The 72,089-nt window shown below is 37.2% G+C and overlaps 1 long non-coding RNA gene across 1 annotated transcript; it reads right to left on the bottom strand.

Annotated features, from left to right (window-relative positions):
• Positions 1-62,989: 62,989 nt before the first annotated feature.
• Positions 62,990-65,642, bottom strand: LOC143690277 (uncharacterized). Its single transcript, XR_013179098.1, has 3 exons — positions 65,479-65,642; positions 65,049-65,300; positions 62,990-63,458 (listed from the first exon to the last, which is right to left on the bottom strand). It is a non-coding gene; the product is annotated as an uncharacterized LOC143690277 (long non-coding RNA).
• Positions 65,643-72,089: the final 6,447 nt, after the last annotated feature.

The raw sequence follows: 72,089 nt of genomic DNA, 5'->3' as shown, positions 1-72,089 counted from the left end.
AATAAAAGAAAAAGAAATAGAAAATTCTAAACATTTTCAAGAGAATATCAAAAGATAAGAAACTTTGAACCAGATGTAGAATTCAAAAGGGGAAACATACAGTAAGATTAAAATTAGGGTTGGAATAAGATAGAAATAAAATGACACTAGGAATGACAAAGCAGACTTAAAAGAGAAGGCACAATAAAATGTAATCATTAGTAAAACTGCCTCCAATAGAAACTAGATTAGTGACTTGAATTTAGAAGGCTTTCCTAAAAATGCATAGAAAAATTCTTAAGTTGAAAATACAAACAAAGTTAATACATATAAAGTTTAGAGAATAGAAATTCAATAAATGGATAATTGGCGTTATTAAAGAGAATCCTGAACCAATAAAGCAAAAACAAATTGGAAAACATAATAGAAGAAAATTTTAGTGACTGAAATGAACACCTAAGTCTTCTAATTTTAAGGACTCCTATGTGTTATAAAACAATGAAAGAGATCCATAAAAGGCACACTGTAGAATTTTTTTTACTACAAAGATAAATAAGTTCTTGTAAATATTTGTGTAGAAAGAAACAGGTTTATAACAATGGAATAAAATCACTCTGGCCTCGGCATTCTCTGCAATATTAAAACCTGAAGGCAAAAATATGATATTTTTAAGGTTTTGAGAGGAAAAGCTTGTATAAGCCAAGGAGTTATACTATTGCATAACTTTATTTCTGTAACCAAATAGTTGATGAAAGAAAGTCCTTCATAGAGAATTCTAGCTAAGAAATGTAAAAGGAATGATAACATTAGAAAATCACCACTTTGCAATGACTAAAATAAAAATCATAGTGGATGATGAAACAGTCGGGAAACTTTACAATGGATAGGTCAGGCTCACAGCATGAGAACTCACTAATCAAACTCAGCATCGCTAAAGGTGGGACAATCATATATGTCCCTCATGATATGACACAGTAGGAATTACACAGTCCCACATGTAGTATTCTTGCAAAAAAAACCATAATAATCAATAAAATTGTACCTGAATCTAATAAGTCCCTAGACCCATCCACCGATATTCAGAAAACATAGGAAATAAAAGAATAGGTTAAATGACATTTTGGTGAAACAGTCAGTCATATCCACATTGTGGAATGGTTTACAAAACAAATGACAGTTTTTTCCATAAAGAAATGACACTTTTTTAAAGAAGGAGAAGAAAAGTTTATAGATTAAAAGAGATTTAAAAGACATATCAACTAAATTCAATGTGTGGATTTGGTTTAGATCCTAATTAACAAACCCACTGCATTAAAAAAAAAAAACCTATGAGATAATAAGGAAAATTTAAACATGAATCAATAATAGAATAAAATATGAAAATACATAAAATTGCTGTTTTAATTTTGATAATAACACTGTGGTTGTGTTGAAAACAAAAGCCTGTTTTATACTAAAAGTGTATACTGAAGTATTCCTGGATGAAATTACATGATGTTTGAAATTAGTTTTAAAATTCTATAGTGAAAAAAAAAGAAAATAGGGCGGGTCATGGTGGCTCAGCAGGCAGAATTCTTGCTTGCCATGCCAGAGACCCAGGTTTGATTCCCAGTGCCTGCCCAAGTGAAAAAAAGAAGTGGAAGATGTGTAAATGGTGGGGAAGGATTAAAGAAATACGAATGGCAAAATGCTGGTAATTGTGGAAAGTAAACAATGGGCACATAGAAGTTCACAATATTTTTCTATCTCCTTTTATATGTTTATATGTTCTATCTCCTTTTATATGTATAGGAAATTCTATATTAAAAAAGCTTTTTTAATGAACATATATACATCACATATATAATGAACATATGATACATAAATTTTCTATACATAGAAGCTTTTTTACGGATGTATATACATGGAACAAGGCTGGATGAAATAACTTAAATATAGGAATAGAGGTTAACAGTAGATGATATCTCCAAGTTGCAAAAGTAGTGGTGCATTTTTTTTCCTTTTTGCTTTTCTTCAATTTAATTTTCTACAAATATCACACATTACTTCTGTACACACAAAAAGAAGGTAATTAAAAAATAAATGCTGGGCTTTTGATAAGTGATGACAGCCAAATCCCTCCTCCTCACCCGGATATCCCATTAGGTCTGTCATTTAATGATATTACATTATGAGGAGTTATATTTTTCTTCTTAGATTCTGTTGGCTATCCCTGAAGTAGTAGCCTAGAGCAAAACTTCTTTCCCAGTTCAGATGTTTCTTAGATGAAGTTAACAAAAACATTGCTAATTCTAGCATAGAAAGGTCCTGCCAGGCCTATTTGACAGGTTACCTAAAATATAAATATCAAGAGGCTGAAAAAATAAGATCCATCCTCCAAAGACTATGCATGCACCATATCAAAGGAACAGGGAGTAAATAAGCACACTATGACATAGGCTACTCTTATTAGTTAGCTGAATTAAAGTTAAAAGGAACTATTTCTTAGAAGATATTCCAGGTAACTTGTCAAACATCCTCATGAAGTTATCTGAATGTTGTGAAACTGATCTGTTTTGAGTCAACAAAATTATTTTGTTAAGTTTTTGGACTTGTTTAAAGGGTATAAAATCTTGAATCTCAAAGAATCAATTCTTCACAATTCAGGACTACTGTAAATAGAAGAAATTAAATCCAATGATCAAAGAATTTTCTATTAAATGTGGTAAATTGTATACATATATTTACCTCTACTCCCCACTCCCCAAACCTAACATTGTAGAAGTTAAAAAAGGCAGAAACCTTTATGGACAAGGAAAGCAGGATGACAGCAACAAAATTTTAAAAGTTGAAAAACAGGTGGACAACTGATTATTTACTTAGCAGACCAGAAGTGTCTAGCAGTACTTACTGCAGGACCCAAAAGGACTAAGGAACGAAAGACACCTTTGTCTCTAAAAGAGAAGGCAGAGGTGAGGTTGAAAAGAGAATTGGTTGAAAATTTTTATAAGTATGTAAGAAGCACATCTCCTCAACTCCAAGTATTCATAGAACTGCCCCACCCTGATCCTAGGAGAAAACTAGAGTTTCAGCCTCTAGAGTATTAACTAGAAGATCTCTACTTTGAGGGGTACCAGGAACATCTGAGTACAAGGATAGCATCCCTAGTACAAGGGATTAAGTAATAATCTATTTACCAAATGTGAGATTACACTCCCACACCCAGCCAAACTATCGTTCAGATGAAAGCGTAGAACAAAGAAATGTAAGGTTTCCCAAAGGGTGTATACCTCAGAAAGCTACTGGAGTATATTTCTACCAAAATGGAGAAATAAACCAAAAAAATGAAAACATACAATCCAAGAAACTGGAGATGCATCATAGGAGAAAGCTACCAATGGCTGTTGTGCAACAGGCATAGCCTCGACTAGAATAAAAGGAGGGTAGGCTCCAGATGGAATGTCTCCAAGGAAAGCATAAAAGAAGAAAATAAATTTTTAAGTATTTGATGTGTTTGAATACCCTATCCTGAGGGAGATTTATACTTCTGGCAGAGAATTTGAGGGTAAATTGGCAAAAAGGTACACAAAAAAACTAAGCCTAGACTAGAATAAAAGGAGGGTAGGCTCCAGATGGAATGTCTCCAAGGGAAAAATAAAAGCAGAAAATAAATTTTAAAGTATTTGTTGTGTTTGAATACCCTATCCTAGAGAGATTTATACTTTTGGCAGAGAATTTGAGGATAAATTGGCAAAAAGTTACATTAAAAAACTGAGCAAAAGAAAGAGTAAGATAATTATTCATCTCAGGAAAATAAATGTAATGTCTGAGAAAGAAAATGTGATCCTTATATAGTTCATGGTCCAACCATAAAAAATAATCACATAGCCATAATAATGTAAATACCAAAGACTATTTCTAATGAAAAGTGGTATCTATCTTACCTAAATTTTGATAAGAAAATGATGAGTAAGGAAATCCGTGAAGGCATCCTGGGTCTGCAGTAAGGGAAGAATGGAGAAGAGATGTGTTTATATTCCACAGAAGTCAAAAGATAAATAAAAGTGAAGAACTCAAGAAATAGCAAAATATGCTTACTACTTAGAAATTTAAAGTAAGTACCAGAACAAATTGTTAAAGCATCCACAAAGAGTAGGCATTTGGGGTGTAGAAATTTAGACACAGGTAACTGCTGTTTTTGTGTTATGTCTAGTAAAAAAAAATGACTTTTTAAACCACATGTGTGTGTGTATAGCATTGGCAAAAATAAATGAAGAATTAAAACTAAACTTTAAAATAATGTAAACAAACCCAAGAGCAAATTTATCAGGCTAATATCTTTGAATCTAGCTCATTTTCCAGCCACCTTGTATGATAGAGTCTTTAGTAAGTGTGAAACATGTTTCTGGAAATCATGAAAAATATTTAACTTTTTTATTGTGAAAAATAACATATATGCAGAAAAAGCAATAAATTTCCAAGTACATTTTAACTAGTAGTTATACAACAGATGCTAAAGTTTGGTATAGGTTACAGTTCCTTGGTTTTTCTTTTTTTTTTTTTTCCTTCTAGCTGCTCCAAGACACTGCAGACCAAAAGGGATATCAATATAATGAGGCAGCAGTCATATTCATTTGTTAAACCCTATTTTCTCTATTATACTCTTCCCCTTTTTTCTTTTTTTTTTTTTGTGAAAAATACATATATACAAAAAAGTAATAAATTTCAAAGTACATTGCAACACTTAGCTGTAGAATAGGTTTTGGAGTTTGGGATGGATTACAATTCCACAATTTTAGGTTTTTATTTATAGCTATACTAAAGTACTGGAGGCTAAAAGAAATATCAATATAATGATGATTCAGCACTCATACACATTTATTGAATCTTAACATCTCTTTATAACTTCACCATCATCTTTGATTTTTCTCTCACTCTTTAGGGGTAGTCAAGCCATGGCTATTTTAACTTTTTCATGTTGAAAGGGGCTGTCAATAATATAAGATAGAGGGATGGAACTAGTTGATGTTCTGGAAAGGCTGGTCCCTCTGCCTTTTGGGACTTACCTGGTCCAGGGACCTACCTAGAGGTTGTAGGTTTCTGGAAAGTTACCTTAGTGCATAGAACCTTTGTAGAATCTTATATATTGCCCTAGGTATTCTTTAGGATTAGCAGGAATGGTTTTAGTTGAGGTTTGGCAAGTTATGATAGTAGCAGTGTCTAACTGAAGCTTGAGTAAGTATGACCTCCAGAGTGGACTCTTGACTCTATTTGAACTCTCTCAGCCACTGATACCTTATTTGTTATGCTTTTTACCCCTCTTTTGGTCAGGATGACATTGTTGATCCCATGGTGCCAGGACCAGACTCATCCCTGGAGGTCATCTTCCACACCGCAAGGGAGACCCTCATCCCTGGATGTCATGTCCCATGTAGGGGGAAGGGAAATGATCTCACTTGCAGAGTCAGGATTAGAGAGAGAAATACCACAACTAAGCAACAAAAGAGGTCCTCCAGAGGTGACTTAGGCATACCTATAAGCTTCTTTGCTACAAATACATGCATAACTTCACAAGAGCAAGCCTCAAGATCAAGGGCTTGGCCTATTGATTTGGGTGTCCCTAATGTTTGACACAGTATCAAGGGTGCCATTTGTCTTTTATAGATTTTTTTTATTAGGATTTAGTTGAAGATCCGGAACCATTCCAGCTTGTTTAATTATAAAAATATTTAATACAGACAAGCAGGCACTTACAGATCAGCAGATGGCCTGAAGGGGCAAGATCTAGTCCTCGTTTCCTAAAGCATTCCCAAATGGAACAATGGGACTTACTGGGAAGCTACTATTTGTGTCACCATCATAAAGCTAGAGATCAGGGAAATTGCAATTGTTCATTCTAGGAGGACACCACCCCAGCCACAATCCACATCAGGGAAATGTATACTCCACAATCTGCCTCTCAACACCCAAGGAGTTCCAAGCAGCCACTCTCAATAAGGCTTGAGACAAAGGTTGGAATGGAGTTGAACGAACCAGAGCACACTATTCTTAAAAAGAATACATAATGCTGTAGCTGTTAATTTACTAGCACCCAGAAAGGGTCTGGACTAGAGCCAGTGCAGGTTACTAATTTCTTAAGGCACTGGGAGCCCTCCTAAAACCAACCCTGCCAAAAGAGCTAGAATTTGATGAGGAGTCAGTTGGTAATGGTTAGTAATGGTTAATAATATCATTATATATATATAATTATATATCATATTATAACATGGTTGTGATTCTGGAGTTTGAGGGACCTGACAACTAGGGATTCATAGACAAGAGTATAAGACAGTGAAGCTGGACAGGAAAGAGCCAATGGTGAGACTATGGGGATGGGCAGAAAGGCAAATCAATGGAAAATCTCACCCTTTGTACCATTCAAATTATAGGTTCATGTCAACTCAGAGTGGCTTTTTGCTTCTCATTAAGGAAGTGTGCAAGGGAATCTAGTACATCTCCTTTACCTTGATCCCAACACACTCAAATCTATCTTATGGAAAATGTTTATCAACATGTGAAGCAAGATGCCTACTTGTGGGGAGTTTGAGGGTTTAAATTCTGGCAGTCAGGAAGACATATGAGTTCATTGCATCTAACAGTGATTATTTTTTAAAAGATCAATAAAGAAAATTACTACTTGTGTCCTAAAACCCTTGAACATGGATTATCCCTGTCTGAGATATTTCCTTACTCTCCATGATAAATGGAGGGGACTTAAGTGGGGGAAAGCTGGTATACCAGCCATTAGGAGAAGAGTTTTGAAATTTTACTTTAAAAGAAGGTGGCTATAGGGCAGGCCACAGTACTCAGTAGACAGAGTTCTTTCCTGTCATGCCAGAGACCTGGGTTCGATTCCCGGTGCCTGAGACTGTATGTTTTGAGTAGGTTGCAGGTCAACCAAAGGACATGTGCATATGACAAATGCACCTATCACATATCCATACACACATTTTAAAGATTAGATTAAAATTCCAACACAATTAGCTAAAGATTTTAAATGTTTTAGTAGTGAAGTGATGTGTGTGGATGAGTGTTCTAATGATTTCATCAATAAGAGAATAAATTGTCCCAGAAATAAGGGGGAAATAACATTGGGCCGGTCCTATGTTAACATATATCCTGTTTGCCCTCAGAGTCATGCCTCATCTTTACCCTGTTCTGCTCTGCTCTGTAACCCTGAGGGCTTGGCCCATAGACTGCTTTCCCAGACTCCTTTGTCAGCTGCCGTTCTGCTGGGGTTAGCCACTGAAAGCTGCTCATGGGAGACTAGTGAGCACAAAGAAGAGAGAAGGCGGATTATTTTTCTCTCTCTGGCAGCAGCTTAGTATCCTCTTTGGGTCTAGCTTCCTTGAGGTAACCTAGGTCTCTGCTCTTACAACGTCACCACCTCCCTCCTTCCCTCCTTCAGGTTGCTGCTAAACGCTCTTTATTTTGAAATCTTTAACTATCGATTGATTGATTGGCCTAACTCATGGAACAAGAAACTCTTCTGTAGACAATGACTGTACATCTCCCCTTTGTGTCTCAGTCCCCAGCACAGACATAGCACATATTAGGCACGATTAACTGCTGCACTGAACAGAGAGAGCTGAGGACTTTACTTACCTCATAGGAGCTGTGCAATTTTCACATTTTTAAATTATTATTTATTTTATTTACACAGCCTTCAACAACAAATTTAGTTTTGAAATTGTTTGCAGACGGGAGATATTCCTTCTTCAGTCAGCCTACTAGATGATATGGCTCTCCACTGATACTTTAAATCAATTGGTAAATTACATTTCTTGCAGCACCTATGTAACCAATTCCCTGCATTAAATTATTTCTGTTTTCCTGATTGGATCCTGACCGATAAAATCATTACTGAAATTCATTTTGAGTTGTTCTTCAGGCAGGACATAGTTGATGCTTGGCCTGCAATTCCCCTGAGTAATCAACTACAGCAATTTTTTTTTTAATTTAAAGTTTATTGACCTTTCCTAGTGAGATATTGTGTGTGGTTGAAGGAGTTCATTTGAGCTGTGAAAAGGAATTTTTTATTGGGATAATAAAAGGGTCTCTGAAGTGTTTAATCAGGAGATTGAAGCCAAACTTTGCCTCTGTTTCAGACAATGGTTCTCAACCTGGCTTTCCATTAGAATCATCTGGACACCCTTATCAATTAAAAATTGTCTAGATGTGTCCCTTCAAATTAGAATAATTTTAGAGCCCCAAGCATATTTATCAGTATCAAATGAGCATCCATGGCAGCCAATGGAGATTAGTAGATGCTGTCATGACTTGATCATTTGGTCAGTTTATTACCCAGATGAATACCACTATTTGAAATGTTTGCTTTTCTTCAGGTTTATATCATTTTTATTCCTAATCATGTATAATGTATGCTCATAATGTACCACTGATTTAAAGGTAGGAAGTTAGACATATTAATACACATCGTTCATTTTCACCCAGCATCTTCTGATGATAGAACCATATTTTCCTGATGGGACAGTACCAGCACCTTTCCTCTCCTGTGTACAATGTAAGTCAGATTGTCAATTAAGGTACACCCTCTCCCATGGCCACACGGTGAGCATATGACCAAGAAAAGGGCAATCCAATTCCTTCTCCTGGGAATTTGAATCTTGACCTTGGTGGCCAAAGCAGGAAAAAATGACTGGAACTGATTCATCTCAGTAGAAACACTTTGATAAGAATTGTTAATCAGTTACTGCTCACAAGATCTAATAGCTTCCCAGGTTGTTGCTATTTCTCAAACCTGGCCCTTGAGCGTCCTATGATGTGACTCACCTATAGCTTTCTAGCCAATTCTCTTTTGGCTTGGGTTTTCCAGAATAGGTTTCTATCATTTGTAACCAGTAATCCTGACAAGAAGTATAAAAGGATAATTATGAAATTTTTCTTCAGGATCATCAACACTGAATCCATAAATTGCATGCATCTGCCAAAATTCTTAGGTGGCACATCCATATACCACTAGTACTTTAAAAACTGATATTGAAAGGGGAAAAAATGAAAATATTTTATCCAATTTGAGTTTAATTTATTAGGAATAGCACTATACAAACTTACAATGTGTTATTTGTGGATAAGTGCTTGGAAAGAGCAGCTTGAAACCTTCTTTTTGATCTTATGTTTATAAATAAAAGACAAAAATTACAAAAATCAGCTAGCTCTTTTTTAAGGCAAAATGTAAGTTGAAATACTAGTCGTCAATGAGAGGGAGGGGTAAGGAGTATGGGATGCACAGGTTTTTCTTTTTTCTTTTTCTGGAGTGATGCAAATGTTCTAAAATGATCATGATGATGAGTACACAGCTATGTGCTGATATTGTGAACTATTGACTGTATGCAGTGGATGGACTGTATGTGTGTGAAGATTTCTCAATAAAAATATTTTTTTTAAAGTAAGGATACTAAATATAGGTACAAAAGCAACTTTTTGTCAATGTTTAACGCATAACCTGCATCACATTTTAGTATATGTTTTAATATTCATTCAGTCCCAAATGAAACATGATATAACATTATTTGTAATTGATTTGTCAACAAATCATGCTTTTCTTCAGGCAAGGAAATTCAGGAAAAATTAAAGAGTATACATCATTTTCTAAAACCAGAAAATGTATTTAAATATATAGTAACTGTTGCACGGTGTATATGAAATAATTTTGAGAAAAGGAGTAGAAATGTATAAGTAATCTTTAATTACATACTGATCTGAAATTTTTGTTTCCGTAAAATCACTTCTTCATTATTTACCACCCAGAAAAATTTTAAAATAATGCTTGTTTTATTTTTAAGGAATTTTAGAAGATTATATATTTCTTTGAAAGGTGTTTTAGTCAAAAAACCTGGGAAACATTTATGATCCAACTCTTTACTTAATAGGAACAAGGGATTTTACACAGATAACTTTGGCCTCCAAACTGCCCTGTAAAGGAGATAAAAGAGGGGTCAGGAAAGGTGCCTGGAGCAAATGCAGCCTTTCCGCTGCAGTCCACAGCTCTGAGTAAGCTTACTGCCTTTGTCTGGGGTGTGTTAAAACAATGGTCACCCTTAGAGCCAGACCCCCAGTAATCCAAAATGGCTAATCAAAAGCCATGATCAGCAATCAGCCTACACTCACCCTGGATCTTGAGGGAATGTACTTTCATGTTCTTTTCTGGCACCAGCGTTAGGGGGCCAGAGCCCACTGCAGCCTGTTGTGAGAGTGGGGGCTAGGAAATGGAAACCACTGGGAGAGTACAATTTACTGGTTTTTACCTTAATTTACCAGCCTCTTTATACCACTCTTCTTTGGATGCTGTACAGTGTTCTGCTGAACTCCTGAACTTCAAAATAGTTGATTCAGACAGTTCCTGCCTGTTTAATAGTTATTCTGGCACTGTTTCTTGGAGCTTCCTACTCTTCCATCTTCCCATATTCCTCCAAAGCATGCATTTCTATGCATACATTCATTATGGTTTATCATGCATCAATTGAGTCCTGTATTGGATGCACATATTTTGAGGCTATAATGCAAACCAGTTGCCTAAGAACCTTTACCCATAGATTGATTTGGGGCATTCCCAATGTTGTGTGATACTGTTAAATTAAGGCTGCATAGGTCTGAGCTCATAAAGGAGGAATTTCTAATATTCAAATAAAGTGGAGAACCAACTTCCCTTCCCAACTTCTCTGCTAGGAGTTTGCTATCATCCCAAAGCAAAGGACTTAGAATGGCCAGATTTTGTCTTCCTTGGTATTCATTGTGTTGTTCCTGTTGTGCTACTAGTCACTTTTGAACACCTCTGTTACTTTCAACTGTCTCTGCTGGGATCATTATGTAAACCTCTGATGACTGAGGATCCTCAAAACACAGCATTGAACTTATCCATTACATTGAAAGTCTAATAATTAACAAAGAACAATTCAAAATCTCTGGACAACATTGCTCCTTTTGCTATATGGACTGCCCTGTTAATCAGGAGAGGGATAGAATTATAAGAAAGATGGAGACAACTATAACATTAAAACTTTAAAAGTATTTGTAAAAGTTGACCCAAAACCTGGGCCACGCCCTTCCTTCATTTTAAGAGCAAGTTATACAGCAGCCTACATGACTAGGACAGACATTAAATGTCAAAGAATGTAAAATTCCCCTCCCCTAATCAAGTCTCACAGGACTCTGAACCTTATAAGCTGCCCCCCCCCCCCACCTTCCCCAGGACTCCTCCCTCTCTCTGTTGCTTCTGGGCAGAATGCAGAGTTCCATTTCACAACTGGCTTCCATCAGGAATAATTATTCTTCTATCCATTAGTCCCTAATTAAACTTACGGCTAATTTCTGTCTGGTGTATTCTTTGGTCTCAGGGTTGTGCTGGGCTGGAACATTTGGCAAGCCAGCCAGGAGACTAGAGAGCTTCCAGCCACAGAGAATAAGAGTCTGGGGAAAGGAGACTCTGAGAGGGCATCCCAGGGTGGCCTGCTCCCTTCATTTGGGGAGGGGTCACCCACTTGCTTGACTGTGCTGCAGTCAGTTGGCTGTTGTGGCATGCAATGCAGCTACAGCAATCAGTCTTGGAAAGATAGAGAGATCAGCAGATTTAAATGATGCATTGAATGAGAAGCTATACCATGTAGTTAGGAGTTTAAAAATATTGGCATGCCAGTATGTTTGAATAAGAGGGCACAGGCTGCCCAAAGGACATGGGAAGTGTATCTTTGACTTCTGCTGGCATGGATCTTTGACTGAGAACCAAAGCCCTGGGTTCCCACAGATTCTTTATATGATGATGACAGGGAAAAAAAAGAACTGTGGGGGGAAAAGGGTGGAGTGACACCACCTTTGTACGCCATGGTTCTAAAGGTTGTCTGTTTACTACAAGTAATTAACACTCAGTTCTTTAGTATTGCCTTAAATAGGACCAGTCAACCTGTTTTCACCCTCACCTGGGAAGAACAAAGGATTTTCATCATGATATCATGAGGCTATTTACATAACCTGATGATCATCTGCCACAGGCTTGTAGTAAAGGATTTGGCTACATGTAAAAGCATAACTCTATTTCATTTTATAGATGATGTCATATTAACCAGTAATTCTTTTCCAAAACTAAAAGAAGCCTCAAACTGATTGCTATTTCATCTTAACAGCCAGGGATGGGCAATTGATTGTGGTGGACTACAATTCCTTGGCTGCCCTGTCAAATCCTTGAGCATTGTATAGTTGGGAAAGGCAAAATTTATTCCTTTTATGATAATTGATAAGGTATGATGTTTTCCTATGCTGTAAACACCAGAACAACTAATGATTTTCTTGGGATTATTGGGATATTAGAAACCTTTCATTCCTCACTCAGCCCAAATGTTAAAATCAGTTTATGTTCTGATTAAGAAAAGTTTTCCCTGGGAATGGGATACCTCCCAGCAAGCTGCTTTTGAAAGGCACAGATATGTCTTATGAATTAGATATGCCAGAATGATACTGGCTTTGGGTGGGGCTTGTGGCAAAGGCAACAGGCAAAGTAATTCAATCCCTTAAAAAAAAAAAACAATTGTGTGCTGCCTATAATGCCTTACTGAAAGTTGAAGGACTAGCTCAGAAATGTCCTGTGAAATTAAGAATAGCTATCCCTACACAGGGGTTGATATGGGACACTTCCAGTAAGCCTCACTCTGGCAGTGCACAATTGAGCACATTAATGAAATGGAAAGCTTATCTGCTACAGTGCAGCATTTTCAACAACTGCCCTTTAAGTGCAGAAATGCATGCTATCCTGAGACCAGTTTCCTATGTAGAAGAACTGCCACCTGGGTGGAAGTAGCTGTGCAACATATTTTGGACGCCATGTGGTGGGAAACTGGGACTATGCAAAGCATCCAATGGGCTGAATTAAGGGCTGGTCATTGTTCATGAATCAGGAGGTGGATTAACTAGTTGTGCTGACAATTGGATAGTGTACTGGCAAAGTGAATGGAAGCAAAAGCAATGGACTATTGTCTGCCACTCCGTGTTGGGAAAAGAAACATGGGAAGATATCTGTACTACCTGTCATAAGCAAAAGGCAACTGTGTTTTATGTCTCTGCCTTAACACTGACTCTTTATCTGGCAATATTGAATCAGATGCTTTAGCAAAAATTCATAGTCTAAAGTCAACATTGCATGAGGCTGTTGAAGGTTGCGTAGAAAGACAGGACACCAGACTCTATAGAGACTGGCATAGCAATTCCAGCTGCCCATTACCAGACAACTGAAAGATGTTCTGGTTGCCTGTCCCTCCTGTTTGCTGTGACACCCAAGGATGCTTCCTCATCAAATCTGCAACATAGGCTAAAAGCAGATTCCAGTCACCAGGTGGCAGGTAAACTATACTGGACCCCTTCTATTATCTGAAAATGCAAAATATGCCTCCACAGCTATAAATACGGCCACTGGACTACTGCTGGACTTCCCAGTACAGAAAGTTAAACAAAGAGCTATGATATGTAGCTTAGAAAAGTTCAGTGCATTCTTTGGGGTCCCCACACATGTGGACAGTGATAAGGATCCCCCTTTACTGGACCACTAACCTAGCCTGGGCTACTGAGCATGATATCTTATGGACATTTCATTTGTCTCACAACCCCACAGCAGCAGGGTTAACTGAAAGGATGAATGGGCTTATAAAAAATGGCAGGCAATCTCTGCAGTGGACACGCCCGTTGTTTCCTGCCCTCACCACCCTCAATTCATATCCCCTGAGCAGCTGTTCCCACCTCTACTGAACTGGTAACAGTGGGGCCCATGCAAGCGCTGCAAATTCAGGTAAAAGGACCAGCAATACTACAATGACAGCAAGGTAATGAAAATAACTTGCTTTTGCCGGTAACATAAGCATTAGAAATTGGGGAAAATAAAGTCAATTGGCTGTGGTCCTGGCCAACGCACCATCACTGGTTGGGAATCCTAAGCCCATGGAATATCAGGGTTGCCTAAAATTTAAATATTAGACCACAGTTTATACACAAAATGCCATAAATTGTATATGTAACCAACTCAGGACCCCCCCAAACCCCAGGGCACAGTATGTATGACTCTGTGGACACTATGCCCAGGCTAACTGTGGATTTGCCTCCAGAAAGCTCCCTGCAATTGCAGAGGGAAAAAGTGTGGTATCTGTCTACTGACATTAATTTAGCTGGTATTCGTTTTGCCCCAGTGTCATATCAAATACCTTCCTGCAATAGACTTCTGTGGTAACACACATGCTCAATAATTTCAATGTTAAGGGTGCACTGAACAGCCACTGTCAGGTGCTACCGGCCTGCCTTGGACTGTGACCCCAGCGAACTGGACCACACAGAATACCCCACTAGCCTAGCAGAATTCAGCACGTTGGAAAAATCTGGAAGAGAATCTTTTCATTTAAGACTGAAATCAGTGTTATCAATTATCCTCGGAATGGTTTAACTCCCTTTCTCAACCATAATGGCATCACCTTGTAGAGCTGTTATCTCTGTGTGGGGAACTACAGTTAAGGACTGCAATGTCTGTCCTATGGTCAACATGGTCTGCTGTGAGGGGGTTCACTGTAAGGGCCATTCTGAGACCAAGTCACACAGCCCCCCTCCCCCAACCAAGTCTCCTGGGACTCTGAGTCTTATAAGCCATCCCTGCCTCCCTTCCCCCGGACTCCTCCCTCTCTCTTGGTTCTGGCCTGCAGGGTGCAGAGTTCTATTTCCCAGTGGCCACCATTGGAATAATTAATCTTCTGTCCATAAGCCCCTAATTAAACTCATGGCCAATCTTCTGTCTGGTATGTTCCTTGGTCTCAAAGAACAAGTTTTATGTCACCTTGAACTAGGATCTTATCTGACTCCCATGACATGATGAATGCCATGCGGTTAACAAAATCTCCTAGACAAATAGCCTCCATGTTACTTTAAGTAGTCCCAGGATCCTAAAATCTATAGCTATAAAAATTAAATAAACAAGCAAACAAATGAACAGGGAAGAGTTTTGACCACCATAGTATCTGTCAATGTGTCCCACCCAATTGACTGGAATTCCTGATTCCCATTATTTCTGAAATTATGGCCAAAGGACATTTTTCTCAGTCACTCTGCAGCTGAGCTGAGAATAGAAGATGTTTCCCCAATCCATGTGCTACACTGAAATTTAAGATTCAGGCCTAAGCTACATCTTTATCTCCTCCCACTCTGATCAGAGCTGCCTTTCATTTAAATTCCAGACATTTTTTTCACTCCTTCATTGGCTGTATCTCTGTGCTTCTAACAGCATGCAGTCCATAAAAAACTGCCAACATGGGTGGTGCAACCGTGGCTCAGTGGCTCAGTGGCAAGAATTCTTACCTACCGAGCTGGAGACCCAGGTTCAATGCCCAGAGTCAGCCCATACAAAAAAAAAAAAACTGCCAACATTCCTCTTGTGATTTATCAATACTTTACCAGAGATTTAGATCCTTGCAGCATCCCACAAAATTGTAATTAACTGATAATATCCCTGAACTGCATGTTATCAGATATATGTGAAATTATAAAATAAATACTTGAGATAATTCCTGATTTCAGACCTTTACTATTTGTTCAGTCTTCATTTCAGTTTCTTTCTTTCTTTCCTGGTTCATCTTTCTTTCTCCTTCCTTCCTTCCTAACAAAGGATTAGATAATACCTTGCTGACATTACTTATTCTAAATCCGTTCATATTTCCCCTTCCTTAACTTTAGAGGTATCAAATGCTTTCTGGAGTCTAAATCGAAATGCTTTTTATATATGAATGCAGAAACATAGCTCATATGACATTGAGTATGTATAAATATATATACACACAGACTTTCAGGGAATTCAAAGTAAATGAGTTGCTTAATTTCCTAAAAACAAAGTAATAAGCCCAATGATCATCTTAACAATTGATGTTTCAAAATATTACTAAACTTCTGCTCAATATGGAATGTAATTTTTTATCCAAATTTTTCTGGACAACGAATTTATGCATGTGCCATGAGTACTCTTTAAATCAATGGGATTACCAAATAAATAAAATTATTTATGCAATCATTTTAGATTTAGATTTGGATCTGATCACTAGGACATTTCTCTGGACACCCTGTGTGTACTGTCCATTTAGCTGATTGGCTGGCTGGGTGGATGATTGAGGATCTATCTCTCTGTAAGTGTAGTACTGCAGAAAGGGCACTGGACTTGGAGCCAGAAGATCAGATATCAACTCTACAGTGTATCCCTGGAAAAATCTCTTAATCTGTAAAACTCAATGTTTTTTATCTGTAAAATAGAATAAAAATATCTTCTGGCCTGCCCTGCTGGAATACTGGGAAAAACAGAGGAGACAATGCATGTGAAAGCATTTTGCAAATGCAAATCATTATTATTGTAATTTTACTTAACTGGTAACTGATATTCTCCCTTTGAAAGCCACATTTTTAGAAATTAAGGCAATCAGTTATGGCAATTCACATGTACCCCAGAGCTAAATTTGATACAAAGTCATCAAGTTCAAAAACCCGAACTATGTGTCCTGTCCTTAGGCCTGAAAATTATTCAGTTTTTTTCTAAAGATGCAGTCAGTTAGTTGGTACTTTGGTATGGTAGCAACAGCATGCTAATGATATTCAGTTTTATTCAGTTAAAACTGGACCAGTTTTCTTTCCTTTGACCTCAGTATCAGTGTTTCAACTGTCACATGTCAAAAGCCTGGGAAACTGGTGGATAAGATAAATGAGGCAGGATGCAAACACCTGAGGCTTATCTAATTTAGTCAGGACACTGATAGAAGTCTTGAGAGATTTTCAGCCATGGTTCGTCCTGTCTTTATTTAAATAGACTTTATCTTTAGGGTAAAGCATTAACATATTTTAGGAGGACCCAAGACAGAGTTGCAATACAGTATCTCAATTCAGTTATCAAAACACCCACTAGGCACCTAGCCCATGAATAAATATATTCTCAGTTTGTCATCAATGTATTCAATTTGGACAGGAGTCACTTTTCAGGATGCCCATAGCATCATCTTTTGCTTGTCCTATCTGTGGTGGATACAGGGGTACAACTCTACAAAAACATACTTGATATAAAGGGACTTGCTTTAATATTAGCATCATGAAAGCATTTTCATTGCCAGTGGTTAAAATTTTAGCTTTCAAATTTCAGCTGTCCAAGCAGCAAGAAAGCTTTCTACAAATGAGCAGATACTTTTCCCTGCTGCTGCCACTTCACAGCCACATTATCTCTGGAAGCCAAGATATGGGTACAGAACTTTCGGTGTTTCCATTAGCAGGTTGGTTTGCACTGCTAGATAAAGATGTCTGGGGGAGTCCAAATCTCATTTACTATGAGGCTCCTTTTCATTTTTCCACTTGCCTTCTATATTGTATAACACAACAAAGTTAAATAGCATAGATTCTCAGGTCAAGGGATAGCAATAATCTAGACCAAATCTACAAAAAGTTAAGCCTTGGAGAAGCAGAAATGTTAATAAAAATGAGAGAGCAGGAGTAGGAAATTTTATAATTTAATTAGCTCTAATTCTCTCTTCTGACATTTGTATAGTTATTCCAAACCACAAGTTTAGTTAAGTAAAATAGCAAGTAATGAAACATTAGACTGCCCCTTCAAGTAATTTTTAAAAATCTATTTGCAAGCAGAGCTATTATATCATCTTATCAAAGCCATTAAAAAAAATACAGGATAATATTAGTAGCAAACTGAAGCCCAGTAATCTGTGACTTGTCCAAGCACTTTCCTAATCTATAGATAAAATAGTTGAACGAAACATTCTTAGGGTCCCTCCAAGCTCTAATATTCTATGCTTCTACCGCAAATGGCAAAGGAATGCAGACAGCTCTTACATTAACTGGGGCAAAAGTAGTATAAAAAATACAAAATAACTGACAGTGCTAAAACTTCATTTTATGGATTTATTTTGTGCTCTTCTCCTAAATGTTTTCTCTTGTTCTTATTTATTATTTAGGAACTGCAGTAATAAACAAAGAAGAATCAAAAGGATGGCATAGATAAATAGCAAACATCAATACAGCTAACCTCTCACATGAAAGCCCTACCTATATTCAGGAATCCACACAATTGCTTATGAAATATATTCAAAATTCCTCTTTTGCCTCTAATTTATTTAAGTGGATTGGGCTTTAAAACATTCCAACAGATAACCTAGATATTGCTTGCCTTTCAAGTAATGCATTTATTTGATATCTTTGACTAACTAGTTTTGATGATCTCTGTAATTGACAAAATAGGGAAAATGTGACCAGTGACAACACTTCTCCAATACAGTGTGCGACCTGTTGGTCTCAGTCCTGGCCTAGAAGGAACATCTTCAGCACTGACAATTGATTTAGCTTCTACTCTGGGTCAGTCTTGGGCATCTATGCTGAGAAGGCCTATTAATGCCAACCCCAACAGAAACACACACAAGCTCATGAGGAGTTGGATGGAGATCATCAGTCATTTCACATAGGAAAAAGTGTAAACCCTGTCAAATTATGGTCCTACCAATTTAAAAATGAATACAAATAGCAATTTCAAAATCTCAGAGTAGATAACACCCCATTAAAAGTATAGAATTAAAACATTACCAACAAGCAAAGTTGATACACTACTAAAATACCATACTAGAAAACTCCAAAGGAGTTTGTATCATCATGCAAGTAGAACCAAAAATGCTTCAAGGTAACATGTTGTAATTTAGGACATTTCGCTATGAATTATACTTTGTACCTCGCACAATTTAAGATACCAAAAAAAAAAGTATGTTTCTGAGTTGTGTGAAAATTTTATTAACCTAAAAACAATAAGCTGAAATTATTAAAAGCGTGACATGACTCTCGTGACTCAATTTTATAAACACCTTTCAAATATCTGCATAGATGGAGAGATTTATAGGGTCATCAAGGATGTCCAGGATTTTCTTAAAGGTAAGACCTATCATATGAAGTTCATTTCTGCTCATTATTCAATACCTAACACAACCACAGATTTAAATTAGCAAATTATATTATAAAATCCCTGAGTTTATAATGTCTCTAGTTGTTTATGTATGAATATTTTGGATGCATCTTTGCATCATGGTAGCATGGATAAGAAGACTACATTTCTGGTCTTTGTCCTAACATGATAAGGGATAGGGCCAGGCTAAAAAGTCTCTCTTGTGTTGCTCAAAGACAGCGAGATTCACGTTTGCGCTTGGGCAAGTATTACTTCTGCTACAAGGCGTGCTGATACTTCAACAGATGTGTAAGTGATGAGGGGAATGAGGCCAGGACTGGGCAAGAACAAACTGGGAGAAACTGACCCAGCTATAGGACCGCTGCCCAAGGAGGTAGTCTACAGTCCAATAACCAGTCCAAATGGGCACAGTGATCCTCGAGCTGAGTTGTAGCTGTCATCAGTATCTGAGGTCCACTTAGCAGGTAAAGCAGGGCAAAACGAGGTTTCAAGCAATATATCAACACAGACAGGGCTGTCACCATAGACCTGGGTATATCAGCTAGGGTCGCAGAAGGAAGGTTCCACCACACTTGGGTTAGGATAATTCTAGGAGGTTTTATAAGTGGATTATTTCTAAAGATGTAGGGCTAGACCATAAGAGAGAATACAATATCCCTGAGATAGTAGGAGCTGGGCTTTAACTATCCCTGGGCCAGAAGTAAACAGTGGGTGTGGTTCCTGGAATCTGAAAGCAGAGGACTGATTGGCAGAACCTCTGACCTTCTGTGGAAGGGAGGAGAAAGCTTGAGGTAACCCCAAGGGAAGGATCTGGTGATATAAATATCCTCCCAGTCACTCCCTAGAATCTCCTGCCTGCACTCACCATTGGCCAAACCCAGGTAGAATCCAGAAGGCAAGAGTTAATTAGTCTGTATAGGCCAGGATGAAGGTGGGAGGGAGAAGCACATGGAAAAGTGTGGAGAAGGGATCTGGAAATACAAATGAGAAAGATGGCACACCCAGGAGAGCATTCTATTCTGGAAATACAAATGAGAAAGATGGCACATCCAGGAGAGCATTCTATTCTAAGCATGATCCCAGAAAATAAGTGAAATCTGGGGATGAAAGTCCTGTACCCTGAGGGAAAGGACCCACAGAGATAATAAAGATATTGGAATCCCAGTCAAACAAAACTGGGTCTGGAAGAGGACTCCACCCACATAGGAATCCAGAATTCTAAGCAGAAAACCAAGGCAGAAGTGTGCCAGTGCAAGTTATGCTAGGGATGTAGGAATAAAAGTAAGTCCCCAGACATGCTAGAGGACTGGCTGCAGAGAAAAACTCATCCTAGACCCAATTCAATGATGCCTTTGGCATTGAACATACTTTCTGCCTGGATCAGGATTCTCATAAGAACGGGATAGGACTGAGATTGTATTGAAGACCAGCAATGTCTGCAACTGAGAGAAAATGGGAAAGACAGGCGCTAACAATGTAATAGGAGAAATATTTAATAAAAGGACTACTTACAAAAGTGTGGGGGAATGTAGGGAAACCTAAAGGGATGTGTGCTCCATGCTTAGGCTTGAAGCAACAAGGGGAAGGGTCAGTCACAAAACCAGGACAGATGCCCTAACCATAAATTGAGGGACATGGCTAATTCTAGGAAACCCCTCAGGGAGGAAATCAAGGAATATGTCACTATTCTTTCCTCCCTCTAGCCAAACACAACCAGAAACCTGGGGACAAGGTTTACATGGTCCACCCAAGTTAATCTTGTAGTTCACAAAGCAGGGTGGATAAAGATAGAAAGGGGATCTGGTGGGGCCAACAGGAGATATCCAGCACAGAAACTATCATGTAATCCTGGAGGAAAATGACAAGGACCTCCTCCTGACATACTTATTAGTTACAAAGGGAAAAAATGTTTTACAATTTTACAATCAAGAAACTAGCAGATACCATCTTAACTAAGTGAGCAAAACCAGCGTCACCAGTAATGGGGCAAATCAGCATCAAGTACCTCCTTATATGATTCCCTGAGAACAAATCATATCCCTGCCCAAAACACACACCAGAATCTAATCATGATGTGTCATCAGACAAATCCAAATTGAGAGACAGTCTACAAAATAATTGAACTGTACATTTCAAAAACGTCAGTGTCATGAAAGACAAAGACTGAAGAGACATCAACAACAGAGTACAATGCATGATGAGAATTTTTTTTTTTTTTGGCTGCAAGGATATTATGGGACTAATTGATGAAATACGAGTAGACTGTAAATTAAATAATAGTATTATATCAGTGTTAATTTCCTGTTTTGATGATTGTACTGTTTATGCAGTAAAAATCGTTTGTTTTTAGAAAATATACAATGAAGTATTTGGTGGCAGAGGGTCTTCATATCTACTCTCAAACAGTTCAGAGTAAAAATACATAGAAAGAAAGAAAAGGGGGGAATGTCATAAACATTAACATTTGGGAAATTTGGGCAAAGAGAACATGGCAATTATTTTACCATTTTCACAACTTTTCTCTAAGTCTGAAATTATGCCCAAACCAAGGAGAGCTTGACTGGAGTAATAACAATAGGTTTAGAGAGAAAAAGACATATACTAAAAAATAGGTGGTCAGTAGAATGGGCTGACCCTCTCATATAGTGATGGGCTCTATGAGAGGGTCTGCAATGACCATGAATCATAAATTTGGGACCACCAAGTAGCAGAGATGTCATCACTTCAATCACTCATTACATGAATTGCTAAGTTTATAAGCAACTTTTTAAAAACATCCTTGCAAAATAAAATTTTTGTTGCATTGACATTGGAGTGACACAAATATTACAGATCCAAAACAAGATCTTAAATTTCTATGACATCAATAGCAATAAGTGCTTAATTCTTTCACCTGGAAAAGCAGGCAAGTGTGGATGTGCCCAAGCATGAAGGGAAAGAATGCCTCTAGCCAATTCAGTACTTCTTCTTCAGTCTTCCCTGGGATGCAGTTAGATTTTTCAAAGTAATATAAGAACATATAAGACCCAAAAGTAACTTCGATCTATGAGAGAGTGATTATCTGGAAATGATGGGTAAAGTAAGTTGTGAGAGAGCATTCCAAACTCTTCTACCCCTGTGTAGCACATTATGTCCAGCACAAAAGAAATAATTTATCTCATAGGCTTCTATCGTTCACTAATTGTCACTATCATTAATATAATATCTTATATCAATGATAAAAGATATTAGTATCATTGCCCTTATATCCCCATGTATCCTATTCCATGATGCAAAAACAGTCATTTAAGCCGTGACTATTCAACAAACACGTACTTAATATTTACCATTAGATTTAACCTTATACTCAGTCAGATTTATGGGCAGGTATGGCCCACACTATGGCAGAAACAGTGACTTAAGGGCACTGAGGTAACATTTTTGTTATATTTTTTATAATAGCGTAAGATTCTTGGGACTGATTTAAATGTTTAATGAAAATGAGTTATAATTTTTAAATTTTTTTTGTCTTACATTTGAGCATTATAACTAAAATACTTAAATGTGGGTGATCCTATTTTACTAGTGCCCAGGGAGCCTAACTGTGCCTGCAATATTCAACTTCCCCATCTGGGGAATTCCTGAGAAAGGAAAGGTATTGAAGTAAAATAGGCAATAGCTTACCAATTCATATCATTTTGAGAGGCTCCAAGAAGATGCCTTTCCATAAATTCTAATGCACGGTTATCATTAGAAACCCTTCCCTTTGAAATAACCACCCCCATTAAAGCCTTCATTAAAATGCAAATACCCTAAGGTATTAGAAAACAATAGAGAAGAGTAAGTTAGTTTATCAAATGTTGAGAAAGCCAAGGGTAGCAAGAGAATATTTTGGTGCCTGGGAGTGGCAGATTTTGAAATGGAGGAAAGGGCACAGAAAAGGGAAGTGAAAAGTCCTGGAGTGAAAAAAAATCTGCCTACTTCCTAAGGCCAGCCCTGAGAAGGTCATGGGTTGTAGGGATTTGTTTTCTTCAACCTGGTCCATTCAAGGCCTTTTCTTCCAAGGCCACATCCTTCATCTCCAAACTCAGACACAGTGCATTGGGAGGAGAGTGGAGGAACAAGAAAGCAGATGTTCAAAATAATTACTGAAAATGCCAGAGCAGGGTGTAGTAATCCAGAATATTTGCTTATCTTGCCTACTTGCTTACTTCCCTATGGCCTTCCATTTTCTTAGCCTTCTCTGCCTGCCAAAAACCAAGTTTGTTCTGACTCCATGAAAGAACATGGCCAAAGTCACGCAGATGTTTAGAAGAGTGTCTCCAAGCGTGAACCTGAACATCTTAAATTAATTTTCAAAGAACATTTTTTACCAAGGAGATGTATAGAATTTGGGAACTTGAAGCATTATACTTTAAGCCTCATTTTCAAACTGAGACTTCTTCTTTACATTTGCTCACCAATGAATGAACTGTGGTAATTGACTTTCTGAGGCTAGTGTCTGATAAAGAGCCCACAGTTCAGCAGCAGAGATCTTCCAAGCCAAGATGTAAAGGTAAACTATGCTTATTTTCATGAACACCATTCTGGATAATAGCTTGTATATATAGTCACTTCAAGCACTGCATCTGTTTTCACTGATAGCTTCTATTTTATTTAAAAGAGCAAGGAAAACAAATTTAAAATGATTTAGCACTTACCAATTCATATCATTTTGAGAGGCTCCAAGAAGATGCCTTTCCATAAATTCTACTGCAGGGTTATCATTAGAAACCCTTCCCTTTGAAATAACCACCACAGCATTTCTAAACTTTTCCCACATGGACTGTCTTCCTGAAGGCAGATAGACCTTTTGATATATAGATCTTTTATTATCTGACAGAGTCAACTTTCTTGTCAGTTTCCACAATGTAAATGGCACAATAATTTCTATGTCATAGAGCTGTGGCGCAGATTAAAATACATAGGATATGTAGAGTATCTAGATCATAGTAGATGCTCAGTAAACAGTAGTTATTATTTCCTAAGACTGGCATTTCAAAGGTTGGCAATTTGAAGGCAGGACAGAGCCTGAATATGCTGAGAACATCAATGACAATGCACATTTTACAGTGCATTTTCAAATAAGGTATCACACAACAACTCGTAAGGCAGATGGGACAATGTTATTGTATTCATTTTCATTGCTGCAGCAACAAATTACCACAAATTTAGCAGATTATACAACATGACTTTTTTTTTAATTTTACAGTTCTATAGGTCAGAAATCCAACAGGGACTCACTAGGCTAAATTCAAGTTGTCACACACTGTGTTCCTGGCTGGAGGTTGTCACTATCATTTGGGTTTTTCTTGTAATTGTAGGACTAAAGTCCCTAGCCCTCTCAGCCAAGGGTGATTCATTTCCAAAGGCCGCCACAGCCTTTGACTCATGCCCCACTTTCTCCAGCTTCAAACCCAGCAAACTTAGGACCTCTCACACTTCAAATCTCTTCTGCTTCATCCATCAAAGGATTACTCTGATGTCAGCTAGGAAGTATTCCTCCTTTTTAAAGGATCACATAATTATTTTGGACCCACTTGGATGATACAGGATAATCTTCCCTACTCAAGATCCACACTCTTTAATTTGAGCAGTGGATTAGGCAGTATTTGCAAAGTCTCCTTGGGGGACTGGGGAGAAAGGAGGAAATATTCAACTTCCCATTTGGGGAATTCCTGATATTCTCACAAGCAATGGGGACAACCAAATCAACAGACCGAGCCTTCAATCTTGGGGGTTGCTCATATAAAACTTATTCCTTCAAAGAAGAAACAATCGCATAGTTGATTATGTGATTACAATTATGCCTAAGAGTCATCCCTAGAGAACTTCTTTTGTTGCTCAGATGTGGCCTCTCTCTCTAAGCAAACTCAGCAGGTGAACTCACCACCCTCCCTCCTACATGACTCTCAGGGGTGTAAATTTCCCTGGCAACATGGGACAGGACTCCTGGGATGATCTGGGACCTGGCATCATGGGATTGAGAAAGCCTTCTTGACCTAAAGGGAAAAAAGAAATGAGACAAAATAAAGTTTCAGTGGCTGAGAGATTTCAAACAGAGTCAAGAGGTTATCTTGGAGGTTATTCTTATGCATTATGTAGATATCCCTTTTTTAGTTTGCCGCGTTTTGGAGTGGTTGGAGGGAGGTACATGAAACTGTAAGGACATATGAGTAAGAATAAACAAGGATAAAAAATAAATAAGTAATGGAGGGGGGCGGGCCGCGGTGGCTCAGCGGGCAAGAGTGCTTGCCTGCCGTGCCGGAGGACCTCGGTTCGATTCCCGGCCCCAGCCCATGTAAAAAACAAACAAACAAACAAAATATAATAAAACAAGAAAATGTTTAAAGATGTTTCCCTTTCTTCCTTCCATCCTTCCTTCCTTCTCTGTCTTTCCTTCCCTTCCTCCCTCTCTCTTAAAAAATAAAAAAATAAAAAAAATTAAAAAAATTAAAAAAAAAAAAAAATAAGTAATGGAGGGGGGAATAGATTGAAATACTGGTGGTCAATGAGAGGGAGGGGTAAGGGTTATGGGATGTATGAGTTTTTTCTTTTTTCTTTTTATTTCTTTTTTGAGAGTGACGCAAATGTTCTAAAAATGATCATGGTGATGAATACACAACTATGTGATGCTATTGCAAGCCACTGATTAACTGTATACCATGTATAGACTGTGTGCGTGTGAAGATTTTTCAATAAAAATATTTTTTTGAATCCACACTCTTATTAATCATATCTGCAAAATCCTGTTTATTATGTAATATAATTTATTCACAGGATCCAGGGATTATGACGTGGACGTCTTTGGAGGGGGCATTATTCCATTACACTGCCTCCCACAATTACCATCATCCACACTTTACAAGTGAGAAGGATGAAGTTCAAAGAGGATGAATGTCTTGAAAGGAACACACAGTAAGTAACAAAGGATGAACTCAAATCCCCAAAATTATCTTCCCAACTCAGTGCTCTTCTCATGGACTGTCTTTTAACTGAAAAGGAACCCAGGATTCATCCTCCTGCTTTAGCCCCTCCACCTTTACCCACCCACATTTTAACCCACACATACATTAAAGCTGGCATTCTTCAGAAATTAACACATTTTCCAAAATTTCCATGGCAAAGCCAAAGTTTGGTTGCATCGCTGATTTAGTTGTAATTTCTTCCAAGGTTTACTCTGCTGGGAATATTATTTGGCAGCAATTGGACATTTTCAGCTAGAGCTGTAGAACAAGAAAATATATTTCATGATGAGTTGAGTCTAAAGGAAGTTTTTATCATTGCATATACAGAAGTTATCTCACTAAGCAATATTTCCCTAGAGATGTGCTTAGCAACATTATACTAAGATGTTTAATATTAATTTGAGCTAAAACTGGTCACTTTCTATTTCTTAGAAAATGTATTTTTCTAATCTCTTTTCTTTCCATGGAATTTAGAAGGATAATTTAATTTATTTTAATATGATTTCAGTTAACCAGTAGATGTTTATTAAGCCCATTAATAAATATAAAATGTCAATCAGCAACTCAAGGGAATGTGTGATTAAATGACAAATTATAGGATCCAGAATTTTCTGTGAAAGTAATTACACTCCTGAGATATAAGGAGACTGTTCTTATTAGAAGCAGAAGGTGTTTATTCAAGAAAAGTGGGAAATAAATTTAAGTTGGTTGTATGCAGAGAGCGTAGAGACCTCTCAAAATCTGGACACAATTCATTTATGAGAATAATAAAAAGAATGATTTTATCAAAAGAAACCCTGAAAGAATAAATACATCCGCTTGAAAATTTTTAAATAAGTTACACACTTTTATGAATTACAAAATAAAATTCAGAAAACTCATTAAAAATAAATATATCCAGACCATAGAGTTTTGAGTAGATGCAGAAAATGAAGGCATTAAGATTTCTGAAGAACAAAGTGAAATATAAGAAAAATTAGTCTGACAACAGTAAATCTCATGTGTGAGAGAAGGTAAGGACAGATAAACAGCCAGGTACTTGTCAGCCATTAAGTCTCTGATGATGAGGCAGTATAATGTAGATGTTGGTTGACTCTGGACCACACAAGCATTAGCTTAAATCCTGGCACTGCCATTTTGTCCTTGATTCATTTCATTGTTCTAAGCCTCAATTGTCTTATCTGTGAAATGGGGATGATCATATTATTCACCTCATGGAACTGTTGGGAGAATTAAATGAGATGCTACATAAGAAGCACGTATTATTTGGTACATAGAAAACACTCAAATTTTAGCTGTTGTTATAATTTTCAGAATGGTGGCAGTAGAATGGAACCAGAAGGGGAAAAAAAAGTCATTTTAAAGGCAAAATGATTAAGATACAGTAAGTGGCTTCAGAATTTCTCAAGGAAGGTGACTTGCTGAGGAAGTTAGGCAGCCTTAACACTGGCTGAATCTAGTGACACCTTGATTCCACAGGTGTCACTTTAAGTCAGTTCTATCTGAAAAGAGCTTAATTTGTTTGGGACTGTATTAGTTAGCGTTCTCTAGAGAAACAGAATCAACAGGGAAACTTGCAAATATAAAATTTATAAAATTGTCTCACATGACCACAGGGCAGGCCATGAAGCCAACGATTCCGATGGAGGGTCTGTATGAACTGTATGAACGCCCCAGGAGAGGCTCGCCAGCAGAAGCAGAAAGAGAGCCTGTCTCTTCTGAATCCTCCTTAAAAGGTTTCCAGGGATTAGATTGAGCCACACTCATTGCAGAAGACACTCCCCTTGGCCAATTACAAATGGAATCAGCTGTGGATGCAGCTGACTGATCATGATTTAATTCTATGAAATGTCTTCATTGCAACAGACAGGCCAGCACTTGCCCAACCAAACAAGCAGGTACCACCACATGGCCAAGTTGACACATGAACCTGACCATAACAGGGACCATAATTCCAAAAACTCCAGATTTAACAATAATTGTCCAACAGAACTTTCTATAGGGAAGGAAATGTTCTCTTCTTGCAGTATCCAATATGGCAGTCAATAGCCAGATGTGGCTCCTGAACCACTGAAATATGGCTGGTGTAACTGAGGCACTGAACTTTTCATTTTATTAAACTATAATTCAATTTAAACAGCCTCATGAGGCTAGTCCTTACCTTCCTGGACAACACAGCTGCAGAACTATCCAAGAGAGGTAGGGTTCAGATACAAGGGATATGCAGAGGTACTGGGTATTGCTGCCTGGTGATGGTGTACAGAGGATGTACTCATAGAAACTTTCTGAAAATAGGAGTAGATTAGAACCAGAGCTGAGGTCATGATGTTCTTAGTGCAAGAAAGTCTAACTCTTCAATTTACATTTCAAAGCTAGCTATTGAACATGCACACAATGTGTAATAAAGATATTTGAAAGATGGGTGGAGAAAGGACAACCAATCAGGTGGTAAGAAACTATATGGCAGACACCTGATTGAAGACAAAAGATTATCTTTCAATCAGTAAGCGGTTTGGGCCGCTCTGCTTCTCTCAGTCTCTGTACAAATGGAGCTTAAGATAAAGGAAAAAAAATTGTTTCACTTCCTCCTTTTTCCCTTCTCTATTCTTCTACTTCGCTTCTACCTTTAACCCTTTGAATAACTACTTCCCTCCCCTATTTCCTTCCATAGAAGTGACAGCAGAGAAAGAGCCATGAGCATTCTGGAAAACTGCTTTCTTCCTTTCACAATTTGGTCTGATGTTATTTTCTAGTCTCATTTCTTGCCAGATTTCTAGAACCACCAAAGACTCTAACTATGTCAAACACTCACAGTTTTCCAAGAACTCACAATTTCTAAAATGTTGTTGTTATGGGAATGCCCTATATTCGGTCTTATCTGCCTCTGTGGATAAAAAGAAAATGTTTAATAACCTCTAGAATTTTCCTTACATAAAATATTTTGTGTGTAATTATTTATCAGGCAAACTAAAGAAAAGTGTATTTTTAAATAGCATTAATGATTTTAGGTTACTGAAAATAAGAGTAATCTTTTGATGATTTGTGGCCTGCAAAAGACAATCCTCTAAAATAAAACAAAATTTACTGATCTAAAAATAAACTAAGCATATACTTCTGGAACTAAGAAGAGGTCTTAGAGATTGTTCCTCCCAGTGAACTGTTTTACAGACATGGTAATGAAGCACAGAAAAAGCTGTGCTACTCAGAGTCATACAAGAAGTCAATAACAAAAACTCCACTCAATGCCATTTCCACCCAATGTCTAAAGAGCTCAGGATCATAGTAATCCAGGGTAGCAATTATGTCAACAATGCTTCCCATATCGAGTCTGCTCCTACCTACATCAGACTAGTATTTTCAAAGTAAACTGTCATCCAGATATCTAACTGCTAGGATCTTTCTCTGAGTCAAGACAGGGCAAGAGGTTCTATCTTTCAGAATAAAAGTATCTAATAGAATATTTGTTTTCTTCCTTTCTATTTGTTGCTAATTCACCTAACATGTTTGCTGTTGCCAAGATAAGCAAATAAAACACTATACTGATGTTTGTATGTTTATCCTACAAAATCTTAGAAAGAGATTGACTGCACTGATGACCAGTACAACTGTTGAAGACCCAGTAGCCCACCCCAGAGATGAGCAGTATGAAAACAAAACCTGATCAGGGCTTTCTGGTTGGAAGTAAGAGGAATTAGAATGGCAATATAGGCATTTCTATCCTTTCATTAACTAGAGTTGCCCAGCTTAGAAATTAATTAATTAATTCCAAATTGTGTTAATTAGGGTTCTGCAGGAAAAAAGAACCTATATGTCTGTAAATATCATGAGATTTTTAAAAGAATTGTTTCACGTGACTGTGGGGATGGGCAAGTCCAATTTCATAGGGCAGGCCACAAGCTGTGAACTCTAATGAAGCTTTTCAATGAATTCTCCAGGAGAAGCTGGCTGGTCAAAGTAGAGATGGAAATTCTTCTGACTGCTGAAATAATCACTTCTCCTTTTCAAGCCTTCAACTGATTGGATGAGACTTCTTTCATTGTTGAAGGCAACCCTCTCATGTTGACTGTAGATGTAATCAGCCATAGATGCAATTAACTTCCTACTTATTTAAGTTCACAAAATATCCTCACAGTAACTATCAGGCTAGTTTTTGCTTGACCAAACAAATGGACACCAAAACCTGGCCAAGTTAACACATGAATGTAACCATCACACAGTATTACACTGTATGATATTTGACGTGCAAATATGTACGTAGCTTAATATGCTAGAATTGACCCCTAGACTGGAGGTCAGTTGACTTCATTTCTGTTAACTCAAATTCTCTGGAAAAGAGATGCTGAAGTGGAAATTTACCTGCAGGAACTCCAGGAGGGGCATTTCTTGCTAGTGGGTGTACTTGGCAACAACCACTTGTGAGAGAGACAGTTAAGCAGAATTAGGCAGAAGGAGAATTTGAATTTTGATGAAGTCACAGAAAGGCCTTTAGTAGATCCCATGAAGAGCTCTGAAGCTGGGCTGACCCTTTAGAACTGTCTGCAATGAAGCAAGGGGGGACAGGCCTTTTCACCCTACATCTACTGTCACTAGATGTGGGCTACAACAGGGGAAGGGACATAATATTGGGTGAGGCAGATCTCTTTGGCCAAGAGAAATTACCAGGAACCCACAGCAACCAATGTTCCCAACGGCTGGGAGGATAAATGCCTTGGTCCCAAAAGAGGGTTTAGGGTGGTATGCCACAACATTCATTCCACTGTTTGGATCTACTTGCTTTCTATATTGAGTTCAACCCATTTGGGAATAGTTCTTCCAGACTTCTGTCACTTTTTGGGGGGAAACTTAAGATAAATGTTACTGTTAAGAACTAGTCCTGCCACTCTGGCTACTCTTGAGGCCATAAATAATGTTCAACAGCTAGCATCACTACTGGTCTACATGACATATCTGTTTGGGTAACCCAAACCCTAGTTTTTGAGGGATCTAAGCCCCTGGAACTAAGCCCTTCTCAGAGTAGAGCTGCACTTTATTCATTTACCAATGAGCAGTATCAATATTCCCAACTATGTAGTATGCTGCCTCCAGAACCCAAAGTGGTCACCAAGCATCAGGTTCCTTCTTGATGGTGGGAGATGAAATGAAACAATAATTTGCCTTTTATTTTGGAGGGGATGTCCCTGTATGCTCCAGATCATTGGACACCCCAAAACTTCACTAATATGGAAGACCCTTAAATCTTCATGTTATATTTCTTACCCTCTAGAGCAGAGCTGTCCAATAGAACTTTCTCTGATGTTAGAAATATTCTGTTTCTTTTTTTTCCGAGATGATTGCTACAAGTCACATATGGCTATTCAGCACTTGGAATGTGGCTAGTGTGACTAAGAAACTGAATTTTTTACATTAAATTAAATTTATTTAAATTTGAAAAGCCATATGTGACTAATGGCTACCATATTGAAAAGCATAGCTCTAGAGCATATGTATTCTATAAAAACCTCTAACACACTTCCCCCTTTTTGTTCATCAGTATGATTAGCATATCATAATACATCGAACTAAGTGACATTCAGTAGAGTATTCAGAGTGCCTAGATCCCTTTAGACTATATTATAAATTAGGATAAGGGAATTAACCTAGCAGTTTCCAAAAGTTGTAAATGTGTACCGATTCCCACCCCATAGGAAGGCAAACAGTCTTTGAACCTCCTCATGATAGGATGGAAAGAATGCATTCACCAAATCAATCGCCACATATTATGTACCTGAGGTTTTGTTAATTTATTCTAGCCAAGATATCATATTGACACAGCAACTACATTTCGGGCTGCTATTTGCTTGAGTTTTCAAGGATATATTTTTGCTTTCTTATAGGAACCAGACTGAATAATTAAATGAAAATAGGATAAGAACCCTTATTCTTCATTCTTTAAATCTCTAATGATGACACTAGTTTCCACCATTCCCCCAAGATGTGAAATCTTTTTTTTTGTTTGTTTTATTGCATGGGTAGGCACCAGGAACCAAACTCGGGTCTGTGGCACAACAGGCAAGAATTCTGCCACTGAGCCCACTGTTACACCACCCTGGTATCATTTTGATCTACTACTTTGATCAGGAGAACATTTGCCTTTTCACTTGGCCTTCCTCTCTGCTACAGGCCTTACGACATAAGTCAAGGAAACAGCGTGGGAGTTCTGCCAACTATCAAGCATATCCATTCTTATTATACATCCAGGGTATATGACCAACAAATAGGTTTCTATAAGTCAGGCTAGGGCCAGGTCTCCATTGTTTACCTGACACTTTCATGGAATAGGTGAGGAGGCATGTTATATTTCTAATATCAATGTCATCTAAGATCCTGTGCTCAACAGTACTTGGTATACCCTCATGTTTCCCTTTCCCCAATATATGGTTAACAAAGAAAATAACCATAGGTTCCTCTGGTGAATAATCATATGTACTTTCTATGGTTTTGCAGGTTTTATCCACATGGGGACCTAAGCTGTCTTGCAGTCAATGTGTTCAGGTTCTGGCTCCAATTCAGAACCGGGGGATGACTTATTTTTTGTTTTTGTTTTTGTTTTTGTTTTTTATAATTTTTTTTTGGGGGGGGGAATGACTTATTTTTCAGGTGGCTACCCTCAGCCTCTTGACCATTCATCCTTGAAAGTGAGATGGAAGTAGATACCAAGGGGGATGAGTGTTATAAGGAAAAGTTCTCTTCGTCATTTAAGGAAGTCTTCTGGTCTTTCATAAGGAGGAGTGGCCCACTTCTGCAGGTCTAGAAGAATCACAATGACCTGAGATTTAATGTGTATCAATCCAGGTGCCCATCCTAAGTCTCAGGGTCCTACTCCTTCCCAATCAGGGCCGTGACCTTGGCATAGCAAATTTGCCAGAGTTGAGAATTCAACCTTCTCCTAAATTTTACTACCTTTATCATTAAAGCCTGAGTCTGAACCTCAACATGTTCTCCCCTCTGCCTGTAACTCATGAGTCAAAGAGACACTCTAACTTACACAGTTTACCATAAATTGGCAATTTAGCAATCCTCAGTTTTTCATTGTCTTTCTCCAGTGCACTGATAGCACTCAGCAAGAACCATCTGAATGTATCGACCATATGATGATTACTTCTCCCAAACTCCCAGTAAATTGCCTTTCAACAATATCCTTTCCAGTCACCACCACTGAAAGTTTTACTAATTGAGCTAATAAAGCATGCCAGAAGTTTTCAGTATTCTACTTACTACCAGTGATGAGGTCCTCATTACCATCTGGCCAATGAGTATTTGTTCTAGTTTGCTAGCTGCTGGAATGCAATATGTCAGAACCAGAATGGCTTTTAAAAGGGGGAATTTAATCAGTTGCCAAGTTTACAGTTCCAAGGCTGAGAAAATGTCCAATTAAAACAAGTCTATAGAAATATCCAATCTAAGGCATCCAGGGAGATACCTTGGTTCAAGAAGGCTGATGAAGTTCAGTGTCTCTCTCATCTGGAAAGGCACATGATGAACACGGTCAGGGTTCCTCTCTCATCTGGAAGGGCACATGGCAAATACGGTGTCATCTGCTAGCTTCTTCTCCTGGCTTTCTGTTTCATGAAGCTCCCTGGGAGACAATTTCCTTCTTCATCTCCAAAACTCGCTGGCTGGTGGACTCTGCTTCTTGTGGCTATGTTGTTCTGCTCTGCTCTCTCTGAATCTCTTTCATTCTCCAAAATGTTTCCCTTTTATAGGACTCCAGAAACTTATCAAGAACCACCCAAATGGGTGGAAACATGACATGACCTAATTCAGCTTAACACTCTTGATTAAATCACATCTCCAGGGAGATGATCTGATTATAGTTTCAAACATACAGTATTGAATATGGATTATTCTGCCTTTATGAGATGGGATTTAGATTAAAACGTGGCTTTTCTAGGGGACATACATCCTTTCAAACCAGCACAGTGTTCCAGTTCCCAAATTCCCCTGTAGAGTCTTCTTCCTCAGACTACTCCTGGCACTGACCACCTTAGGCCTGGCTCCTTGGGAAACAGACACAGCTGTTCATCTGCATGCAGGAAAATGTTTCCAGAGTGCTCTCAGGATTAATACCAGCAAGGAGGTAAGGGAACCAGGGTTGAGCAGATGGAGAAATTGAACTGTGATGCAATGGAAACAAAGGATTCAGCAGATGCCTGGGGTAACTCTAAAGCTGGAATGGCCCTTCAGCGTTATCCTGAATTGAGGCAAAGGGGACGGTGCTTTGGATTTTCTCCAGACCCAACATCGATTTGTCATTGAATGCAGGCTATGCCTATGCAGGAGAAATAGACTTAGGCAAGGCAGCTCTCTTTGGCGGAGGGCAATGCCCAGAGAAGGAGGGTAATTCAGAAGAGTAAATTAGCTGTTTGTCTCAGCACCCAACACTCTCAGCTGCTGACAGAATGAGTGTCTCAGACATAAAAGGGGGAGAGGAGAGATCTGGACAGTGCACCACAGCAGCTTCTACAGATTCTAGCTCTGGTTTTGCCACTAGGAAGTCTTCCTAAGCTTTAGTTTCTTACCTGGTAAAAGGGAAGTGAAACTGCTGAGTTCTAACTGACATAACTTGCACTCTGGCTTTTTATTCTGAGAATTATTTTAATGATCTGTTTTATTTCAAATTTACAATTATTAAAATTATGCTTTCAAGGTAGGGCAAATGGTAGAGGATTCATATGGATTGTTTTCTCTGAGTTTCATAAAAACAGAAGGTTCTACCAAATTTACAATTATTAAAATTATGCTTTCAAGGTAGGGCAAATGGTAGAGGATTCATATGGATTGTTTTCTCTGAGTTTCATAAAAACAGAAGGTTCTACCAGATCACTGCTCCCCTTAAAATGACCTCAAAGTCAGTACTAAGTTTCCATAAACTGGGGATTTCTGATTTCTTTTTATCGATCTACATCTTCCCAAGATATCTAAGTGTTATCATGCCATCTAGCTTTGTCACTATGCTGTGATCATGAGTTATAGCCATTCATTTTCTTTTTTTTACACATGGGCAGACACCAGGAATCGAACCCGGGTCTCTGGCGTGGGAAGCAAGAACTCTGCCTGCTCTGCCACCATGGCTTGCCCTATGCCCATTCACTTTTGAAAACGTACACACAGACCAAACTTCACTGATGTGTCTAAATAAAACTTCAGAATACAATATTATAATGCCATGATGACTGGGTAGGACTGATTTTAAACACTCCCTGGGAAAAAAAGTTTATATCCATTTCTTAATTGTTTCCAAGGAGCTCCTTAAGAATGTGATATATCGTTTATTCAGTGATCAGCAACTTTCACAGTTAGAAAGTTCTTTCTGATATCTAACCTAAATCTCTCCTACTGCAATTTCAAACCACTTCCTTTTCCATCCTTAATGAATTAGGAAAGGACCTTGATAATCACTGCCACCTGCTTCTTACAATCTTTCATATGGTTAACTTTATTAGAATTACCTATTACCTGTTATTAACAGGTAATAGGTAATTATTAACACTTACCTATTACCTGTTATTAACTCATGCATGATTTTCTTTAGTCTTATTAGAACATGTTCTACCTTCTCTGTATCTTCTAGGAACTATGAAGATCAAATGTACTGAGTGTTTAAAACATCAGGCACAATAAGCTGTTATTTGGAGGATTTAGCATGTTACAACCTAATAATGGGCTAGTTTTCAAATTTCCTTAAACTATCTCTATATTAAAAATGCATGTGAGATTGTTTAAACTCAAGGAAGAAGCAGTTTTCCCTGGAGACCTAGTTATAAGATATGATAGTATCTTCCTTTTTGTGGGAAGCTAATATAAACTATTAATGGCCTGGATCATGTACAAAATGTTCTTAATGCTTTCTGAATAATCTTTACAATAACAAAATTCACTTTGTTTATTTTGAAAGGTAAACGTTTAAGTATTGTTACTTTAGTAATTAATACTTGAGAAGTGGCTTTTCTCCGGAATGTGGTCTTCATGACAACATTGGCAGATGTGAATTTCTTGACGCTGCTCCTTGAACGTGATAACCTGTGACATGTGAGATATTTCCTGATGTTTGCAAAATTAGAAGGAAAAATGAAGAGATGTCTCTTTAAGCTTGTAAAATTAAAAAGAATTATCCATACAAGATAAAAGAAAGGTTAAATTTTGTTTTTTATACATAGAGGAAGTCTAAAAAATTATAATTTACTTGGTACATGCTATGTCAAAGATAAAGACAGTTGAAAATATTCGCAGTGGTTTCTGTATTCTGTATAAGTATCACTTTTATACTTCTACCTACATAGAAGATAAGTATATAATACATACTTGTGCTTTAAGACACATCAGCTTAATAACTTTATCATCTCGTTCCAAAATTCGACTATGAGCAAATGCATGTCCATATGCGGGCCTCAGACGCACTGTAATCCAAGTGTCCTGTGCTTTGTGGATATGGTGACTGTCACCTCTGTCTCTTGGATTCCTATCCCTCCTGACCTTCTTCTATGTCTGGCGCCTGAGCACTGGGCTGACCTGTCTGAGACTGCCCCAGCCACCCCACACACCGGATCTGCTCCACATACATTCTGAGAAAGCAGCTCAGTCAGTGGTTGTGCAAAGCCTCTTTGCACAAAATGATCTTCTTCATTTCCACCCAGTCATACCTTCGACATACTTTATGGTTTGGTGGTTGTTTTATATGCATTAACTTAATTCTCCAAATACCTTTTGATATAAGTACTATTGTTACTATTTTGTATATTACCAATTCACTTCAGAGAAATTAAATATCTTGCCCAAGCCACACAGTCCATAAGGAGCAGAAACAGGTTTTGGATAGGTATTTATAATTCCAAAGCACAGGGTTTTCCCATTGTACGCTGGCTCGATCCCTTGTTTAGGTAGGATATCTTAGAGGTTAGAGCAGGAACTCTGGCACTAAACTGTCTGCTTTCCAACCGTTGGCTCTGCAGCTTCCTTTTTATGACCTTTTGCACTTCAGGTCCATCATGTGTAAAATGGACATAATACTGGTATATAACTCAGAGCGCTAGTGTAAGAACTAAATGTAAGGTGCTTAGAATAATGCCTACCATGTAGTAAATGTCATTAAATTAGCTATTATGATTATGTTTTATCATACAATGAAAGGATCCTACTGAAAAGCAAATTATATAAAAGGTGGGAGAGGGGTGGTAATGCACTAATTCAATAGCCCATTTTAGAACCCAAAAATTGGCAACTAATTATGTAGTAGACCAGAGATGTGGAAACACTGAGCAAGTGTGTTTGACTGTTGGATAAAGGAAATGGAGAAGCACTGCTGTGGACAAACATTGGTTAGCAAGGGACACCGAAGCTTAGGATGGGGTGTAATCAACAGGAAGAAATCACACAGTCTCTGCTGTAAAGTTTTGCTAAAAATAAGCCTCCCTTGTATTATGCTGTTTTGTTGTTGTTGTTTTTACCTTACGGCATCAGTTTGGTCTCAGCTATTTTAGTAATAATGACTGTTTTTGTGTTGACTCTCACTCTCCTAGGATGCATATCAGTAAAATACATGTATCTTTAACTCAGGCATATAATGAGATTTTGAAACATCATTATTCATTTTTATTTAACATTAAATATGGCATGTAGAAGAACAATTTTAAAGCCCTTGGAGTTACATATGGGACCTCTATAAACTCTAGACCTTAAATATTTCACTATTTCCTAATTTAGGTCAAGATGTGGTGCCTAATAAATTCCACAGTACACTTGACAGCATTCCAAAAATGCCTTCGTCTTCTTGATTTGACTTTCAACTTCCTTATTTAACATTCTACTTCTTTGTCAATTAGGACTCAGAGGATGGTATCCAGCCTAAGTAAAATATATGGCAGATTTCAACTCTGTCGTGCCTGGTACCAGGATCTTAAAACACTCTATTCATCTTGTCACACTTCTAAAATTAAAGCATTGTTGGCATGATCAAAGGCGAGGATTCCAGTGAGAACTTCACCTCTGGTATAATCTGACTCCCAGCAGATGCTCGTTGGAAACATATAATAAAGTTTATTAGTTTGCAGTGATTCCTCATGTGAAGAATTCTTTTGTGCAGAGGAAGGGAGTGAGAGTGAGGAAAATTACTGAATCATCAGAGCGAAGATGACTCCATTTATACCTTCACTCCTGCAATTATTTCACAGTTAGTAAGAGGAGTTCCAAACACTCATCCAAATAAGCAACTACTATATTACAGTAAAAAGAGTATGAATGCCTACTTCACAACACAAAACCAATGGGCGTACACCACATCATTATGAATGCTTCAGTGAATTTTTAATAGTTCCTAATATTCACTGCTTTTGGCTTTCCCCAATAAAACAAGCCCTGAATATTAAGAATGAATATGCTATAATTATATGTGTGTCTATTAGTATATCAAAGACACTAACTAACGTTACTTTTAATTCTATGAGTTTATAGTAAACTCTACCTAGTGGTTTCCATTGTGCAAGCACTTTGGAAGATACAAAGAAATAAAACTAATAGATTGTAAATGTGTATATGTTATCACCATTTGCAAAGCCTCTTTAATTGGAACTTTTATTTGGCATGCATAACAGTCCCGTATGGTAGTTTGAATAAAGTCAATATTGTTGTCCCAGTTTGAGGTGTTAAAATCAAAACAAAGTAAACACTTTTTTTTTTTTGTCATGGGCAGGCTCCAGGAATCGAACCTGGGTCTCCAGCATGGCAGGCGAGAATTCTGCCACTGAGCCACCATTGCACCACCCAAATAAATACATTTTTAAAGTCAAAATAGAGTTTAAGTAATGTACCAAGGGTCCAAGGATCACAGCAAGTAAGTTACAGAGCTGAGACACAAACATTGGTTTTCTGTCTTAAAAAACAACATGGTTTCTGTTCTTAAATGGCTAACAGATTCATTTCCCTGACAAAAGGTTTACAGAAATGTTGCCTTAACATGTCTTGAAACAAGGCATATAATAAATAAAATGTAGGTACCCAAATGAAGAGAAAGGATCATAGACATTCATTGAATTAGAAAGCAAGGAAGATCTTCATAGCATTTCTTTGTGGGTCTGGTGGATTGAATCATATCCCCCACAAGACATGTTCAAATATTGACTCCTGATCCTGTGGTGTGAACTCATTTGTAAATAAGACCATTGAGGATCCTATTTGGATGAGGCCACATTGAATCAGGTGGGCCTTAATCCAATCTGGCTGAAGTCCTTATAAGCAGCAGAACTTCAGATGTAGTCAGGAGATATCAGCAGGAATCAGAGGAGGAGACACAGATCACCATGTAATGGAGGTTGCTAGAAAGCCATAACTATACGACAGTCTTTAGAGAAAGCATGGTCTTGCCAACTTTGATTTTGGACTTTAGGCCTCCAAAACTATTAGACAATACATTCCTGTTCAACCAACCAGTCCGTGACATTTGTTATTGCAGCCCTGGCAAACTACAATTGGAAAGGAAAACCTTCTGAGATAAGCTGGAACTTAAACTAGACCTTCAAGTGCTCCTAAAATATACAGGAGCTGATGGGAAAAGGCCTGGATTCCATGCTTGACCAGCCCAGTTAAATAGGAGAGCCAGGCATCTGCCTGGGGTTAGTTAGATACTGATTTTGCTGTGAGTATGGGAGGGCCCACATTGAAGGTGATAGTGATAGACAAAGCAGAATAAATTATTTGGCAGAGGGTTCTAATTTTAATTTTTACTGGATTCAGCAAGCATTCAGAAACCACACAGAATTGGTGTAAAAGAAAAAATAGTCCAGCACCATGCTGAGATAAATTAGAAGGGAAGAAGAGGCCATCAAAATAACCTAGGCATGGTGAAGGTCTATATTAGGGATATAGTCTAAGGCGATAAGAAACACACCAAGGACTGGATCATACATGGTGATCAATATGTGTTAAATGCAAAGATGAAGGCCAAAATGATCTCAGGGATTAAATTTACCTGGTACAATGATGGAAGCTAGTTGATGTGAGTGTATCTGGTGTGTTTTGGGGTGTAGAAGGGAGTACAGTTGATAATGTTTGTAAGATGGTGTCCCCTTTACTGAAAACGACTTAGGCCCTAATTCAAGGCAATTTCTTTAAATCGGAATGATTGATCTGTGGTCAGTTTGAATTTTTATAAAATATCATATTTTCTAGTATATCATTAAGATGCAACCCTGAGGCATATTTGCATCTTTGAAAAATTGCAAATGGAAGTTCTTTGGAAACTATAGGCATAAGACCAAGCATCCAGCTGCCCTGGAAGAAACTGTGTTTCTAAAGATTCTTTACAAAGGAAAGAATGAACGAAGCTCACACACACCAAGAATCTAGTGTGTGTCAGGCATTGTGTATGCTGGACACCTTTGCATAGCTTCTCCATTCATCTTCCCACAACCTGGACACTCCTTATTATTACCATCGATAGGGATACTGTTGATGGTGCAGACAGGGTACCACAAAGAGGCTGACAACGGCCCAGTGTGGATGGGGCAATGTGAATTCAAACCTATGTCTTGCTTTAAATTTGCACTCTCCAAAAGGGTATGGTTCATCTCTAAATTTGTAAGAAAAAGGAAAAGGGCTTGCCATAACTTATCTTTATGAAAGAAGAGAAAAGGGTGAAAAGGAACAAGATAGGAAAAGAGACAGAAAAGACATCATGACTATATTTAACAAGGAAAACTTGGAAACAAGTGCTAAAATTTTTAAAACCTGAACATTTAACACGTTTCATATTATTTTGAAATTAGGAACTTTAATCTAAGAGTGCCAGGTGCATGTGTTTTACCTCTCCACCTCAGTAAACATGTTGTTTCTCACCATTCCCCCAGAGCAAGACCCATCACAATCTCACAGCTTCAAGATGAAGTTCAAGAACTGAAACTCATTAATTATTCATATAAATGAGCATGCTTGACCTGTACAGCACTAGAGAAAACAAAACGCTTCTTTCCAATGGATGAATCATAACAAAATAGTGACCTTCCCACAAAAGAGCTCCATTCCTTTTTAATGTGGATTTAAAAATAATTTAATCAGCACAAAAGATTTCAGTCAATATTGAACTTTAGAATTTACAATAAAGTCCTTCTTTGGAATGTGACTGTATATGTCAGTGCCCCTCCACCTTGCCCATGCATCAGAATCCCCAACAAAGCTTTATAAAAGTGCCCACTGAATCACAGCCTCTGAAGGTGGCATCTAGGTTTCTTTGTATATAAAAAACTCAAATAATTCTAATGTGCAAGTGGGATTGAGACTTCTGATAGAAACAATACAGTGAGTCTTCCCTGTATTTAATTTAATTAATTTAATGTTCATTTCCCTAAGTGAACAACTTAGCACATTGCCATACAAACTTAAAAAAAAAACAGAAGTGCTCCCTTATAAGAAGAATTTGACCACTTAGAAGAGCTTCTCCCAACATTGTCTCTCCACAGAAAAGCTGTGGTCGCACAGTCTGCGCTCCTCCAGGCCACCCCACTTTCAGCAGCTGTGATGAATTCCAAGCATATTTCCAATGTAAACCAACCCGACCTTTGAATCTAAATCTCTCCAACTCTCTCCTAAAGTTTAATTGTAAATGTACACTTTAGTTCAACTTTCCATTTGTCTTGTATTCGTCAGCTGGTATGGTTTAAACATTTATAGATAGAAAAGTCCAGCCATGATCCAAATTTTATTGTAATAAAACGTTAACTGGATTGTTCATCCTACTAAGTGTTTGGCTGCTGTGCTGGTTTGAATCTGTTATTTCTCTCAGAAGAGACTATGTTCTTTTAATCCATTCTTGTGGGTACAGACCTATTGTGGGTAGAACCTTTGGATTAAGTTGTTTCCGTGGAGATGTGACACCCCCACCAATTCAAGGTGGGTCTTAATCCTTTTACTAGACTCCTCTATGAAGAGAATAAAGATAGAACACAGAGACAGAGACAGAGAGCAGAGAAATGAAACCAAGTGAAGGACACGGAGAGAGAGAGAAAGTCCCTGAAGATGCTAAGAGAAGACCTTCAGGACACCGAGAGCTCAGAAAGGTGACCCCAGAGAAGCAAGCAAGGACACACAGAACCTGAAAGCAGCCTGGAAGAGAAGGACGAGCAGACTTGGCCATGTGACTTCTCATGTGCCAGAGGAACCCCAGATGCCAACAGCTTTTCCTTAGAGAAGGTATCCTTTTGTTGATGCCTTAATTTGGACATTTTCATGACCTAGCATTGTAATTTATAACTTAATAAATCCTCATGGTTAAAAGTCAACTCATTTCTGGTATATTGCCATCTGGCAGCTTTAACAGCCCAGAACAACTATTACAGACATTTGAGCATAATTACTGTTAATGAATGTTGGCTTTTTTTTCTTTAGAAAATGATAATGGAACTTAGTCAATAAATATTTATTAGGACACTATTATTTGCTGTACCCTGTGAGATTTCTGAGGGTACAGATATGCCCCTAAATTTCACATTCTGAAAGGAAAACATTCCTTTGACAAATGATGTCTAATGCATGCAAAGATGTATAAGTTGTAGTCTACACTCTGGGACCTCACAGTCTATGGGCAGTGTGATGGTTAGGTCCAGGTGTCAACTTGGCCAAGTGATGATGCCCAGTTGTCTACTCGGGCACTGGCCTGACCGTTGCTGCAAGGATATTTCGTGGTTGGTTGATAAACCAGAAGGCTGGTGTATTAAGTTATCAGTCACTTAATTGCATCTGTCACTGATTACATCTGTGATCAACTAAGGCATGTCTCCCACAGATAAGATAATCCAATCAGCTGAAGACATTTAAGGAACAAGAGAGACTCTTTCACTGCTTCTTCAGCCAGCAAGCCGCTCCTGTGGAGTTCGTCCAGACCCTTCATCGTAGCTGCCAGCTTCACAGCCTGCCCTTTTGATTTTGTACTCTTGCATTCTCACAGTTGCATGAGACGCCTTTATAAATCTCATATTTACAGATCTCTCCTGTTGGTTCTGTTTCTTTAGAGAACCTAGGCTAATATAGGGAGAGACAGATTTATAAGCAAAAACTACCTTTACAGTTAGTTATGTGTCATAATAAAGGTAGTAACAGTGCATGGGGTTGCCAAGGAAAGGACAGACTATGTAAAAGGAGTCAGTGTGGGTCTTCAGAGAAAGTGACGTCTAAACTAGAAGGATGAGTGGAATTTTCCAGGTAGAGAAGACAAAAAGAGCATTCCAAACAGAAATAATATATGCAAGTTTCAGAGACAAGAAAACCATAGTACATTCAGGGAAGAGTGAGAACTTCATGGAATATTTAGCACAAGACTCACCAACCCTCAACAGTTTTGATAACTTAAAGAAACATGTCCAGGACATCCATCCAATTCCCTGGTCTCTAGTTTCCTCACTTCCAATAACTATTTCCTCAGTCCTCCCAACCATCCGTTCTAGCCCTATCCTTATCATTATAATAACTGTCAGCACCTTACAATCTCAATTTTAAGATTTCAAGCAATTCAATCCTCTAAACACTATCTCCTGCCTTTCCAGCACACTAGTCTTGGATACCTTCCCTATAAATCTTCTTCAACCCTTCTGGGAGCCCCACCAACTGCAGGTCCTGTCACTTCTTCACTATCTGCCTCCTCACCTCATTTCCTTCCTTTCACCAATGACTTAAATGCACATATCCCCAACCCCCTGCCTCTCTCCTCCTCAACTCGTAAAGCCCTAATTAAACCCAACTCTCTACCTATTCCATGCTGAAACACTAGCAGTTGAACATGGCCGAAGAAAAACACAAAACATGCTGACTAGTTCCCCTTTCCATTCCTGATTTCTAATATCAAATGAATTCATTGCCACCCTGGATCTGTGCCCTTGCTGCTGCTTCAGCCTAGAATTGTTTTTCCCTCTTATCTTCAACTGGCGTGCTACCTTGCTTTATTCAAATCTTGCATAAGTGTCAACTTCTTAAAGAGGTCTTCCCTGACACCCTAACAGAGCCCCATTCTTGCCTGCCTCCATCTCCTAACTCTGCTTTACTTTTCTTCACAGGACTTATTATGGGACTTCTTTGTTTATTATCTCTTTCTGCCACTAGAATATAAGCTCCATGAGGGCAAGAATTCTGTTTGTCATATTCACTACTAAATCCCCATGTGTCTGGCACATAGTAAACATTCAGTAGATATTTACCAAATAAATGAATAAATTAATGACATTTTGGGTAGTAAAATGTGGCAGGGGAATTAGAATATGAAGCTAAAGAGATATCAATAATAATGAGAGTTAAATGCATTATTATAATAATATGCAAGTTACACTTTCAATGGGCCATCTCAGTTAACCCTCACAGTGCTATGACGTAGGTGTGTTTTAATCTGTTTTATTGTATTTTCTGAGGTAGGTGCTTTTTTATCTCCATTTTACGGAGAAGTTCACTAAAGCTCAGAAAGATTAGGTAACTTTTTAAAGTCACATATTATAATTTTTTTAATTCGTTCTCCAATTAAAAGTACCTTCCTTTCTTCATTATTTATCATCTTTAAAATCAATCAACGAATTGATTAAGCACCAAGTATGCAAGGGACCTGCTGTTATGTTCCCCACCTGATTTCCTCTAAGGAAGGGAAACCATGGATTATATGCACAGAGATCTTCTTGCATTCAAGAAATATTAGGTCAAAAACACTGTTTTACGTAGTGTCTTTGGACAACCCTTCCTCTCGAATGAGACATTTTCAGTTCTATAACCAGTCACTTGCAATAAAAAAGTAATTATAACAGCGAAAATAACTATTGATTATAACCAACTGTAACAAAGAAAAACCGAGTTCAGTGAAGCATTTTAAACGTTGTGATCCATTTCACAAAAGTGGAGTCCATGTTAGTAGTAATGTGGGAATGGCATTTTAATCTAAAAAGTCTGTCCCTGTTAGACTTAATTAAAAAAAACCAAAACTTTTTTCCCCTCCCACAGCCATCTCAGGGATTGCAAAATTTTTCTATAAAAGGTCAAATAGTAAATATTTTAGGCTTTGCAGGCCATGTAGTGTCTGTCACAGTTGTTCAGCTCTGTTATTATAGCATGAAAGCAGCTACAGACAAGAAGTTAATGAATAGACATGGCTGTGTTCCAATAAAACTTTATTTACAAAACCAGGTAGTAAGCTGGATTTGGCCTGAGAATGGTAGTTCACCAATGCCTCATCTATAGTCTCAGATCCATATTTCTAGATTAGAGAGCCTAAGCAGAGAAAGACACAGTCTTTACTCATTCTATCCATACTACTTATTCATAAGGTCTAACTTAGTAAAATATTAGCACTTACAGTGAAGAATAGGTTAAGAAGGGGTGAAAGGTAGCACTAAATACAGGATGTATCTCTACCAGAGCCTATCATAAAAAAGCAACTCCAATTCTCTACTGATATATTCTTGCTATAGAGCAAAGGAGATTTTTATTTTCCCCACAAATATGATGACTTGTGTAGTGCTGAGGCATAAATGCCAATAAAAACCTCTAAAAGGTCTATTATTCCACCTGACCTTTCTACCTACATCACTAAAGAAGAAATTACCCTCACACTAGGATTTCTCCAACAGCTTATAGAGAGTTCTCATGGGAAAGCCCTCTCTTTGAGAGTAATTTCAATACTAAGAATATAAAGTATAAATTAGATCTACTATCTGCAAACTAATTTTTAAGCTATTTCTAATTATCACCCAATTCCTTACTCAACTAATTCATTCCACAGAATTCACTCATAACTAAAATTTCGAGTTTGCTGATCTAAGTTGAGTTTCAAATCATGATAAGTTATACTCAGGGATCTGTAGTGAAAATCTGAGATTGTCTTCCCAGCACCAATTTCTGAGAATCAGCCTGCACCCAAGAACACGGTTCCCATAATACTAAGTGGTCTCACCCTCAAACCACCATTGCCTCCCAAGTCAGACCAATAAGAGTTATTTCTGGGGAATTTTAGAATAAGAACTGAGAGTCAAGGTGGCTGAAAGAGTTATCTACAAAACTTAAGAGTTATTGACAAGCATTTTCTACCACACAGAGAAAGTTCAGCAGTCACAAGAGAGAAGAAAGTTAACATGCTGCAGAGATGCACAATAGATGACAGAGAGCTGTCATGGCATAAGAGTCTGGTTCCAGCTCTGTGCCCTAGCTGCACACCCATCTGTCCATGCCAAGCCTTCCTTTCATTTCCATAGACTTCTGTAACTTTCAAACAAGGGCACTGATGTGTTAACCTCTCCTGCAATTATTCTTAAAATATCTATTCTTTACCCTATTCACTTATGAGATCCTATGGCAAGACAAGATAATAGGGATTGCTTCATAATGCTGGAAATTATTGCAGAAATACATTCCACCAAAAATAGAGTTATAACACACTGAACATGTTATTAAATTAAAAAATATTCTAGTCAATTGGATGAAAGTCATTGAGATATCAACTATTAAAAATATAGAAAACAATTTAGATAAGGACATTGATGCTTAAATAAAGGCCACAGTAGTATACTGTAGTATACTGCATACAGTAGTATGCAGTAGTAGTATGCACAGTAGTACATACACAGTAGTATACTGCACAGTATACTACTACACTAGTATACTGCACAGTAGTATGCACAATAGTACACTGCATATAACACAAATTTATTTATTGGCCTTGTAGAGTCAGTTAATTTCGTCCCTTTAACTGTTCTTTGCTGGATGTGTCTTTTCTTTCCATAAATTTGATACTTATTTATTAACATACTTGGCAAATATTCATTGAGAATCTACAGGATACCCAGAACTATTCCAATCTATCCCAAAACCAAATAACTACAAAAATGAGTAAGACACAGTTTTATGGAGCACAATCTAGCACATGCACACACATGCTACATTTATACACGTTTGTGTCTGTGTGTAGAAAGAAGGGAAGGGAGGGAATGGGAAGGGAAAGGAGAGGAGAAAGGAGGTTAGAGGTGGAGAGGAGAAGGGAGGGGAAGGAAAGAGAGAGGAAGAGAGGGGAGGGGAAGGGAGGAGAAGGGAGGAGAGAAGAGAGGAAAGGAGAGAAGAGGGGAGGAGAAGAGAGGAGAGCAAAGGGGAGGAGAAGAGAGAAGAGAATAGGGGAGGAGAGAGGAGGAGAGGAAAGGGGAGGTTTGGTTTGTGCAAACTCTTCCTCTCAACTTGGAAACATTTATACTGTATTTGACAACATATTTTAACAGAAGTCCAGGCTGAATCTAAAATGGCTTCACCCTAGAATACAAGCATATCTAAGCATATCAGGAGACCCTCTGGAACAGGAATTACAGGGCTTATTTATTTGAGAGGTGAGAACTTTTAAAGAAAAAAATTCATCCCAAGGGCAGTGAGATTCAAAGGCAAATCAGAAATAAGGATAAATCACAATTTCTTCCCCAGGTCATCTGCATGGACTCCTAAATATGTGTCGAGTAAACTAAAATGAAAGGGCATTTCATCCACCAGCTCCCCATGGGTCACTGAGAGGGCTGGTCACTGCATACCCCATGGGTGGTTTTAGCAGCAGCAGGATGACGCAGACAGTCACCCGTATTGAGGAACAACATTGAGCAACACCACAGGGTGATAACCTTTCAGCAGGGTGTCATCATGAGTAGGGGTGACATAATGGCCACTTTTAGTGTTGTCACCACAATGAACCCCAAGAACAGTAGGGAGTACTCCATGGTAGTCAAGAGGACTAATTCCCAGTTCTACTTCAGACTGCCTCCTAGGGAGTCCCAGAACTATTTGGGGACTGGATTTCTTACATAACAGAAAGTACTAGAGCGTTCCTGTTTTGTGACTGTCATAGTCGTTTTATTTTTGCCTTAGAGTTGGTTTAGTCCAGGGAATAAGGGCTGATTTGAAAATGAATATTTTTCTAAGAAGAATTAGTGAAATAAATTTTTAATTGTTCTTTAGCATTTATGGTCTTACAGTTTCTTGTATATTTTGACCGTACAATGAAACCATTTTAGCATTTCATCCTTTAAAAAAAACCTTACAATTATATTTATTAAAGTTGCATCTGGAATTTTTTTGCGTTGTAGTCATGACAGCTCATAAGGGAGAGACAGAACTAGTGAAATATTTGGCAAGTCAATAGAGTGGGGTGACCCCGAGGAAGACTGCATTTGTCTGTAGTGGTGCTGGGCCATTTGGGATCCCCAGATCTCATTCTTTAAATCTGATTTCTTGAAACCTGTTAAAAAGTATAATCAATGTATCATCTCTTATTGGGTCCATACATTGTTTTATATCTACCGATTCAGATACTGGGGACCAACAGGCTGAAAAACAAAACAAACAAGCAAAACACACTAAAATATTTTATGCTGCAAGAACCCAGACACATATTCCCCAATCCACACATGAAATAACCTTAAATTCTGCTTCTCAGCCCTTCGCCCATCTTTTTTTTTTTTCCAGAAATCATTTCTCACCTTCTTCCCAAAGAAGAAACAAAACAAGTTGCACCTTAAACCATGGATATTTTTCCTCAGGGGCTTCAAATAGTTTCCTATGCAACATGTCTTGTAGCACAAATTAAATCCTAACAAAAGTTGCAGTAAATTTTATTTGGATATTTAAAAAAAAAAAAAGTTGCATCTGAACATTACCACAAGTTTCAAAGATGCAGACCCAGGCATCAGAAATCTGAATTGGCAGATTTTGACCTTTCCTTACTTTTTGATTTCCAAAGACTTTGAAAACTTATCATCAAAACATCTGAGTCATAAACTCCCCCCCAAAAAATATTTACATTATAAGATAATAGGATATTGTTCTTTAATTTAAAACAATTTTTAACCATCCAACAAAATTTCATGTAGCTAAAAGTCACCACTTTAATTCCTTTTAAAAATTGTATTTACATTAGTAAACAAATAACATTTTTTTACACCTTCCAGAAGTTTAGCTATGTTACTTTGTTAACAATGTTATAAATGAGATTGTCTTGGAATTTTATTTTTATAAAAATCAAAAGAGCCTTTGAAAGTTACCTGGTTTAGGCCTTAACTTCCAATACAGACTCACAAAATGTTTATTTCCAAAGTGAATTCCACATAACACAAGTGTTTGGGTTTTCTTAACATGTATTTTGTGAGTGCTGTTTTATTTGTTAAGAAGGATTATTCCCAGAGTCATCTAAGTTTGGGAAACTTTGAGTTGACCTTAAACAAATCATTATTTGACCCCCTACAAATAATCTATTCTTCTGAAATGCTGTTTATCCTGCACAATTTGCCCTAATTTTCTAGCTCCAGAGGTTTATGTAGGGTTTGGATTAATGTTCAAAAGATAATAGCATTTCTTGTCTGTAAAAATTGAGCATGGCAGATGCAGGGTCAAGGATGCAGGGGAGAGCAAAAGTCTCCTTCACCGCTTTCTCCAAATAACTGAATCTTCACCCGCAGTCAGTTTCATCAACTGCCAGTATAGACACCCTCCCATCATTGTGCATGAACTTTGTTTCAAAGAATTGAATTTAAAATCATACTAGTCAATCAAATTACAACTTTCAATTTCAGACTATGTCATATACTATCATATTGTCATTATTAATTTGAACTGTAAATTATTGAAGATGTATGTTAGAGACTTGCAGGGTTTTTTTTTTTTTCTTAAGTAAATCATGACAATTATCTTTGAAAAACCACAGGTCTGTGTGGGGGACAGGTAAGGGCATAAGGAAAAATCTATCTGCTCTTATTGCCATAGAAGCATGAAGTTTTGGAGAGTTAAATATATGTTTTTCTCAAATGTTCTTTCACCCATTTCCATATCTCAGAAGCATTACTTTTGTACATAACAACACTTAGTTGATTATCAACGGCTACTTACATGAAACCACAGTGCAAAAATGTGGTTAGAAACTACCTAGAAAAAAAAAACTTCCTACTTCTTAGCTTATAGAAGTAGAAAGGGTGTGGTTAACACAATAATGTATTTTAAAGTAACCAAGGTGCTGCTGAGACAATTAAATCCATCATGGTTGTTTGAGAAAATATCGTAATGTACTTTGAACTTAGAATCTTCCAGAGTTTAGGCATTTTATTATATCAGGAGTTGAACCTAGGGATTTAGCCTAGATTGGTTCCTAAACAGGGAAAAAACAACTATAAAACACAAATGGGGAATGGGGATGTGAGGGTAGTTCAGTGGTAGAATTCTCGCTTGCCATGCAGGAGAGCTGGGTTCGATTCCTAGCCCATGAACTTACCAAACAAACAAAAAATCAAACAAAACAAAAATTTAGCAAATGGTGCTGCAATAAGGGGATACTCACATGGAAAATAAATGAAATGTGACCCTTGCCATACAGCAGACAAAGAAAAGAAAAAAAAACACAAATGTATAAATACTTAGGAATGCAATTATAGATGGTCTATTAGATGATGTTGAATGATTGTTACTCATTTTCTTAGGTGTAAAAAGATTTGTTAGGTCAGAGGATGTCCTTAAATGTACTTAGAAATGACAAGATATCTTCACCTTACTTTCAAATAATTCATTTTTAAAAGCCTGTGTTTGTGTGTGTGTGTGTGTGTGTGTGTGTGCCTATAAAGAAATAAATCAAATGTGCCAAAATAACAATTGGTGAACTAGCAAAAGGTAATACAAACGGTCCTTGTGCTATTTTAGCATTTTTCTAGGTTTGAAAATGTTCTAAATGAAAAGTGGGATGGCAGAGAGATATTGGGAAATTGTTGACATTGAACTCAGAGATCTTGGAACCCTGAACTGGTGATTTTATCTTGGGAAAACTATTCTAGTCCTCTGAGCCTGAAAAGGATAACCCCACTGACCTACACCATAAGACTGACATGAGGACAAATAATGCACATAAAGAGATGCTTGTAGAAATCACTGTGGAGTTGTCAAACTGGAGTTCAAAGAAAGAGGACAGGTTTCCATGAACTTGGATGGGAAAAAAATTGGAAGGAAATTAGCATTTCTTTCAAACGTCCATTAGGTGCGAGTTAACACATCATGTGTCTGGTGCTTAGTAAAACCTCAATAAATGTTAGCTCTGTTAACACTACAGTTAATTTTTTTCAAATTGCACAAGTGAGAGTCACAAAAAACATGAATCACTGATGGAACTTTTGCAATCTTGCATCCTTCTCTCCTTCAGCATCTAAAGGACACACCTACCCTGGGCCAATACTATGTGACAGATAACTGTATCACTGACTCATGATTTCCATTGTGCAATTTAAAAAATGAATCATAATGATAACAGAGCTAACCTAATGTGTTCAAAACTGCACTTCGGCAAAAAGCCTCTCCCATGTTGGTTCTTCATCCAACAGGAAATCCTGTTGACTCTACCTTTAAAACATATAAAAATCTAACCACTTACACCACCTCTTCTGCTACTACTCTAGTCCAAACTAGTACCATTTCTCCCCCAGAGACTAAACCACTGCCTCCTAATAGGTCTCCCTTCTTCTATCTTGCCCCCTTGAGTCTGTTCTATATATGTAGTTATCCCTTCAAAAAAAAAATCATGTCACCCCTCTACTTAAAACCCTGCAATGTTTCCCATTTACCTGAGTGTAGAAACCAAAATCCTTAGAAATGATTTCAAGAGCCTACCCTGCCTGACCTCCCATGAGTTCTCTGACCTCAAGCCCTACCATTCTACCTCCATCCCACCCCACCCCACTCCCACTCTCCCAAGCTACTGGGGTTCTTGTTGTCCCTGACCCTGGCAGGCACACTCCCACCGTAGGGATTTTGCACTGGCTATTTCCACCACTGTAGAAGGTTTTCCCCCAGATATTCACATAGCTAATTCCAACATCTCCAAGTCTTTGCTCAAGTCATTTCCTTAGTGAGATCTGCCCTACAATCCTTTTTAAAATAGCAACTGCCTCAGGACTCCTAAGGTCCCTTACCCTTCCCTGCTTTTTGTGTCTATAGCATTTGTTGCCTTCCTCCATATGAATAGCTTAATATTACTCTATCTCTTCTTGCTAGATTATAAGCCCCATAGAGGCAAAGATCTTTGTTTTGTTTACTCATATTTTACAAGAACCCAGAGCAGTACCTACCATATAGTAGGTGCTTAATAATTTCTGTTGTCAGAGTGAATACTTCTTGCAAACATAGAATATCACCTCTATGGGGATGTCTTCCAAATTTACAGTTCAACTATACAGATTCTAATTCAAATTCCCCCAGTTTTGTCTACCAACAACTGTAGAAAAGTATACTTCTTTTTTGTACTACTAACTGTTTGAAGCATGGCTGTGCCTCTTGCATCTTTATATTCTCCAGAATATTTAACACATTATCTTAGACCTAGCAAACGTTAATAAAAATCTAATAACTGCATTAAAGAGTGAATACCAGAGCTATGAGTATTGGGCTTTTCCTTACCTCAAAACCCAACCCTACATGTTTTAGCACCTCCTACATGTTCCCTAATCTGCCATCATGTGTTGAAACTGAAATGCTCTGCGAAGGAAGGGAATAGGTGGTCAGTTAGAAAATGTATAGACTCATTTTAATACCACAAAAAAAAATGAGATTTAACAGGACATAATAATGGCCTATGTTAAAATTCTAGTATATTGAGGGCTAAAGGATGGGAAAAGATGGAAGGCAAGGAAGAATCTAATTGGTATATCCACAGTAGAAACTGGAGGTAGAACAGGTTTCTGGGAGTTCCATTTGCTCAAGAACCTACTGGTCCTCTTGAGAGAAATACTGAGATTGAAAGCCTCGGACGCTCTCATTGGCACTCTCCCATCCAAAAAGAAAGGGGAGATGCACCACCCATCTGAGGTTAAGATGTCTAGAGTCCATCCTGTGATATAGAATTAGTAATGAGGAAGAAAACTTTTCAGAATGACATATGATTCTGTCATTCAAATTCACTTCTGCCCAGCTCCCTGGGAAATGCTCCAGATTCTTTGGCAGATGTGCCTGTAAACTAAAAGCCGGGCTAACACTGGGATCCTGCTTACAGAGATGGAAGCAGTGGTGAAGAGGAAACTTCTCCACACCTCTTGGAGAACGGAAGGGGTCACAGCTGCAGTGAAGGGAGGGGTGGATGAATCAGAGCCAACTAGGCAGAGGAAGAGGAGTGGAGAGCAACAGCTGGGACAGGAACAAACCTTTAATGGCCACTGCAATGACAGCATGAGCAGGCGAAAGTAAGAGGATGTGGAAGGGTCCCAAACTTAAGTAGGTGGATTTTTTTAATGAAATTCAGAAGCCCTTATTTATCGCCCCTGCTCTTCAGAGCTATCATTCCAAGGAAAGAGGAGGCACAATCAGATCAACCAGATTGAGCTGTCTCTTCTTTCAATTGAAGTTTCAGCCACAAAATGAGTCATAGAAGGTTTGTATATTCTAACTCACAAATATTCTGTATTCCAAAGTTTCACACCGGTTCAATTTTTCATCCAACTGTGTGCTTAACCTCTTGATAAGATTAGATTCAAAAAAACTGAAACTAATTCCTAATAATACTGAACAAAGTGAGACGGTTTCCTTCACACCCCAGAGCATTTTTCCTCCTTTTAAAAACTACACTGTTACACCTAGATCAAAAGTTGTAAAGGCAGAGTGAAGAAGTAGGAGAGTATGTGGTAATAGAAAATTCTACTTTCATAGACCCCTTCAACTGGCCATGGGACAAATTCACAAGCAGCACACAAAGTCACAGAACCTGAACTACATGGAGCTCAGGAAATTATTCCAGATTCTCCTTCTTTCTATCTGCTTCAAACATCCTGAAAAAGTGATATATCTTACCTAGAAATTGATAGCATATCTCCCAATTTCTCAGCAACATCTCTGAGAAACATCTCTGAGGGAGGACACTTTTTTCCCAGTGAGCCTCCCTCAGTCTGAGGAGAACAGCCCAGACTTTGGGGCAAACACCAGCCAGGCCCACCATGCCCGGCCAGGAAAGAAAATCCAGACAAAGGAAGTGTGCAGAAGATGCTCCAGAGATCATATGACCTGCAAAAACTCCAAATAATTACTTTATCTGGCCCCTTATAGAAAATCTTTGCTGATCCCTCATCCAGACCACAATTAACCTCATCTCTATGCTAGTCCCCAGATTTAGAAATTATCTAGTTCAATCTCTTCGTATTACAGATGAAGAAATAAAGATCCTAAAGTTCAAGTGGTTTGCTCAAGTTCACATGAATAATTAAAGGAATTGAGACTCACTATGCATTTATATTAAAGAATAATCATTAGATGTTGTAAATCATATTTTCTTGATTAGTTGATAGTATTTGCATCTCTGCAAAAGTATATTTTAATGTCCAGGCTTTCAGAATTTCTATAGCTTACATTTCTTAACAAAGTCTTATATTGTACCATCAAAATGAATAATCTATACAGAATGTTTAATTTTTAATTAGCAACTGCTTATTCTTCAAAATAGAAGTATAATAATTTCTGCTACATGTGCTGACCAATGTTCAGTCTTTACCTTTTTTCAATTTTTTCCTTCCCAACATTCCTCTATCCAGTAAAATATCCCCTGACTGGACTTCAGAGTCCAATCGACTTATCTGGAAAGAGCAGAGCCAGAACCCTAGAAGTATGGATTCATGAACTTGAGTTCAAGTATTTTAATCAGAAAAGAACACCTAAAGTTGGGATCTCTTTATTATTATTTTAGGCAGAATTATTTGGCTTATGATCCAATAATAGAAGAAAAGCAGCAAATTAAAGGGGGAGAAGGGAAGGGCTACAAGAAAGCACACAGAAAGAAGTAAAAAAGTGATTCGGTGGTATAGCATTAGTTAAATGCGCAGAAATCTGGGCCTAAGACACCATGAAGTAGTTAACTAGTTTTTAGACCTTGCGCAAGTGAGGAAATTTCCCTAAGACACTTTAATTCTGCAAAATTAGGGAACTAGACTAGACCAGTGTTTACCATACTCTAATGAAAGAGTGGGCTTGTGAGATGATTAGCAGAGGTGCTCCACAAAACAAAACTCTAGAGTAAATAAATTTCAAAACTGCTATGTAACTTTGTACAGTATTCTCACATTAGAACTTCATAATGTACATTAGTATAATGAAAGTTTGTAGAAGTCCTAAAGTTAAATTTTAGGAGGGCAAATATGTTTCCCAAAGTTATTTAATGATGTAACACACATATTTTGACTTAAAAAAAAGTTTTATTAACATACCAAACAATCCACCCAAAGTGTCCATGTTTTGATTTTTAAGGACTGCCTATTAACTTAAGGAGAAAATTGAATTTCACAAGAAAAAAAAAGACCCACTAACCTGGATAAATCCTAAGATCCCCTTGATTTAAAACACTAGGCGTTTATTCTAGAAAATAGTTATGGAGCACCTACTATGTGTTACTGTTCGAAGTACTAGAGATTTTTTAATTATTATAGGGATTCCTCATGAAGATTATATCCATGACCAGATAGGCATTATACAATGTATAATACAGGTCAAAAGTGATAAGTGTTGTGAACATACATAAAGCACAACTAGGAGATGGAGGCGCTCTGTCTGCAGTCAGAGTGGACCACTTTATGGGATAAGATTTGAGCTAAGATGTGAACGAAGTGAATCGTGTGAAGATCTGAGGGAAGAGCTTTGCACATAGAGGAAACAGCAAGTAGAAAAGCTGGATATATTGAAGAATAGTAAGATTTGCATGGCTAGAGCAAAATGAGGGTTTGAATGTAAGAAGTAAAATCACATAGCAGGAAGCTAGCTCATGTGGGGCCTTATAGGCCATACGAAATAATTTGGGTTTTGCTCTGAGTAAGGTAGCATCCTATTTAGATGGGGAGTTTTGAGTCAAGGACTGGCACAGTGTGATTTTCACCTGAAAAAGATCACTCTAAACTCCCATTCGGGCCATGATGGAAACAATGGGTGTTAGCCTGACACCTCAGTCATAAATAACTATAAAACTGAATAAAATATATGAAGTAACAGTTTTCCGAAATTGGACATCAAACCCTGCAGGACTGTGATCCCTGAGAACAGGGAAACACACAAAATGAGTACCCCTTCATCTTAGCTTTTTGCCTGAAGGCACTTTCTCTTCCAGCACAGGAAAATTAAGTCCAAACATAGAAAAAAAGTACTTTGCTAGATGGTGGGGGAAAAAAGATCAAAGTTGGAAGCTATTCTGGTGAATTTGTGGGGTTTCACTGGTAAATCCCATCAAACATCTATGGAAGAAATAACACCAATGTGACACAAACTCTTCCAGAAAGGAGGAGGCAGCACTTCCCAGCTTATTTTTTCAAGCCAGCATAACGTTGATCTCAAAACTGAACAAGAGTTTAACAAGAAAATAAAACTACAGACTAGTATCTTTCATGAACAAACAAGGCAAGGAAGCCATTCTTGCCACTATTCAACAATATACTACAGATTCTATCCAGTAAAGCAAGAAAAAGAAATAAAAGCATACATTTTGGAAAGGAAGAATAAAACTATTTTTATTTGCAGTAACATGATTGTGCATATAGAAAATCCTAAGGAATCGGTGAAAAAAACTTAACTAGAAGTAAGATGTGAGTTTAGTATGATCATAAGGCAGAAGTCAATATTCAAAAAATGAATTGCATGTTTATATACCAGCAACAAACATTAGGAAAATGAAATCTATTTAAATATAACATTTAAAGTAGAACAAAACACACAAAAAAGAATACATTTAATATTAGATATCCAAGACTTTCACACTAAAACTACAAAACATTGCTGAGAGAAATTGAAGAGCACCTAAATATGTGGAGAAATAAGCCACGTTCATGAGTGGGAAAATCAATAGATTTAAGATCTTAATTCTCCTCAAATTGATCTATAGATTCAATATAATCCCAATCCAAATTCCAGGGAACATTTTTTTTTCTTTTTAGAAACTCATAAGCTTATTCAAAAACTTTCATGGAAACACAAATGATTTAGAATGACTAGAACAATCTAAAAAAAGAAAATCAAAATTGAGAGAATGACATCACCTGATTTCAAGATTTGCAGTAAAGTGACAGTGATCAAAACAATGTGGCGTAAATGTAAGGACAATCAATAATATCAGTGGAACAGAATAGAAATTCCAGACATGTCAATTGATTTTTGAAGCTGATTTTTGACCAATTGATTTTGATCAAAGACAACACAACTGGGAAACAAAGATCTTTTCAACAAATGGGCCTGGAAAAACTGCATATCTCTATGGAAATTCAATAAACCTTAAACATTGCCTCACATGATACATGAAAATTAATTCAATATGGATCAATACCTATATGTAAAAATTAAAACAACAACACTTATAGGAGAAATCAGAAAATCTTTGTGACCTAGGGAGAACAAATGTAGCAGGACCCAGAAAATAGAAACCATAAAATAGAAAACTGATAAATTGGACTTTATCAATATTAAAAACTTCTGCTCATTAAAGGACACTATTAAAAATAAACAAACTGCAAACGTGAAGAAAATATTTGCAAAATACTTTTTATAAAGTGCTTGTATCCAGAACATATAAAAAATTCCTACAAATCAATAACAAAAAAAGACAAATAGCCATTTTTTTCTAAATTGGCAAAAGTTGTGAACAGACGCTTCACTAAGATACACAAATGGCCAATAAGTATATGAAAAAGTGTTCAACATCATTCGCTATCAGGAAATGGAAATTTAAATTGGTATTAGATTTCACTGAATACCTATTAAAACGGCTAAAATTAAAGATATTGACAACACTAAATGTTGACAAGGATGTGAAGTGGCCTGATCCCATACATCACTGATGAAGAATAAAATGGTACAATTGCTTTAGAAAATGGTTGGGCAATTTTTCTTGAAGTTAAACACATACCTACTCAGTGACCTAGAATTACTACTCAAGAGATGTCTATCTAAGAGAAATTAAATCGTATATCCATAAAAGCACTTTTACACAAATATTCATAGCAATTTTATTTGTAAGTAGGCAGAACCTGAAAATAACCCAGGTGTTCATTAGTTGGAGATGGGTAAACAAATAGTAGTGTGCTCAAACAATGAATTAGTACTCAAAAATAAAAAGGAATAAAGTACTGATGCATACAACCACATGAATGAATCTGAAAAACAATTTTGAATAAAAGAAGCCAGATACAAAAGAATGCATATTTTGTGATTCTAAAAACCCCAAAACTAATCTAATAGAGATCAGAACAGTAGTCACTTCTATGGGTCAGGTGGAAATTGACTAAGAAAGGCCATGAAGGAACTTTATGACAGAGTTCATTACATGTATTTGTTAAAACTCATAGAACTGTATACTTTTATTTGTGCATATCACTGTATGTAAATTAGACTTCAATTTTTAAAAAAGAAAGAAATCATTCTAACTGCTGTTTGGAAAATAGAATTGGGGGTAGGAGGTAAGAATGCGAAATAGGGAAACAAATTAAGAAGATATTGCGTAGTCTCCAGAAATGATATTGACTTACACTAGGAAAGCACTGGAGGTAGATGTGGACAGACTGAGATAAATTTTTAAAGACGTAACTATAGGCCAGCTGATGGATTAGATGTGGAGTAGGAGAAAAAGAGAAGAAACAAAGATTGTGTTGCTCTAATTAAAAGCTCACAACCTGACAAGAAGAGAGGTGACAGAAAAAATATAAAAAGCAGAGTATTCATTATATTACCTTTTATAATGTACATGTTGTACATATCAAAACTTACATTAAAAAGATGAAGTAAGAGACTCCACTTTTGATTGAGATGGAGTAACAGAAACCAGATTTACCTTCCCCTAAAACAACTAGAAATCCATCTAAAATATATGACAATAATTTTCAAGATACTGTACATTAGGTCATGAAACACAGTGATCTATGAAAATCAGGAGACAAACAAGCTGACCTCTTTGACTGCCCCAGCTTACTTCCTAGAGAGTTTCCAGGCCATGACATAGGAGGAGGAAAGCAGGGGGAAACTTGTGGTCTCTGATTTGAGAAGATGGAATCAACAAAGGAGGATAAAATGAAATCATAAAATAATATATGACCCAAAAGAAAGTGGTAAAAAAAAAAAGGTAAAAGGGAACAAAAAACAGAAAATGCAAATAGAAAACAGTAAGATTGCAGATTTTATCACACTAAATGTAAAGTGCCTAAACATCCCCAATTAGTAGGCAAGATAGTCTGATTGGATAAGAAAGCAGGACCCAGCCATAGGCTGCCTATAAGACACATTTTAATGTAAAACACAAATAGTTTAAAAGTAAAAAGATATGCCATCTTAATACTAATCAAAATAAATCCTTAGTGGCGATATCAGTCTCAAAGTAGATTTTTAGATTAAGAGTATTATCAGGATAAAGAGGGTCAATTCATAATGACAAAGGTATCAATTCATCAAGAAGACTTAACCATCCTAATCGTTTATGTACCTAAGAACAAAGTTTCAAAATACACGTAGTGAAAACACTGATAGACCTGAAAGTGAAACCACAATTATGGTTGGGGATTTCAACACCTACTTCTGAATAATTGATAAAACAAATAGACAAAAATATCAGTTAGGATAGAGAAGAATAGCAGCATTATTATTCATCTTGCCCTAATTGACATTTCCAGAACACTCCACCCAATAAAAGGCAATAAAGAAAATTTTATTTTTAAAAAAAAACAAGCACAAGTACATAGAAGGGTGGGCCATGGTGGCTCAGCAGGCAGAGTTCTTGCCTTCTGTGCTGGAGACCCGGATTCGATTCCTGATGCCTGCCCATGCAAAACAAAAACAAAAACAAAAACAAAAAAAGTACATAGCAGAAGATGCTGAGGATAGGAAAAATGGGGCAATGTGATCCAATCCACGCTGGGACAGCACTAGATACAATAGTATCAGTTAATTCATCTGCCTGTAAGGAGCAGGAAGTAGAAACAATAATAGCTTAAATCAATAGGGTGTCTTTTTTCCTACACAGTGAAAATGAATCAACGTTTCCAAAAACAAAATCTCAGTGATTCTCTTGATCTTTCTCCCATTAAAAATGGCTTTAAAAAAATGACTGCAATAGATCTAGCCATCATGCCCACAATTAAGAAAGACATTGGAGAGGAAAAGGGTAGTAGAGTTTTAGTCCTTTCTTACCAGGAACTTTAAAAAAAGAAAAAGAAAATCTACCTCCGCAAACCCCTAGCAAAATTCTACTCAGGTTTCATTGGCCAGAATTTGGTCCCATGTCCATCCTTACCTCGAAGGAGGTCTGGGAAAGAAAGAGAAAAACAGGGCTATTGTGAAGGCCTCGTTCAGTGTTCCTTGGTAATATCTCTGATATAGGATCTTTTTAACATAGCATCAGTATCAAAATTATTAATATTTTATAGGTTTTTTTTGTATTTAGCCTGTTAAATCTGATATATATTTTACATTACAGCACATCTCAGTGAGAACTGGCCTTATTTCATGTGCTCAGTAGCCACACGTGACCAGTGGTTACTATATTGGGTAACACAGCTCAAGAGCAATCAAAATAGGGCAGAGCATTTAGCTTCTCCAATCAAATCCGATTTTGTTAAGCAAGGGAAAAGAAAAGATTGGGTATTAAATATAGGCAGCTGACAGCAACTTTGCAGCAATACGATTACTGAAGTTATTGTTGATTAGTTTGCATTGTCAAATAAAAGTGAAATTGTGCAGTTTGAGAACACAGAAGTTAAGGCTTTTTTTTTTTTTTTGCCTGGTGTATGGAGGAATCACATTTCATTATTTTTCCGTGTGTGTAAGTTGTTATTGCAGCACCGGTTGTTGAATTTTTGTTTGTTTTGCTTGTTTGTTTGTTTTTTTTGGGTGGGGGGGCGCAGTGCATGGACCAGGAATTGAACCTGGGTCTCCCACATGGCAGGCAAGAATTCTACCACTGAGCTACCCTTGCAGCCCCCACGTACTATTTTTAAAAGATTTCTGTACAATTAAACCAAAAGATGTTTTATGTTCTTCAGAAAATTTGGCATTACAGATGGACTCATGTCCCCAGACCTTATTCATTCTATAAATGCTTATTGGTCACCTTACAGAATTTTTTTAATTCCCCTCAATGTTTCTCTCTGATCTCTGAATCTTTGCACATGCTACTTCACCTGAATGGAACAGTCTCCCTCTTAGTCCCACCATCCTGTTCCTAAACTGGCTGACCCAAATACGTCTTTCACATTTCAGAATAAATGTCACTGCCTTAGGAACACCTTTGTTTAATCCCATATAATTACATTATATCTTCCTATGCCTGTCTGTCATCCACCTATTATTATACTTATTTCACTTTAATATAATTACCTGGTTAATTGGCCATCTTCAACATTATATTGTTTGCCCATAAGGTCTGAGAACATGTCTATGTTATAAGCAGTATCTAGCAGACTGTTGACCCATGTTGAATATGTGTCTGTTGAATAAGCGAATGAATGTGTGAGTGAATAAATTATTGAAATGTCATGCATTATTCTAAACTGTGAAAAGAAAAAACTAGAAAGACCAGAAAATAAATTAATAATACTACAATGTGTTTAAGGCTACTATAGAGGCCAGAAACTGATGCTATGGAATACAGAAGACATGAGTTTAAGCTGAGTTTTGAATAATGTATTCACCACTAGTTGGTCAAGGTAGGTAAAGGCATTCCAGGCAGAAGAGGCAATGGTATAGCAAAGCACTGATGAAATCCTAAATTGAAGCAATTGTAGTGGAGGTGAATGATTGGAAAGTCAGGATGTATTTTGAAAGCAGAATCAGCAAGATTTGATGAGAGATCAGTAGTGAGGGATGAGGAAGCAGGAAGGGTCCAAGATGATGTCTACATTTTCACCTTAGACAGTTAACTCAGCTAGTAAGCACTGTCCATTGAGTAGGTGGTAATGGAGAAATAATGTTTGGAGGTGGGGTAAAATATCTAAGCTTAGGAAAAACAGAATTTTAGGGTTTAGGGAAACTTTGGGGTATAGATGATATGAAGCCAGACAGAGGATTGAACTGGAAGACATAAATGAGGGAATGATGGGAGCATAGAAAAGAGTTGAATACATGGGCACAAATGAGATCAAATTCACCTAAGTGAATGCCCGCAAAAACATGGCAAGACTAAAAAGCAATGTAATTGCTCCTTAAAAAAACATAAAATCTCTTAAACATCCAAATGAATGATGCTTCTTTCAAATGAGTCACCTTGGGAGGCCCTGCACTCACGCTGGCTCTGCTGCTACTACTGCTAAAAATATTTTTAACACTTCCTTTTTGGATCGTCCTTTAAAGTGAACCAGATATTCGTTTGAATATCCTAAATAGTGGCAAATCTTCATTCTTTCAGGATAGATTTGAGTTGAGGGAGAAAAAAAACCAGGGCCAAGTCTGATAAATAAGGGGAATGAATGATAAGATGGTTATGGCTGGAAAGGGAGGAGTAGCAAGTGGCGAGGAACATTTTCTTGTATGATTTATAAACCGAATCTTAAAGCAATTTCAATTCAAAAAATATTTATGCAGTGCCTGTGGGCCAGGCACTGTTCTCTTGTGTGCAAAAAAGCAAAAAGAGAAGCCCCACGTGTGTTTTGAGCTATGGCAGTATCATTTGGATGAATATGCAGTCTCCTAAGCTCACTCCTTTGAAAGGAGTTTTACTTAAAAAAATACATCTTCCTGACTTCTGCGTGATTGGGCCAGATACCCCTTTATTGTGTTCTCTAAGCTCTATGTGCATATGTCTTTCACAGCACGTTTATATGATGCATATTATCTCTACATGTCTGTTCACCTCAAAAGATATTAATGATTATCTTATTCAGCACTTTGCACAGTGCATAGTTAATAAATGATTGCTCAATGAATAGATGATTGAATTAAGTAGTGAAAGAGTGAGTAAAAGCATAATCTTAAAGCTTCGATCAGATTTCTTCTCAAATAAGGTGTCCTCAGAGAGGCCTTTCTATGTGATAAATGAACCCCAAGCCTAGTGGCCTAAAATAATCATTTATTATATCTCATGATTTCATGGGTCGAGAATTGGCATAGGGAACCACTGGGAGATTCCTCTGTCAACCAAGGTCCTCAGGAACTTCAACTGGTGGATAACTTGTCTGGAGGGCCCAGGACCGCTTTCCCCTCACTTGGCAGCCTGATCTGGATGACTGGCAGGCCAGGCTTGGCTGGGCCTGCTGATCAGAGTGCTACACATGGCCTCTCCAACCTGGAGGTCTCGAGGCAGTCAGACTTCTTCCGTGGTGGCTGAGAACTCCCAGAGTGAGCATTCCAAGAGGTGTGGGTAGAAGCTGAGAGGCTTCCTATTATTCAGCTTCAAAAGTCCCAGAACTTCACATTTCATGCTCTGTTCATCAAGCAAGACGCTAGGTTCCATATTCAAGGGAAGGAGAAGTAGACGTCACCTCTCAAATGGAAGGCTAGCAAATAATTCTTTGCCATGTCCTTATCTTCTATAACAAACGAAGGAAAAAAAAAAATGGATGTGTAAATCTGCACAATGCCCTAAAACAGAATATTGGTTACTAAATGGGTCAGATATAAGTAGCCATGAGGAAAATAGCTTACAACCCAGATATCTTTTTCCCTACCCACAAAAATAAACAAAATTAAAAAGATAAAAGAACAAATTTTACAGTGGGTAAGGATATCCTTACCCCTTATCCTAGCATGTTAAGGATATCCTTAAAAACAAAATCTATTAAATGCTTACTATGTATTGACCACCCTATTAAGTACTTGCTATGTATTCTTTCATCACTTAGTACACTATAGAGAATGTATTAATATAATCACTTCCTTTTTTGCTGTTAAAGAAACTGAGGTACAGAGACATCAATTGCCCAATATAGCACAATTAACCATAGAATTGAGCTCTGAACTCCAATAATTCAACCTCAAAACTCACATTCTTATACACCACACCATAAGGATCTCAAGAAAGGGCTTATAATATATTACAAGACTTATTTCCCTCCTAAAACATATTTCCCTCCTAAGAGTGAGCAAGAGAAGCCTATACTAAGAAATCGAAAAGAATATGAGCTTTAGAATCAGCCCTGTGTTTTTTGTTTGTTTGTTTTTAGAATCAGCCGTGTGTTTTTAATTCCAGCTCTTCCCGACCCTAACTGTGCAACCACAGGAAAGTTATTTAACCTCAATTACTCATTTGTGCAATAGAGGTTAAAAAAAAAAAAAAAAGTTGGTTTGTAGGATATAGAGAGGATTAAAGGGAATATTTTAAGGTGTCTAGAATAGAGCCATCACTTAAAAAGATTTAAAAAGTGTTAGTTCCTCTCTCAGACAAATAACTAGTGCCTTACTTACAGGGAGAATGAATCCTATTATGTGTCACAATTTTTCAGAAAAATTTCTCCTGGAACAATTAAATATTTATACTGAGAGAGGAAAAGATGCTCTGTAAATTTAGATTTATTTATCTCCTTAGCGTGTTAAATTTCTGATCTATCTAGCTTGAGCAATGGAAATCAATTATTCTAAGAAAAGTAGGCTACCACTGACAAAATAGTAGGGAATTGTCAACACAATTTTTCATTGGTAATAGAAAAAGTTTTAGGAAATGGTTACTTTTAAATTAAAATTTGAATTAGAATGACCTATAAAATAATATGGAAAGAATATTGCTATAGATTTAGTATATAGTTCTATGTTCTACTATCATAGAAGGAGAAATGGTGATTTAAGGATATCAGTATTTCTAACTCTAACATTTTATTGCTATGAGTAGCTAGCATGAATATTTTACCAGTTGTATACAGTCATCGTTTTGTAAGAAAATCCTTTCCTTTTCTACAGCTAAAAGAGCAAGATTGGCACTCAGCCACTTGTAACTGTTATGTTTAATAATTTATAGAACAGCTTTCATATTAAAAGTTAGTTACTTGCTGTTTTCGTTTGTTAAATCTGATGAAATGCAATATACCAGAAATGGGTTGGCTTTCACAATGGGGATTTATTAACGTACACATTTACAGTTCTGAGACCACGAAAATGTCCAAATCAAGGCATCAGCAGGATGATACCCTTTGCTTGAAGAATGGTTGCTGGTTATCCAGGACTCTTCTGACACATGGGAACGCACATGGCCACGTCTGTGGTCCCTCTCTTCTCTGCTGGGTTTCCTTGCTTCCAATTTCTGGCTTTAGTGGCTTCCTCTCTGTTTTCTGTGAATGCTCTGTTCCTCTTGCTTTTTTCTGAGCTTCTCTGGGGCTTTTTTCCTATGTCAGCTCTGTCTTTTAACTTCTCGTAAAGGACTTCAGTAAAAGGATTAGGACCTGAAAAGGGCAGGTCACATCTTAAATTAAAATCCTACTCATCAAAAGACCCTATTTACAATGAGTCCACACCCACAGGAATGGATTAGCTTTAAGAACATAAACTTTTCTGGGGTACATACAGCTTCAAACCATCACACTTGCCTACCAAATAACAAAGAATATCAATTGCACTTACCATATACAAATTCTGTCCTCTCTGAAAAGAATGGAAAATGAACTTCAGAGCAAGCAGGCAGCTCAAGTAAACAGAATAGAAGTGTACGACTGGACTAGAGAAGTAGGACAGCTCGTGGTGACTAAGGAAAAAGCTTAGAGTTATTACTGGAAAAAGAAGGAGGAAAAGTGGTTAGAGGTCAAGTGCAGAATAATTTAGCATAGAGACCTAGACAAATGTGTGAAAATACAGAAGTTGGAAACATCCTTGAATTCTAATAATGCTTTATTTACGAATACCACATTTAAAGATCAAATTGCCCACTGGCATGCATTTTAAAATCGCCTATATTAGAAAATCAGAGTTTTGACTCAGAGTAGAAGGACTACTCTAAAGCAATAGGATATGATAAATACAGAAGTTTGAGAGAAATAAGTAGGGAGACAAAGTCTGATGATCACAATCTTCTTGAAAATAATGAATCTATTTTCTACAATAAAAGAAAAGCAGATGCACTGGGATCTCGAAAATAACACAGATGTCAGAGAAAACTTTAAAAGAAACATCCAAGTCCAAAGAGATGGCTTTGACTTTGAGAAAGCAATCTCTGAGGGTGAGAGTGTGCTGTTGGCACAGAGCAATAGAATACGTGATGATGATTATCAAACAAAACCTTTTATAGACAATGACTTACTAAACAGTCACAACTCTCTGTTAACTATATAAATATATTTCAAAAAGCCTTCTACAAAGTATCCAGTGGAAAACAATTAAGGGGTAATAGTTTACCCTTTGCTCGTTAAGTTACCATCAGCAAGTTTGGCAGCCAGACAAGGAAACAACGAACAAAAGAAAATGGACTTTTGTTCATGGAGTCTATTAAAATGCTATGCCTTTCCATAGTCATGGAAAATTTTACAGATTATCACATTTAGGAGTTTTATGATGAGCACACACACAATAAAAGAGATAGCGTGGAAAAACAACACTGAGGAAAGTCTATAGATCACATGCCTGTGAAAATCCTGAGTCATGATTGTGACAAGAATGTGTCCTGGGTGATTGCTACACATCCTCTTTTTTTTTAAAGGACCAAATAGAGAAATGCATGTTTGTTAATTGAATGGTATCTCGGGTGTAATGTTATACTGGACATTTTTGGAAGGAAAGTGTTATAAATATAAATATAAGCCGCTACCTGTACATTCTATGATTCAAGACCCATCCAAAGGGCTGCCTGCTCTCTACCCAAAAATAAGTCTCCCACTGATTGAGGTCATTGAAATGCACACCATCACTTATCACTTAGGTTTACAGCATAGACAAATACAACTATGTTAAATCCCAAAGTTTTGGGTCATCGGCACCTTGGACTGTTCTGGACCAGGGAGCAGAAAAGAAGACCCTAAGTCCGCTGGGAAAAGAAGGATGGGGTGGAGCACCAGGAGCAGTGAGGCTGGGCAGCACAAGAGTGCAACAACCCAGAAGATGCCACCGCAGAAAGGGAGGCAAGGCGGAAGTCATCAAAAGCAGCTCTGCCTAATATTGTCCAAGTATCTGGCCCAAAGGGAAGGAGAGTTTGCTATTGACTATAGTTTTATCTTACTCACTGAACTGGCCATTTGACCTCAATTATTTTGATGCTTACTAAGTTGTGTTTTGTGTTTTTATTATGAAGGCTTTGTTTCTTTTTGGAAAGTGATTTTGCCGTTTGATTGTTTTCCAGATTGATTCCTTTCTCATCATCATTAACGACTATTGATTGAATGTGACAATTTTCAGCTTCAGATGGACTAAATGTCTTAATATAGAGAGATTTATACCAGATCCAAGACATATTTTTACCTAAATCTTAGGAGTTTCTTTCAGATGTAGTTATTATAGGAACCATATGCATGTACTATTAAAATTTTTATGTACAAAGAACTTTATATTATATACAAACTTTAATATGCATCTTAAGACAATTTGTCTAGATGTTTACTAATGTCTAGATGAAGAATTAAACCTACATGGTTACTGGAAAATCCCTACAGACCTGTATAAATTACTGAAGAAATATGGGAAAATCTATACATTCATCTCTGGCGAAATTGTTCCTTTGACAAAATTCTCCTATAGTTTCTTAACTTTTTAGTAAGGAAGATGTAAATAGGACTTTCTTAGAGTTATAGGGAGCTCATACATCCTATATGTTCAGACATATAGGATGTCTGAATCCAAGTTCAGACATCTCCTCATTGCAGAAGTCTCTAGTAGATAATCATGCAGATTCTGCTTGGAAGTTTCTAGTTTTTAGAGGTGGGGAACTGATTACTTTTTCTAAGGTTAGCATTCCAAGTCTAAACCAGGAATTCATTTGAGCCTTCCTCTCTTTTACCAGTCCATCCCTTTGATTCAATTGACCTTAGAGTCCTCTGGAGTCCTACTACTTAATATGTTCCCTCATCTCCATTCCCATCGCTACCTCCTTGGTTTATGTCCTAATCACTTCCACTTGCCTTTACTGAAATAGCTCAGCTTTACTGAAAAGTTGTCCTTCTCTCCCTGACACCATTAATTCATAATGCTGCCAGTTTTAAACGCAAATTTTTAAAAATATGAATGTGATCCTGTCACTCCCTGCTTAAAACTCCATGACAGCTTAACATTGCCTTCAAGATAAAGTCCAGATCACTTGGCATCATATTCAAGACTCTGGTCCCAGCTGACCTCTCCAACCTCATTCCCATATCCAACTATTGGTTACATTCTATGCTCCAGCATTATTGAATAATCTGAAATTTTTAAAGAACTGACATTTCCTCACACCTCCCTATCTTTGTGAATGTTGTGCCCTCTACTCAAAAAGCCCTCTCCTCTTCCCTCCCCTTGCCTAGGTAATGGCTACTCTTTTTAAAAATTCAATTTAGGCATCATTTCCTCTGCATAACTCCCATCCATACTTTCCAACTGGCACTTATCACAGTGAATTATAATTGTTTTCTTCTTTGTTTTTCCCACTAGACTTTGTGCCTTGCATTCCCACAGTGACTGAAATATAGCTAGGTATTCAATGTTGAATAATCATGAGCAATTCCTTCTATTAATAAATAAAATTACTTTAGCATAATTTTCTCCCACAGGTCTACTACCTTTTCCAATAATAGCCTTATTATTTGAAGACAGCTATTATGTCTCAATTTATCTTCTTATATTCAATATCTTCAGCAATCCAGCAAGAAACTAGGGAAAGGTCAGTCCATTGAAAAAATACAGTATTTATATCTCTCAACGTCCCATACTCTCTTCCTTCCTTCTCAATTCCCATTGTACAGACCCTAGTCATCTTTGCCTTGGTGACCACAAATATTCTCTTTTTTTAACCAGGTTTCCTATTCTAATCCCATCTTTCCTTTTGATCCTCTTACTTCCAAAATGTCTTAACATCACCATCTGAAACTGATTCAATTTATTAATTTAATACTACTTCTCAAACCCTGTAATGGTATACCCAGCAATTTTCTATCCTTATCCTGAATCCTAACTAGACTTCTTCTGACTAACTCATTTCTTCTATCATCTTTTACCCCTAAAGCTGCTCCCCTAAGAAAGTTTTCTGATGCTTTGTTTAATTAGGTCATCCAGTTCTTGCTTCAGAACCCACTCTGAAACTACACCCTAAATATGGCAATACAATCAGTGACCACAGCTACAGCCGTGGTCAGGGGCCAATGACAAGGGCTTACCCTGGTGTCTTAATAAGGGACCATCTGGTTTGGAGGAGCTTGAGAGGATATTTATAAAATTTTGTGCCTTAGCTTAAAATGTTCACATTGCTGGAATATCTACCAACCTTAAAAGCTTTTTCTTTGTTTCATTCAATTACCTTTGAAAAACCCATCCTTGGGAAAGTTTGTCATTCACACTTACAATTATATGAAAGGAGTTTGGAGGATTTAGAAAGGAAATCAACTCCTAGACTAAAGTATGGGCTTCTCTCTTGCAGATGGACTTGTTCTTCAGTCTGGAAACTAATCTTCTAGTAGAACCCATGTGGAATTAGGGCAGAAAATATATATACTGCTTTGAAAAAAAAGCAGTCAACTGAGTCAACCATCAGATTTTCCTTGCCTAGCTAGTTCAAAGGTAGGTATGGTACCTAGGTATCTGTGATGTTTTATATATAAAAAACATATTATATATATTATATAAAAACATTGTATATATAATATATATAATGTATTATATAAAAACATTATATATTTGCATAATTCTAGATAAAACTAAAAATAACTTTTAAAACATATGCAGAAAATTCCCTTCACATTGTACTTCTGCTTTACTTAATTCTTATGCAACAATTACGTTTATAAATAGAAGGGGCATATCTCATGTCGGAGATTTGTTTGTGAAGCTTTGTCTTTCTAGGCTTCTATTGTTTTTTTGGAATTATTTTTACCTGTTATAAATATCAAAACTATTTAACTTGGTATAGTATCTCATTTATTTACAGTACTGAAAGAAATGTAGGATGTGTGAGTATCCCACTTTAGAGATGAATGGATAGTAGTATGTTGAATTCACAAACCTGCTCCATGGTTTCTAAGTACACCACATCAAGGTGTCTGAAATAATGTACCATATTTTAGACCTCAAAAAAAATGTTTCTGGTCATTAAATGTCTCCTTTCTTTTACCCTTAATGCCCATGTTTAAAATCTTAAATAATGACAGCTTTCATCATTTATTGATAAAGTCAAAATTTTGTTTACTATTTAGATTTCTTTCTAGATGTAAACTTTAAAACTGGTTATAAAGAGAGGGAAAGTATTGTATTTTACAGTAATATTCATACCTTACACCTTCCAATTATTCTTGATTTATTCTTCAGCTAATTAAGTACAGAATTGCTGCATGTTTCAGATACATATCTAGGTACTAGATTTTAGCATATTAGTGGTCATCAGTATGTCTTTTAGAATCTTAGAAATAAGCATGTAGAATATAAATTTATTTCTGAACATGTCCTCAAGGCATCTAAAATACTATTTTCTGTTTTAGTGTCAGAGTGCAATAATCTCATTATTTTGCTTAGAAATTCATTGCTGAATTTTTGCATCTACGTAAAGGATCTCATAGGTCCCATCTATAATAGGCAGCTTATCCAGCACATTGATTTTTTAAATTTAGCTCAAAAAAAGCTGGCTTCTGATAAACCCCAAACTTTAATAACACGTCCTCTGAATTAATTCTATAACTATAGTACTGTAGTTCAGCATCGTGATCTGGGTTGTCTAATTATCTTACAGCTGCACTGCTGGGATAACATTTCTAGTTAAGGAGGTATCTCGGTATTCATTATTTGGGCTCTGGTTCAGAGTTCAGTGGTCGTTTAAAGCTTTCTTAAAGAATTGCTTGTTTTTGTTTTCACAGAGGACTTGATGCTCTCTTGCTTCATCATTACTGAGAAACCCTTGCTAGTTTCCTTACCATGTCTGCACAGACATTGGTTGAGGTTTGTCATGACCAACCAGGAATTTTCAATCATCAGTTACTTAGCAACCTTCCAGACATAGAGGGATCCTATATGATAAAAAAAATCACTGGAGTTATTAGTTTAACTATTAAAAAAATCACACAGATATAACCTACATATCAAATTCTTTACTATTCCAAAATTAACAATGACTATGATTTATAAAATTAAAAAAATTCCTTTTGAAATTACATAAATTTTAACTGTTTTCTAAATTTCCCAGCAAATTGTATTATTTTTATATACAGTAGAGAATATGATGACTTAATACAAAGTATGGCAGATGAAGTGAGAAAATGAAGAAAATAAACTTCTATTCATTGTGGCTATTATGAAAAAGAAAACATATAGTCGAATTTCATCCTCACAACTTTAGAAGGTAGATATCATCCCCATTTTAAACGGTGAGAAACTAAAGTCTCAGAGCAGTTCAGGAACTTGCACAAGCTGACACAACTGATGAATTTCAGAACTAGATTTCTATTCCAGGCCTGCTTTACATCAAAGCTCAGGCTCTTTCTAAATGTCATTTTGCCTCCTCCTCAAGGCCAAGTTTAAGATGAATCTTTTCCAGGATAAGATTTCAATTAATTTTAATTCCATCAGCACAAATTTATACAATGTATAATATACCATGACCTATCTATTTATCTTCCTTGGACTTATTTTTCTTGCTGTTTCATGGCTTGTCAATGCTACTAGATATGTATAATCCAAAATCCAGACGCTATATATTCTACTTCCTTTTGTGCTCCCATGACTTATGGTTATAATGCATGTACGGACCAGATATTTTATAAAAAGCCTTGCATTTATTCTTAAGCCCTCCCCACTGCTGTTCATTTAGACACCATACTAATCATGCCCTCTCTGAAATGGTATGGCTACTTCCTCTCTTCTGAAGGTGCAAATCATGCTCATTCAGCAACTCCTAATACAAGCTGTATATTGCGGAGAAAACTCCATTAAATACTCCAAATTACATGAATTCTTCAATTTTATGTCACATTCTACATATTATATGCATCATCTAAATAGCCGTATTTTAAATGTCCAGCATTTTATTATCTGCTAATTTTTCCATCTAATAAATCTTTATGCTCCTTATTTTTAAA

Source organism: Tamandua tetradactyla, chromosome 7, assembly GCF_023851605.1.
Source record: "Tamandua tetradactyla isolate mTamTet1 chromosome 7, mTamTet1.pri, whole genome shotgun sequence".
Classification (NCBI taxonomy): domain Eukaryota; kingdom Metazoa; phylum Chordata; class Mammalia; order Pilosa; family Myrmecophagidae; genus Tamandua; species Tamandua tetradactyla.
The sequence above is the reverse complement of the archived record's forward strand: the minus strand, read 5'-3'. Positions and strand labels throughout refer to the sequence as shown.